Genomic DNA, 72,089 nt, shown 5'->3' on the forward strand with positions numbered 1-72,089 from the left:
TTTCTTTTGCACACTCTGCGTGGTTTTTTGTTAGTTTTTTATGCTGACCGCAAAGATACCTTTTCTATCCTCAGTCTGTTAGTTAAGTCTGGCCTCCTATGCTGAAACCTATTTCATTCCTGTGTTTGTGACTTCCATCTTAACTCACAGTCAATATATGTGGGGGCTGCCTATTTCTTTGGGGACTTTCTCTGAGGCAAGGTAGGCTGTATTTTCTATCTTTAGGGGTAGTTAGCTCTTAGGCTGTGAAGAGGCGTCTAGGCAGAGTCAGGAACGCTCCACGGCTATTTCTAGTTGTTGTGATAGGATTAGGGGTTGCGGTCAGCAGAGCTCCCACTTCCCAGAGCTCGTCCTGTATTGCTAGTTTGCTCATCTGGTCATTTCTAGTGCTCCTAACCACCAGCCCAACATAACAGGCGCCACCACCTGCATGATGAATGTAATTTTTAAACATTTTTTCAAACAATAAGATATGGGACAGGTCAGTGAAGGATCTGTGACCTGTCGTAGGCCACAAGGATGAATATGTAAGCAGAGCACCATATAAAGCCCTGCCCACAGGTCGCCTTGGAGCAGGAGAATCTCATAAGCTAAAAACTACGAAAACTACAAATGCAGATTAAACAACAACCACAAGATGGATTTCATCACCAGGTATCATTTTAATCAGTATAGCAGCATGAACTTGACACTGTCTGAAGGTTACTGAGCACAATCCTGCCGACAGGTTCCCATTAAAGGTCACTTTCAGTGGTTTTTTCAACAACAGAAAAAAAAAGGCATCAACACTTACCTGCCCAGATCTTGGAACAAATGCACTGCAGGGTGCAGCCAGCCCATAAAGCAAGATGTTAGCAACACAGGTGCAAAATACCAGATCAACAGCAACTCTCCACATATCCACTCCTGGAGGGGGTGACTGCCCAGTATACAATTGCACAATAAAGGCCCACATAGGGCATTGTTCACACAATAGTACTGCATAGTGTCTGGTTCACAGCCTATTAGTCACGCCCCTACTTTTCGATTAGGCGGGCTGGCCAGCACACTCTCAATGCACCCCAGTGCGAACACCCCTCATGCGAGACCAAACGTGTTTGGGCTTGGCTGCACCCCAAAAATTATAGTGCAAAACATATACAAAAATAGTGAGGTATTGGTTGATATTTTGGCCAAAATATGCAAGCTCGTAACCCACGCCAAGGATCCCCATGCTTACGAGTCCTACACTAAACTAAATAGCAAAGCCACTAGAGACTCAAGGTCTACAAAAATTCCATTTTCAACAGCAGAAGAAAAAGCAGCAACACTTACCTGCCCAATCTTGGAACAAATGCACTGCATTTTTGGGGTGCAGCAAGCCCAAACACGTTTGGTCTCACATGAGGGGTGTTTGCACTGGGATGCATTGAGAGTGTGCTGGCCAGCCCGCCTAATCGAAAAGTAGGGGCGTGACTAATAGGCTATGAACCAGACACTATGCAGTACCATTGTGTGAACAACGCCCTATGTGGGCCTTTATTGTGCAATTGTATACTGGGCAGTCACCCCCTCCAGGAGTGGGTATGTGGAGAGTGGCTGTTGATCTTGTATTTTGCACCTGTGTTGCTAACATCTTGCTTTATGGGCGGCTACACCCTGCAGTGCATTTGTTCCAAGATCTGGGCATGTAAGTGTTGCTGCCTTTTTTTTCTGCTGTTGAAAATTGAATTTTTGTAGACCTTGAGTCTCTAGTGGCTTTGCTATTTAGTTTAGTGTAGGACTCGTAAGCGTGGGGATCCTTGGCGTGGGTTACAAGCTTGCATCTCTAGTGGCTTTGCTATGCACTTTCAGTGGCTGCATGGGGAGCTATGACACCATCCCGACCAATGTTTTGCCTATTGTCTTGTCGTCTTTGATCAGCTGTTGTTGTTCATCCTTGCCTAACATTCATAAATACAACAATGAGGCATTGTATTTTCGCAGAAGAACATCTTGTTATTTCACTGAGGTGAGTTTCAGCTGATACATTTTATTTGTGATGTCACCTTTAATTAAGGCTCTTTGCTTGATATTGTGGTGCCCCTGGGGTCCAGTCGCCACAGAGCACTACACCTCACCCAGAAGTGTGGTATTCTACTCTCAGGTAAGGAGGGGGCATGGCACAGAACCTTACATCTGCATCCAACACTAGACAATTCAGTCAGGGCACCTGGGTTTACCCTAAGGGAGGATTGCCTCATCCCAGGCTGGATAGGAAAGGGTGTTGGAGGAGTGGGTAGGGTAGGTAGAGTAGGTGCGGAGCTTCAGGCAGCAAGAGTCAGGAAAGATCTAGAAAGTGAGTTGGTGTGAGGAGTGGAGCTGAGCAGATGTGAGGGTCTGCAGCTCCTGTGAGACAGAAAGACTTAAACAGACAGAAAGGAGTTCTCAGAGAGAGAGGGAGCTGAAGGAAAGTGAAGCTAAAGAAAGAAGAGAAGGGAGGGGTCCTAGAGGCATGGGTAGTGAGTAGTCCACCCATGGAGCTCGCATCCACATTGACCATCATAAGGTGGAGGGACCAGGTCGCAGTCAAGGGACCGGCCCCATTCTAGTGGAGAAACTAAGGACTCAGCTGGCTAACCAGAGGCTGTGGCTTTTGCAAGAAGCACATCCACATCTGCACACATTCACTGAAAAAGCAGCCATATAGAATTCAGGGGGATTCAGTGCACAACGCCCGACAAGATCTGTGGCTGCTGGCTTGGGACACTGTGTGGCAGGCGCAGGGCAGTAGAGGCGAAGCCAGTGCAGAGAGATGGCCAGGAAAGGATATATGTAAGAGGGTTCTGGAAAGTGCACCCAAATTGCATGAGACCTGGCTGGATCACCTACTTGAAGAACACAGCACCCCGGCTGGGGCAACAGAGAACTGTAAATAAAGCATTGGAAACTGCACCACGCTGTGTCCTCACATTTATTTACTGCACCATCCACCCTGCACTACAACTACCACAACAGCCATAATACAATCTAAGTGCCCTGGGATAAAGCTCTGCCTGTGGAGAGCTGTACCAACTCTGCTGCGTCACCATCAGCCCCAGCGGTCTCTTCAAGCAGCGTAGGCTAACACCTCATATTTGCCGAGTACCATAGGTGGCGTCATGAACATTACTTCATAAACTTTATTCCCATTTACTTCATCCCCATTTATTGGATGCCCAGGGCTCTTTCAATCAACAGTGGCAGCTTCTGCTGATGGCTCCAGAGGCACTGTTAGGCTATTACGTACCATGATTAAGTCTGTTTGCTGAAACGCGTCGGTTTGCCCATCCACTTGTTGGGTGATGTCCAGTTTTTATGTCGTTGTGTAGTTCCAATAAAGCTTTTTCATTTGTATATCGGCTTCACTGGTTTCATCGCTGGAGGATCCCCTTCCTTTTTTTTTTCCTATTACTTGCATCTATTACTTGCATTTGTCTCCTCAGGATGGCTCTCCTCAGCAGCAGGCTCAGATGTATCAATGGGCTCGAGAACTTCCAGCACTCCTGCAGTCTCCACATCCTGTACTTTGGTTTCTGACCTGAAATGAGGATTGTATTTTTTATTTTTACATGTGGCAACCTACTGAAAGAGAGATAGTACTGTTTAAAATGTCATACTTACTAATGGACTTTTGGATGCCATGTTTGCTTGTGTCATACTGTAAGAAAAGCTGTTTACAAAGGTAAGCCTATCATGAATCCTTTCTGTGCTGGTCTGCATAGCTAGGATTTCTGCTGCCCCACAACTTTGGTGCTTCTTGGACCAGCAAAATTTGCATTTCCACATTCATTACCCAAGGCATAGTATTCCATGGAGACGAGTGGCGATAATGGCACTCTGATTTTCATGTCCAACTGTTTGACAGTAGCAGAGCTTCCTGCATTGTTACAGTTTAAGTTCCTGGGTCATTTCACTTGTATTATTACATAATATCATAATAAGAGCCCCCCACAAAGCACTGTTTGGGGTAGTTGGCAAGGGCATACCTTTTATATAATGCTAGGAGCGTCACTCTGTCCGAAGCCTTTATAGACTGTGCAGTTTGGACCCAACAGAGTTATGCATCCGGCAGTAGCATAGCTACCGGGGGGCAGAGGGAGCCAGTGCCCCTGGCCCGGTGCTCAGAGGGAGCCCACCTGGAGCTATGCTACTGTAACTGTATTGGCTTGCACAGTGTGCCGATAGTTACATTCTGCAGCATAGCAATGAGAATCGATCTCCCTGCTCTGCCGCCCGGCTGCTATGGGCCCCTGACCAGCAGTGGGCCCCCCGCCTCTCATCGCAGAGTCAGCTGTATTGGCATCTAGCCGATGCAGCAGATCGCATTGATGAGGGAAGGAGAGCAACACTCCTTCTCCCATCATCCCCCTGTCAGTGTCTGACGTCACTGCCAGGGGGTGCGATTACATCACTGCCCGGCGCCTGCGGTCTGGAGGTGAGCGGGAGCAGGGAGCAGAGCAAGGACCAGAAAGAAGAGAGGTGAGTATTTCTTTATTGTTTTTCTTTATGTGGCTGTCTTATATTACAGGGTCTGCCTGTGGGGGGGTGCTGCCTTATACTACATAGTCTGTCTGTAGGGGGCTGCTGCATTATACTACAGTGTGTGCCTGTGGGGGGTGCTGCCTTATACTACAGGGTCTGCCTGTGGGGGGTGCTGCCTTATACTACAGAGTCTGCCTGTGGGAGGTGCTGCCTTATACTACAGGGTCTGCCTGTGGGGGGTGCTGCCTTATACTACAGGGTCTGTCTGTGTGGGGGGTGCTGCCTTATACTACAGGGTCTGCCTGTGAGGGGGTGCTGCCTTATACTACAGAGTCTGCCTGTGGGTGGGGGTGCTTCCTTATACTACAGAGTCTGCCTATGGGGTGCTGCCTTATACAACAGGGTCTGCCTATGGGGAGCTGCACTTATACTACAGAGTCTGCCTATGGGGTGCTGCATTATTCTACAAAGTTTGCCTATGGGGTGCTGCCTTATACTACAGGGTCTGCCTATGGGGTGCTGCCTTATACTACAGAATCTGCCTATGGGGTGCTGTCTTATTCTACAGGGTCTGCCTATGGGGTGCTGCATTATACTATAGAGTCTGCCTATGGGGGCCACCTTATTCTACAGAGTCTGCCTATGGGGGCTGCCTAATACTATAGAGTCTGCATATGGGGGTGCTGCATTATACTACAGGGTCTGCCTGTGGGGGGTGCTGCCTTATACTACAGGGTCTGTCTGTGTGGGGGGTGCTGCCTTATACTACAGGGTCTGCCTGTGAGGGGGTGCTGCCTTATACTACAGAGTCTGCCTGTGGGTGGGGGTGCTTCCTTATACTACAGAGTCTGCCTATGGGGTGCTGCCTTATACAACAGGGTCTGCCTATGGGGAGCTGCACTTATACTACAGAGTCTGCCTATGGGGTGCTGCATTATTCTACAAAGTTTGCCTATGGGGTGCTGCCTTATACTACAGGGTCTGCCTATGGGGTGCTGCCTTATACTACAGAATCTGCCTATGGGGTGCTGTCTTATTCTACAGGGTCTGCCTATGGGGTGCTGCATTATACTATAGAGTCTGCCTATGGGGGCCACCTTATTCTACAGAGTCTGCCTATGGGGGCTGCCTAATACTATAGAGTCTGCATATGGGGGTGCTGCATTATACTACAGAGTTTGCCTATGGGGTGCTGCCTTACACTACAGAGTCTGCCAATGGGGTGCTGTCTTATACTACAGGGTCTGCCTATCGGGTGCTGCCTTATACTATAGAGTCTGCCTAAGGGGGCAGCCTTATACTACAGAGTCTGCCGATGGGGGCTGCCTTATGCTATAGAGTTGACAGAATGGGGGCGCCGAATGGGTACAGCACATGACAGAATGGGGGCGCAGGATGGGAGCAGCACATTACAGAATGGGGGAACAGGATGGGAGCAGCATAACAGGATGGGGACGCAGGATGAGGGCACCACATGTCAGGATGGGAATGCAGGATGAGAGCACCACATGAAAGAATGGGGGAGCAGAATTAGATTGGCACGTACCAGGAAGGGGGCAGCACATACCAAAATTGGGGCGCAGGATGGGAGCATATGACAGGATGAGGGCACAGGAAGAGAGTAGCACATGACAAGATGGAGGCGCACAAAACAGGATGAGGGTGCAGGATGGGGACTGCACATGACAGGAAGGTGGCACAGGATGGGGCTGCATATGACAGGAAGGGGGCGCACGATGGTAGCAGCACATGACATGATTAGGGCACAGGATGGAAGCAGCACAGTCCAGGATGGAGACCATATACCAGTATAAATGCTCGCCACCCAGGCATAGAACGGGTTCAATAGCTAGTTACAGTATAAGGCTAAGCTCACAGCGTATCGTCTGCATGCGCAAACGCATGCCAAAACGCATGCAAAAGCCTGTGCATCATCTTGTGCATGACACAAACCAATATGCTGTGTGTGCATGCATTTAAATGCGTTTTGGCATGTGTTTTATGTTTTTAATCCGCATGGTGGGGGCGGTGACATCATTTTCTGGACATGTGCAGTCTAAAGTACGCATGCATATCGAATGCATGTGTATGCATGTCTGGAACGCCCGCCAGAGCTGTGGGGTACTCAGTACCAGGTCCGGTACTTAAAGGGATGTGTCATTGCGGCAGCGACCCGGTCCGTGGCCCTGGGCGCCCATGTTAAGGGAAAAGTCTTTAAAGATATTATGAATAAAGTTTGTGTTTGTGACGTCACCTGTGGGTCTCGGTCAGAGGTGACTGACGCTGCTTAACCCCTTCACCCCCAAGGGTGATTTGCACGTTAATGACCAGGCCAATTTTTACAATTCTGACCACTGTCCCTTTATGAGGTTGTAACTCTGGAACGCTTCAACGGATCCTGGTAATTCTGACAATGTTTTCTCATGACATATTGTACTTCATGATAGTGGTAAAATTTCTTTGATATTACCTGCACTTATTTGTGAAAAAACGGAAATGTGGCGAAAATTTTGAAAATTTTGCAATTTTCCAACTTTGAATTTTTATGCAATTAAATCACAGTGATATGTCACACAAAATACTTAATAAGTAACATTTCCCACATGTCTACTTTACATCAGCATAATTTTAGAACCAAAATTTTTTTTTGGTAGGGAGTTATAAGGGTTAAAAGTTGACCAGCAATTTCTCATTTTTACAACACCATTTTTTATTAGGGACCACATCTCATTTGAAGTCATTTTGAGGGGTCTATATGATAGAAAATACCCAAGTGTGACACCATTCTAAAAACTGCACCCCTCAAGGTACTCAAAACCACATTCAAGAAGTTTATTAACCCTTCAGGTGTTTCACAGGAATTTTTGGAATGTTTAAATAAAAATGAACATTTAACTTTTTTTCACACAAAATTTACTTCAGCTCCAATTTGTTTTATTTTACCAAGGGTAACTGGAGAAAATGGACCCCAAACGATGTTGTACAATTTGTCCTGAGTGCGCAGATACCCCATATGTGGGGGTAAACCACTGTTTGGGTGCATGACAGAGCTCGGAAGCGAAGGAGCGCCATTTGACTTTTCAATGCAAAATTGACTGGAAGTGAGATGGGACGCCATGTTGCGTTTGGAGAGCCCCTGATGTGCCTAAACATTGAAACCCCCCACAAGTGACACCATTTTGGAAAGTAGACCCCCTAAGGAACTTATCTAGAGGTGTGGTGAGCACTTTGACCCACCAAGTGCTTCACAGAAGTTTATAATGCCGAACCGTAAAAATAAAAAATCATATTTTTTCACAAAAATGATCTTTTCGCCCCCAATTTTTTATTTTCCCAAGGGTAAGAGAAGAAATTGGACCCCGAAAGTTGTTGTACAATTTGTTCTGAGTACGCTGATACCCCATAAGTGGGGGTAAACCACTGTTTGGGCGCATGGGAGAGCTCGGAAGGGAAGGAGCGCCGTTTGACTTTTCAATGCAAAATTGACAGGAATTGAGATGGGACGCCATGTTGCGTTTGGAGAGCCCCTGATGTGCCTAAACATTGAAACCCCCCACAAGTGACACCATTTTGGAAAGTAGACCCCCTAAGGAACTTATCTAGAGGTGTGGTGAGCACTTTGACCCACCAAGTGCTTCACAGAAGTTTATAATGCCGAACCGTAAAAATAAAAAATCATATTTTTTCACAAAAATGATCTTTTCGCCCCCAATTTTTTATTTTCCCAAGGGTAAGAGAAGAAATTGGACCCCAAAAGTTGTTGTACAATTTGTTCTGAGTACTCTGATACCCCATATGTGGGGGTAAACCACTGTTTGGGCGCATGGGAGAGCTCGGAAGGGAAGGAGCGCCGTTTGACTTTTCACTGCAAAATTGACAGGAATTGAGATGGGATGCCATGTTGCGTTTGGAGAGCCCCTGATGTGCCTAAGCATTGAAACCCCCCACAAGTGACACCATTTTGGAAAGTAGACCCCCTAAGGAACTTATCTAGAGGTGTGGTGAGCACTTTGACCCACCAAGTGCTTCACAGAAGTTTATAATGCAGAACCGTAAAAATAAAAAATCATATTTTTTCACAAAAATTATCTTTTTGCTCCCAATTTTTTATTTTCCCAAGGGTAAGAGAAGAAATTGGACCCAAAAAGTTGTTGTACAATTTGTTCTGAGTACGCTGATACCCCATATGTGGGGGTAAACCACTATTTGGGCGCATGGGAGAGCTCGGAAGGGAAGGAACGCCGTGTGACTTTTCACTGCAAAATTGACAGGAATTGAGATGGGACGCCATGTTGCGTTTGGAGAGCCACTGTTGTGCCTAAACATTGAAACCCCCCCACAAGTGACACCATTTTGGAAAGTAGACCCCCTAAGGAACTTATCTAGAGGTGTGGGGAGCACTTTGACCCACCAAGTGCTTTACAGAAGTTTATAATGCAGAGCCGTAAAAATAAAACAAAACTTTTTTCCCACAAAAATTATTTTTTAGCCCCCAGTTTTGTATTTTCCCAAGGGTAACAGGAGAAATTGGATGCCAAAAGTTGTTGTCCAATTTGTCCTGAGTACGCTGATACCCCATATGTGTGCGTTTGAGCGCATGAGAGGGCTCGGAAGGGAAGGAGCGCCATTTGGAATGCAGACTTAGATGGAATGGTCTGCAGGCGTCACATTGCATTTGCAGAGCCCCTAATGCACCTAAACAGTAAAACCCCCCCACAAGTGACACCATTTTGGAAAATAGACCCCCTAAGGAACTCATCTAGATGTGTTGTGAGAGCTTTGCACCCCCAAGTGTTTCACTACAGTTTATAACGCAGAGACGTGCAAATAAAAAATATTTTTTTTTCCACAAAAATTATTTTTTAGCCCTCAGTTTTGTATTTTTCCAAGGGTAACAGGAGAAATTGGACCCTAAATATTGTTGTCCAATTTGTCCTGAGTACGCTGATACCTGATATGTGAGAGGGAACCACCGTTTGAGCGCATGGCAGAGCTCGGAAGGGAAGGAGCATCATTTGGAATGCAGACGTAGATGGATTGGTCTGCAGGTGTCACATTGCGTTTGCAGAGCTCCTAATGTACCTAAACAGTAGAAACCCCCACAAGTGACCTAATATTGGTAACTAGACCCCCCAAGGAACTTATCTAGTTGTGTTGTGAGAACTTTGAACCCCGAAGTGTTTCACTACAGTTTATAACGCAGAGCCGTGAAAATAATAATAAAAAAACTTTCCCCATAAAATAATTTTTTAGCCCCCAGTTTTGTATTTTCCCAAGGGTAACAGGCGAAATTGGACCACAAACGTTGTTGTCCAATTTGTCCTGAGTATGCTGATACCCCATATGTGGGGGGGAACCACCGTTTGGGCGCATGGGAGGGCTCGGAAGGGAAGGAGCGCCATTTGGAATGCAGACTTAGATGGAATGGTCTGCAGGCGTCACATTGCGTTTGCAGAGCCCCTAATGTACCTAAACAGTAGAAACCCCCCCCAAGTGACACCATTTTGGAAAGTAGACCCCCTAAGGAACTCATCTAGATGTGTTGTGAGAGCTTTGAACCCCCAAGTGTTTCACTACAGTTTCTAACGCAGAGCCATGCAAATAAAAAATATTTTTTTTTCCACAAAAATTATTTTTTTAGCCCCCAGTTTTGTATTTCCCAAGGGTAACAGGAGAAATTGGACCCCAAAAGTTGTTCTCCAATGTGTTCCGAGTATGCTGATACCCCAAATGTTGGGGTAAACCCCTGTTTGGGCGCACGGGAGAGCTCGGAAGGGAAGGAGCACTGTTTTACTTTTTCAACTCAGTATTGGCTGGAATTGAGATCGGATGCCATGTCGCGTTTGGAGAGCCCCTGATGTGCCTAAATAGTGGAAACCCACCAATTATAACTGAAACCCTAATCCAAACACACCCCTTACCCTAATCCCAACGGTAACCCTAACCACACCCCTAACCCTGACACACCCCTAACACTAATCCCAACCCTATTCCCAACTGTAAATGTAATCCAAACCCTAACCCTAACTTTAGCCTCAACCCTAACCCTAACTGTAGCCTTCACCCTAGCCCCAACCCTAGCCCCAACCCTAACCCTAACCCTAGCCCTAACCCTAACCCTAGCCCTAACCCTAGCCCTAACGGGAGAATGGAAATAAATACATTTTTTAATTTTTTTTATTTTTCGCTAACTAAGCAGGTGATGAAGGGGGGTTTGATTTACTTTTATAGCGGGTTTTTTAGCGGATTTTTATGATTGGTAGCCGTCACACACTGAAAGACGCTTTTTATTGCTAAAAGTATTTTTTGTGTTACCACATTTTGAGAGCTATAATTTTACCATATTTGAGTCCACAGAGTCATGTGAGGTCTTGTTTTTTGCGGGACGAGTTGACGTTTTTATTGGTAACATGTTCTGGCACGGGAGATTTTTTTGATCGCTTTTTATTCCGATTTTTGTGAGGCGGAATGACCAAAAACCAGCTATTCATGAATTTCTTTTGGGGGAGGCGTTTATACCGTTCCGCGTTTGGTAAAATTGATAAAGCAGTTTTATTCTTCGGATCAGTACGATTACAGCGATATCTCATTTATATCATTTTTTTATGTTTTGGCGCTTTTATACGATATAAACTATTTTATAGAAAAAATAATTATTTTGGCATCGCTTTATTCTGAGGACTATAACTTTTTTATTTTTTTGCTGATTATGCTACATGGCGGCTCATTTTTTGCGGGACAAGATGATGTTTTCAGTGGTACCATGGTTATTTATATCCGTCTTTTTGATCGTGTGTTATTCCACTTTTTGTTTGGCAGTATGAGAATAAAGCGTTGTTTTTCGCCTCGTTTTTTTTTTTTTTTTTACGGTGTTCACTGAAGGGGTTAACTAGTGATATAGGTTTATAGGTGGGGTCGTTACAGACGCGGCGATACTAAATATGTGTACTTTTATTGTTTGATTTTTTTTTATTTAGATAAAGAAATGTATTTATGGGAATAATATATATTTTTTTTTCTTTATTTAGGAATTTTTTTTTTATTTTTTTTTACACATATGGAATTTTTTTTTTTTACTTTTTTACTCTGTCCCAGGGGGGGACATTACAGATCGCCGATTTGACAGCTTGCACAGCACTGTCAAATCGGCGATCTTAGTTCCAGCAGTGCAGGCTGCTGCTTTCATCTGCAGCCTGCTCTGCAATCGGAAGTAATCCCTGCAGGACCCGGATGCAGCCCCGTGGCCATTTTGGATCCGGGGCCTGCAGGGATACGAGGTAAGAGACCCTCGCAGCAACGCGATCACATCGTGTTGCTCCGGGGGTCTCAGGGAAGCCCGCAGGGAGCCCCCTCCATGCGCGATGCTTCCCTGTACCGCCGGCACACCGCGATCATGTTTGATCGCGGTGTGCCGGGGGTTAATGTGCCGGGGGCGGTCCGTGACCACTCCTGGCACATAGTGCCGGATGTCAGCTGCGATAGTCAGCTGACACCCGGCCGCGATTGGCCGCGCTCCCCCCGTGAGCGCGGCCGATCGGCTATGACGTACTATCCCGTCGAGGGTCAGATAGGCCCAGGTCACCTCGACGGGATAGTACGTCTAAGGTCACAGAGGGGTTAAAGGGGTCCACTGGGGTGATGTTATGGCAGCTAAGATGGTATAGCTTCCCACAAGTGAAGCTGGCTCTCCAGGGCTCCCAGTGTGTAGATGAAGATGATGGGTAGTGTAGAAAGAAACAGAGGACACAGGTTTGCAGTCTCTTTACCTGGTTTACTGAAGAATTCAGGCAGCCACAGTCTGGAGCACCAGATCATAGGTACAGGCAGGGTCTGGCCGGTGTGGAAGCAAGTTCAGAGTCCCCTTTACCAGGTGGAGTTAGAAGCCTTCCTACTAGCGCTGTGGTGTAGTCCCTTGCAGCTTGTGGCTTCTGTCAAGGTCCTGTCACGGGGAGACTAGGTGGGCAAGAGCTAATAACCCGGGCCCCTGCAATTTCCCTCAGACTAGGGAAATCCTGACTGACCCTCTACCTAGAGTTTACACTGATGGTGTGCATGTCTAGGCCTCGACCCTCGCCCTGTCTCCTGTTTCAACCCTAGGCTGAAACCACCGCCCACCACCCAGTGAAAAGATCATACACCAATACCCACAGTTAGCACAGACAAGGATAACGGAAAATATACACCACGCCGCAGTCACTCAGGAATACACTATAAATGCGCAGGGCAAAATAAATACAAATATAGGAAGGAGTAAATAAGACAAAGGGAAATACACCACCAGCAACGATACTCGAACTACTAGCTCACCACTCCAGACCGAGATAACAACGCACAAGACAGAAGCTATAATCGGCGACGCCCAATGTTCAGGAGAACTATTTAAAGGCAATGGGCATGGCCCAGCTTCCAATCCGAGCATCAGGTAAATTAACCCCGGACCAGCTAGATAACATCTAGCCGACGCCAATGAGCACATAGTGGTCAAAAGCGGAATTACCGCTGTCTGTCGAACGACCTGGTCTGAACAGCATCCGACATGACAGTACCCCGCCTTCTACGAGGGACCCCAGGGCCCTCACGGCTTATAGGACCCGGCTTGTCCGGATGGCGGCGGTGAAAAAACCTGACCAGCCGATCCGCAAGAATGTCCGAGGCTGGTACCCAGGACCTCTCCTCAGGCCCATAACCACGCCAGTGTACCAAGTACTGTAAAGTGCGGCGCACTACACGAGAGTCAACCACCTTGAAGACTTCAAATTCCAAATTACCATCCACCAAGACTGGAGATGGCATAGGCGCCGCGTCCACAGAACCCACCACCTTCTTTAAAAGAGACCTGTGGAACACGTTGTGTATCTTATACACCGTAGGAAGCTCCAATCGGTACGCTACTGGGTTAATGACAGCGGCGACCCTAAATGGACCAATAAACCGTGGACCCAATTTAAGGGATGGTATTTTGAGTCTTATGTTCTTTGTGGATAACCACACCCAGTCATCCACACTCAGGTCCGGACCTGGCACATGCCTACTGTCAGCCACACGTTTGTACCTAGAACCCACACTCAACAGGCGCTGTTTAACTCTCCTCCAGACTGATGACAATTGTGCTCCTAACTGGTCTTCCTCCAGAACGCCGGAAGAGCCCCTCTGACTCAAAGTACAAAATTGAGGATGTAGCCCGTAAACACAAAAAACGGAGACTCCCCAGACGACTCCTGGCGGTGATTATTGATGGCAAACTCAGCCAAAGGAAGAAAGGTAGACCACTCATCCTGGTTATCAGAGACAAAGCAGCGTAAGTACTGTTCCATATTTTGGTTCATACGCTCAGTCTGACCATTTGACTGAGGATAAAACGCAGAAGAATGAGACAACTTGATCCCCAGCCGGGAGCAAAATGCTTTCCAAAATTTTGCCACAAACTGAGTACCCCTATCAGACACGATGTCAAATGGAACCCAATGAAGTCTGACCACCTCCTGCACAAATACCTGAGCCAGAGTCTTAGCGTTAGGCAACAAAGGCAAAGACACAAAGTGCGACATTTTTGAAAACCGATCAACAATCACCAAGATGACCGTGTTCCCAGCTGAGGAGGGCAAATCAGTGATGAAATCCATGGAGATTTCCGTCCATGGCTTACTAGGTACCTCAAGAGGAAGTAGTGTGCCAACAGGACGGGAGCAGGGCGTCTTAGCCCTAGCGCAAGTGGTACAAGCTGACACGTATGAGACCACGTCCTGTCGGATCTTGGGCCACCAAAACCGACGTGACACCAACTCCAAGGTACCTCTAACCCCTGGGTGGCCAGCCAGGACAGCATCATGATGCTGCTCCAAAACCTTTAAGCGGAGATGAAGCGGTACAAAAGATTTGTTGATGGGAAGCTCCGATGGTACCTCCTCCTGAGCCTCGGCAATCTCAGCCTCAACCTCGGTAGTGCGAGTCGAAACCACAACACCATTTTGGAGGATGGGTACTGGATCTTCCCGAGGTTCTCCCCCCGGAAAACACCTGGACAGAGCATCCGCTTTAGTGTTTTTAGACCCTGGTCTGTAAGTGACAACAAAATTGAACTGCGTGAAAAACAATGCCCAGCGAGCCTGCCTGGGAGACAGATGCTTGGCTGAATCCAAATACAGCAGATTCTTATGATCGGTAATAACAGTAACCTGATGTACCGACCCCTCCAAGAAGTGTCGCCATTCCTCAAAGGCCAACTTGATTGCCAACAACTCCCTGTTGCCGATATCGTATTTACGTTTGGCAGACGACAGTTTCTAGGAGAAATAGGCGCATGGATGCAAATCACTCAAAGATGAGCCTTGTGATAGTACCGCCCCCACACCAACCTCAGATGCATCGACTTCCACAACAAAAGGTTTTGATACGTCTGGCTGCACAAGAATGGGGGCTGAAACAAAACTGTTCTTAAGAAATTCAAATGCGCGCACAGCAGCCTCAGTCCAAACGAAGAAATTGGTACCCTTTTTAGTCATGTCAGTTAGCGGTTAAGCAATGATGGAAAAATCCTTGATAAATTTCCTATAGTAGTTAGAAAACCCAAGGAACCGCTGAAGTGCTTTCAGGTTATCAGGCCGTTCCCAATGCAGCACCGCTTGCACCTTAGCGGCGTCCATTTTAAAACCAGAAGCAGACACAATATAACCCAAGAAAGGCAACTCTTGAACAGAAAATACACATTTCTCAAGTTTAGCATACAGCTTATTCTCTCTGAGAAGCTGTAACACCTGCCTGACATGATCTAAATGAGTATCACGGTCGCAAGAATATATGAGAATGTCATCCAGGTACACGATAACGAATTTCCCCAAAACATGCGAAAACACATCATTAATGAAATGTTGGAACACTGCAGGTGCGTTAGTCAACCCAAATGGCATCACCAAATTTTCAAAATGACCCTCAGGGGTATTAAAAGCCGTCTTCCACTCATCACCTCGACGGACTCTTATGAGGTTGTACGCCCCCCTGAGGTCAAGCTTGGTAAACCACTTAGCACCTGCCACCTGGTTGAACAAATCTGGTATTAGTGGCATAGGGTATGGATCACGAACCGTAATCTGGTTCAATTCCCTGAAATCCAAACACGGGCGTAATCCGCCATCTTTCTTCTTCACGAAGAAGAACCCTGCTGCCACAGGCGAGGATGAAGGCCTGATGTGCCCTTTGCTCAAACTTTCAGCAATGTAATCCTTTAATGCTTGTCTCTCCGGACCGGAGATGTTAAACATCCTTTCTTTAGGCAATTTGGCCCCTGGTTTAAACCTGATAGTACAGTCATAGGGGTGATGTGGCAGCAACTCTGAACAACCCTTCTCAGAGAACACATCCACAAAATCCAGAAGTGACTCCGGAATGTTTGAAGTCACAGCAGACACACATGTGGCCAGGCAATTCTCCTGGCAGAATTCGCTCCATTGAATTATGTCCTGAGTTTTCCAGTCAATTACCGGGTTGTGCATAGACAACCATGGAAAACTCAAAACCACCTGAGCAGGAAGATTCCTGAGCACCTTACATGTAACCTGCTCGGAATGTAGAACCCCAATGTTGAGTTTCACCTCAGCCACAAATTCAGTAATCTCCCCCTGTGAGAGAGGAGCAGCATTGATGGTGACCACGCGGATAGGATGAGGCAGTTTTTCAATCCTAAAACCTGCTGTGCGCGCAAACTCCTCATCAATGAGAATTGTGGCTGAACCACAATCCACAAAAACAGTAATTGGCAGCTCACTGCCAGCGATTATAACCTTAGCAGGGAGCATGCATTGAGAAACCACCATGGAGGATATACATAAGTTCAGATTGGTCTCCTCCACACCCTCTGAGCTTAGAAGTTTTCTGCCGTTGCGTTTTTCTTAGACAGTAGAGGACAGATGTTAATAAAATGACCAGTCTTACCGCAGTAAAAACAGGCTCCCTGCTTCCTGAGCTCAGGGGCTCAACGCTTCACATGTGACACCCCTGCGATTTGCATAGGCTCCGTGGGCTCACCTGCAGCAACCACACGTGAACCTAAACCCTCTCCCATAGGCGGTGTCTCATGCTCCCCCTGACGCAAACGGTGATCAATGCGGACAACCAGACTCATAGCGGAATCTAGAGAAGTAGGAGTCTCGTACATCAGAAGGGCTTTTTTAACCCTTCCAGAAACCCCATGAATAAGCTGACTCCGCAGCGCTGGATCATTCCACTGTGTATCGATCGCCCAGCGACAAAATTCAGAACAGTAATCCTCTGCAACTCGCTCCCCCTGGCGAATAGTGCGTATCTTAGATTCTGCTAGAGCCATTCTGTCTGGCTCATCGTAAATGTTTCCAAGAAAGGAAAAAAACTCTCCACAGAGTCAAATGCACCAGAATCACATGGCAAAGAAAACGCCCATGCTTAGGGATCCCTGCTTAACAATGACAACACCAGGCCCACACACTGAGCCTCATTACCTGAGGAGATCGGGCGCATACGGAAATATAGTTCGCAAGCTTCACGAAAAGAAACAAATTTACTGCGTTCCCCAGCAAATTTTTCAGGCAAAGGAAACTTAGGCTCAGCATCTCTACCTGTCGCTCCAGCTTGCACATTAGATACTGCTAGTCCCTGTTGCTGCACTGCCCCCCTCAACTCAGTGACCTGTAGGGACAGCGCTTCCAACTGGTGGGTTATGGAAGTCATGGGATCCATGACAAAACAAAAAAAAAGGAACCCCCTTTTTTTTGTTTTTTTTTGTTTTAAAGGCCGATTATAATGTCATGGGGAGATTAGGTGGGCAAGAGCCAATAACCCGGGCCCCTGCAATTTCCCTCAGATTAGGGAAATCCTGACTGACCCTCTACCTAGAGTTTACACTGATGGTGTGCATGTCTAGGCCTCGACCCTCACCCTGACTCCTGTTTCAACCCTAGGCGGAAACCACAGCCCACCACCCAGTGAAAAGATCATACACCAATACCCACAGTTAGCACAGACAAGGATAACGGAAAATATACACCACGCCGCAGTCACTCAGGAATACACTATAAATGCGCAGGGCAAAATAAATACAAATATAGGAAGGAGTAAATAATACAAAGGGAAATACACCACCAGCAACGATACTCCAACTACTAGCTCACCACTCCAGACCGAGATAACAACGCACAAGACAGAAGCTATAATCGGCGACGCCCAATGTTCAGGAGAACTATTTAAAGGCAATGGGCATGGCCCAGATTCCAATCCGAGCATCAGGTAAATTAACCCCGGACCAGCTAGATAAAATCTAGCCGATGCCAATGAGCACATATTGGTCAAAAGCGGAATTACCGCTGTCTGTCGAACGACCTGGTCTGAACAGCGTCCGACTTGACAGGTCCTCACTGTTCTCTCTGTCCTCCTTAAAGGTGGGACACTAACCTGTATGACATGTGGCTTGAGCCTTTTTACAGGGTATCACAACCTGGGCTCTATGCACCACTGTGTCTCCAGGTGTTAGGGCGGACAGGTGACGCGTAGTCCAGCTGTTCTGCCGGTTTCTGCTGGGAGTCTTTGAGTTCCTCACAACCTCGGTCTTCCGGCTACTGGTGTCTGTGCTCTGTAGGGAGGTAGCCCAGTCGCAGCTATTCTCCCCAGTTCTCACTCTCCTGTGCTTCATTTCTCCATCACACTCTCCACGTTCCGTTCGTCTTTCTCTAGGAGCTGCAGCACCCTCGTGGCTGCACGGCCCCTTAACTTCCTTCTCCACTGTCACTCTGACAGGAACTCTCTCTCAGACTGGCTGACTTTACCTCCAGACCAGAATATACATATATAGGGGAGCCGCCCACAAACTGGATCAGAGCTCCCCCTTCTGGCCTGGAGTGTGAATATGTTGTATGCTTGTGTGTACCTGATAGAGAAGATCCTCCCTCGCTTCCAAGCATGACATCACTCTCCCCGTGAGGAAAGCAATGCCACTGTGACAACCAGGAACCTGGGGTGTCACATGTCCTTGCGTACCAATGCGTTCCCATAGACAGTAATGCGCTTTTTGGACGAAATAATCCGCAATCGTCCGCATGCGAAAAATTTTAAGCCTCAAAAAATGCAACATGTTGTGTTTGCCGGACCCCGCCACACACCGCGAAAGGACGCATGCGCAAGCGAACACATGCAAAAACATGTCACAGCGTACATAATGTTAAAGATATGTACGCATGATGCATGCGGATCGATGTGGATCGTACGCTGCACACACAGACGCATTACATATAGTGCAGATTATATCAGCCTACATGTAGTAAACTGATAATTAGCCCCCTGACATCCCTCTGCCTCCTCAACACCCCCGACAGTGATACTGGCATCTACTATTCTAGTAAGACATAAAATAATGCAATGAACCTGTTCATCTCTCCTTCCTTTTCAAAAATAATATTATTCTACAGGGCCCAACCTTTGTTTCCTTCTTGTGTGGCACAGATGGTGCAATTAACGACTAATCCACAGCAGAGGAAAATAATGGCTGTAACTGGCTGGCCACAGTCAAGCATAGTCTGAGGATGCTCATGGGTCAGTCGGCACAGAAGTGTGAAGAGCATGCACACAGGGCAAAGCTTGCAGTTGAGCTCTTCCTGCTCAGCTTCTGGCACAATCAGCGGCCAGTATCACAGTCAGTGAAGGAAGGAGGCATTTTTCATACCCCTGTCAGACTCCTCAAAGTGCCAGCAGAGACGAGATACATATCTCACCTAATGGACAGAACGTCCTTATTAGTGCCAAAACACATGCCAACAAAGACATTACTTATGTTGATTTTTCCCTAGGCGGGGGGGGGGGGGGTAGATGTTAATCATCAGGAGTTATTCAGCCGTAGCCATTACTATGGCATGACGAGAGGGTTGTGGTGAAGTAATTTAAGAGTCATCTATAAAGATTTGGGTTTGGTGCTTTGCGATTGATTGTGTGAACATTGAGGGACACTGCAAGGGGAGAAATTTGCTGTGTGAACTTAGAGAGGAATATGCCTCATAAACCAGGACATACATTACTATCACTTAACCCATTGGAGTCAGGAAGAAATTTTTCTCCTAAGGTTATGATCACAAGACCGTTTTTCTCTCATTTCCTGCTAATCACACTGTGATCAGAATTTGATCATAGTGTGATCCGATTTTCTCGGATTCAGTTTGTTCGTGAAAAAGCGGTGTGGCCCGATATGTCCATAGATAAGAATAGCCAAGTATGATCAGATAATCAGATGCTATTTTCGCACTCTGCAATTCTTTCCTAGGACCAAATCGTCCAATTTTTACAGTCGTGAACAAGAATCCTAATAAGTGGCAATTAGCATCTGCCTCATAGGGATTTTGCGATCTTCTGGATAAACACATTAAGTTATGAGTTGAACTTTATGGACTTGAGTCTTCTTTCATCCTTGAAACTATGACATTTTTGACAAAGAAAACCAATAAAGCAATTTATACCTAAGAGCTCTGGTTTGGCTATTATCCTAAGTCATGTGACAAGGCTCATTAAAGGGTCGACATTGACTGTTAGAATTGCTACTAGAATTCTAGTCCTCTTCCTCTCTGAAGAGACAATTTGCATACTTCCCAGAGGAGCATTGCGGCTTTAAGTCTCCTCACCTCGACATGCTTATCATGTCACTCTCCACAAGGAGAAACGATACTTCTTGGATACCTAAGAGCTCGAAATCTAAAAGAACAAGTATTTATCATATTTTCGAAGGCTATATCCCTTTCCATTATGAGTATTTATATACCATTCATCTAGCTTGTTGCTATGTATGTTGTATATCACAGGAATAAATGCAACTTTTAGAGAAGCCAATCCACATTCCTTTTACTCTTTATAAACCTTGCTTAGTGTAGCACATAGTAATCTACTTTGCCAAAAAAAAAAGATATTTTTGCAAGTTGCACAAAGGGCGCACATTTCAGCTTGTCCCTTGTAATGAGGTATCTATTTTTATGCCTTTCATTAAAAAAAGGGTCCTTTACACAAGGCAAATTGTCTCTTTTACTCTGCTTGGCACAGGTTAAGAATACCACTTATGGAGGAGAAAGCCTTGCATGGTGCTTAATCTGTGTTGAAAATCTGCCAATGTCCAAAATGGCTTGAGGCTTATACACCTGCACTTTTGTTTTGCTGAGCAAGTGTCTGAAAAGTTAATGAAAACCGGAGAAGTAGCTGAGTAGTATCTGAACCATAAACTGTAACATTCTGGAGGGTTTACTTAGTATTAAAAGTTCCAGTCCTGAATACATAAAAATATGTATACAGGAGGTAACTGGAGGGTGCAAGATTCAGTCCCACTCGCACCTGGTGGTCCTTAAAGGTCCAATTCAGAAGTGAACATACCATTGCAGCTGCACAGGGACCCATGATGTAATTGGCCCCATTTCCATATCCACAGCAGATGGAATTGTGCATTATGATTAGTCATTGGGCTGCAAAGGGCCAATATATTGCTCTTATACAGGGGCCCTCTCCTGTCTGTGTCCGCCTCTTATCCAACTTGATATTGATTATCGATCCGAAGAAAAACCATGTGCATTTCTGCAACATTTTTCTTTTTCTTTCTCTATTGCACCCAAAGTAAAATAAAGCAACTTTGTAAGAAAAGTCTTGATTGAGAATCTACTACAGTTTTCAGTCCACAACCCTTTTACAAACCTATGTGGGTCCATGACAACAGTGACCTAAGAACAAAGATTGGTTAGGCCAGGTTAATATTGCGTTTGTGCAGTCCATTTAACGCGTGTGTTAAATGGACTGCGCATCGTTAGTGCCTTTTCCAAGATGCTCCATCTGTGCTAGCGGTGACGGACCCGAAAACGCTGCAGACCGCGTCTGAGGGTCCATCACAGAATGACGGCACATCGCTAACGCATGCCAATTATGACATGCTTTAGCGATGCGCTACATAATGTCAGTCAATAGGTGCGCTGAAGCCTCCGTTACATTGCGTTAGCGCCGCTGTGCAATGGATGCCGTCAGTGCATTGCCATTAACGCAATATGAACCCGGCCTTAGTCACATCTGTCCTCTGCTTTTTGATAACATACTTTTGGTAGGAAACAATTGTAGGATATTCACAGTCTAGAATGCTTGTACAGTAAAAGCTGGTCCAAGCTGTAGGAGGAGCAGATTTCCATTAAAAGAGGCCTTTTTGCCTTACGAGGAGCATTTTTGCATTAGTAGGGGCACTTTTGCGTTTTTAGGGGCAGTTTTGCGTTATGAGGGGCAGTTTTGCATTAAGAGGGGCAGTTTTGTAGCATATTTTTTATATTCTGCAACAAAATGCAATGTTATTCTTCAGATTCTGAACTGACTAATAGTAGCTCAGGCCAATGATCCAGCTGACTATCCAATCACAAGGATTTGTCATTGAAATAATCAACAAATGGGCCAACCAATGCTCCTGTCGATCTGTTTAAATGCCCTGTTCCTGTTATCTCTGCCAGCTATTGCATACTCTTGGGATTCAACCCCCAGTCAATATTTGGACTGGATGCCAAAAGTTTAACTGATTAGTCTATGGAACCCCAAATTGATTTGACCCTTGAACTGCCTGACCCTTCTTTTGCCCTTTTACTCTGATTGTCCCTCTCAACTGATTCTCCTTTTTTACACATTTGGAGCTAATGTTGTCTTCATCCCCATCTATCTGGTACCAACCCAGCTCATAAGATTCGCCCTCAGCTCATTCCACTAGTCTGGAACAAGTGCTATGCCGGGAATCCTGCCACAAAGGACATCCTCATACAACAATTAATGGGTGAAAATTAGTTTTCAACTACACAATTATCAAGCAGTTTATGCCAGTTTGGGGCATAAACTAAGTCACAAAAAGTCGGAATTTATAAAAAAAACTTTGAAAAAAGTGTGATTAATGCAAATATTTTCACTTTATGCTCCTCAAAATTTGAAAAAGAGGTTGTTGAGTACAATGAAGGAGAATGATCAAAAATTTTAGATAGATTTATTAAGCTTTATGCTAGAAAAGTTTGCACATGTTGGCACATGTACACGTAGGAATAGGTGCAGATATTTCATTTTCTGCCTTTAGGACGGTCTAAAGCTGTACCTCATTTATTAAATCAGATTTATCTTTTAATACATTTGGTGTAATTAACACCAATGATCTTTTTTAAGACTTCTGTAAAAAACGCCAATCTTGATAAATCTTCCCCATTATTTTGCGTTCTTGAATTTTTGTATCAGGCTTCAGCCCCCCAGGTCCTGCACTAGGTGTAACACAGTGGACAACTTTTACTTGTAATGTTATTTTAAGATGAATGCATTTATAATATGAAATTTTTAAGCTAAAAAAACATCTGCTACTAATTTAAGAACTTGAAGACACAAAAGAGCACAATGAGGTCAAAAATACTCTGTTGTAAAAAAAAAAACAAAAAAAAAAACAGTAATCAGCAAGTGCTAGTCAAAAGATGTAAAGAAAACAGGGTATTTAGTTGATACGTTTTTTTGCAAAAAAATGTATACTAAGCTGCTCCACCAAATCGTCAAGGTATACCCTTATAGAGCAGTCCTAACTAATGTATAGAATCCCTATCTGATGTATTTAAAACCTGATCATCTGTATAGTACCTGTATAAGCAGGGTTCAGAGAAGGACTATCCATGTGGACATGCAGGATGGAACAGCTTAAATGCAAATGACCCACAGAGGAGTGGTGGACTCCCCAGTCTTGTAGAAACAAGAGAACAATTATAGAACCAGAAACACATGGGCCACTTGCACATTGAACAAGTCTGTAGGAACCTGTTCACACCACCAGAAAACTTGAAGACACAAAAGAGCACAATGAGGTCAAAAATACTCTGTTGTAAAAAAAAAAATCACAGTAATCAGCAAGTGCTAGTCAAAAGATGTAAAGAAAACAGGGTATTTAGTTGATACGTTTTTTTGCAAAAAAATGTATACTAAGCTGCTCCACCAAATCGTCAAGGTATACCCTTATAGAGCAGTCCTAACTAATGTATAGAATCCCTATCTGATGTATTTAAAACCTGATCATCTGTATAGTACCTGTATAAGCAGGGTTCAGAGAAGGACTATCCATGTGGACATGCAGGATGGAACAGCTTAAATGCAAATGACCCACAGAGGAGTGGTGGACTCCCCAGTCTTGTAGAAACAAGAGAACAATTATAGAACCAGAAACACATGGGCCACTTGCACATTGAACAAGTCTGTAGGAACCTGTTCACACCACCAGAAAACTTGAAGACACAAAAGAGCACAATGAGGTCAAAAATACTCTGTTGTAAAAAAAAAAAATCACAGTAATCAGCAAGTGCTAGTCAAAAGATGTAAAGAAAACAGGGTATTTAGTTGATACGTTTTTTTGCAAAAAAATGTATACTAAGCTGCTCCACCAAATCGTCAAGGTATACCCTTATAGAGCAGTCCTAACTAATGTATAGAATCCCTATCTGATGTATTTAAAACCTGATCATCTGTATAGTACCTGTATAAGCAGGGTTCAGAGAAGGACTATCCATGTGGACATGCAGGATGGAACAGCTTAAATGCAAATGACCCACAGAGGAGTGGTGGACTCCCCAGTCTTGTAGAAACAAGAGAACAATTATAGAACCAGAAACACATGGGCCACTTGCACATTGAACAAGTCTGTAGGAACCTGTTCACACCACCAGAAAACTTGAAGACACAAAAGAGCACAATGAGGTCAAAAATACTCTGTTGTAAAAAAAAAAATCACAGTAATCAGCAAGTGCTAGTCAAAAGATGTAAAGAAAACAGGGTATTTAGTTGATACGTTTTTTTGCAAAAAAATGTATACTAAGCTGCTCCACCAAATCGTCAAGGTATACCCTTATAGAGCAGTCCTAACTAATGTATAGAATCCCTATCTGATGTATTTAAAACCTGATCATCTGTATAGTACCTGTATAAGCAGGGTTCAGAGAAGGACTATCCATGTGGACATGCAGGATGGAACAGCTTAAATGCAAATGACCCACAGAGGAGTGGTGGACTCCCCAGTCTTGTAGAAACAAGAGAACAATTATAGAACCAGAAACACATGGGCCACTTGCACATTGAACAAGTCTGTAGGAACCTGTTCACACCACCAGAAAACTTGAAGACACAAAAGAGCACAATGAGGTCAAAAATACTCTGTTGTAAAAAAAAAAAAATCACAGTAATCAGCAAGTGCTAGTCAAAAGATGTAAAGAAAACAGGGTAGTTAGTTGATACGTTTTTTTGCAAAAAAATGTATACTAAGCTGCTCCACCAAATCGTCAAGGTATACCCTTATAGAGCACACAGATGACCCACAGAGGAGTGGTGGACTCCCCAGTCAATGTGCAAGTGGCCCATGTGTTTCTGGTTCTATAATTGTTCTCTTGTTTCTACAAGACTGGGGAGTCCACCACTCCTCTGTGGGTCATTTGCATTTAAGCTGTTCCATCCTGCATGTCCACATGGATAGTCCTTCTCTGAACCCTGCTTATACAGGTACTATACAGATGATCAGGTTTTAAATACATCAGATAGGGATTCTATACATTAGTTAGGACTGCTCTATAAGGGTATACCTTGACGATTTGGTGGAGCAGCTTAGTATACATTTTTTTGCAAAAAAAACGTATCAACTAAATACCCTGTTTTCTTTACATCTTTTGACTAGCACTTGCTGATTACTGTGATTTTTTTTTTTTTACAACAGAGTATTTTTGACCTCATTGTGCTCTTTTGTGTCTTCAAGTTTTCTGGTGGTGTGAACAGGTTCCTACAGACTTGTTCAATGTGCAAGTGGCCCATGTGTTTCTAATTTAAGAACTTGACTTTCTTTGATTTTTTTTTTCTTTCTGTCCTGCAAATGCGTGTTTGCACAATTCGGTCATTTACTCCTCATGCTTTATTGCTTGTGAAAAAAAAAGTATTGTTTTGTTTTTATAGAATGTTCTCTTCTGAATGACATTTTAACTTTTCGTATTTTAAATAGCAGATGTTGTACTATGGCATCAAACATGCTGCTTAATACCAAAACTATTATTCATCTATTCAGTCTCTCATACTGTGAGCAAGCTGGCACGACGCACATTCCATAAAGAGTCCTAAATAATTCATACCTACAATGCCTGACATATGTAATAAATCACCCTCCGATAGTTAGTCACAAATTTTATTGAGCAGACACAATTTGAAACAGGATAGTAGTGATGAAAAACTATTGCGGAAACTTTATTGAAGTGACCGATGAGGAAACCAGAAGGAAAAAAAATGAACAAAGCCGTAAAGGAGTAGTATAAGGAATAAAAAATGGAAAAGTTTTAAAACAGCTCCGACTGGTAAAAAAAAAAGACCAAAAAGTGGTAACATCCACCGCATCTCCGATCCTTGTCAGTTCCGTTTATTCCAAGACTGATCTGGTCCTTGCTCACTTCTACTCACTGGTTCCATCACCGCGATCGTAAATACCTGCAAAGTTAATCACTGGTCACCGCAGTAGCCTGTCTTTGCTGATGATTGGCTGAGCGAACAGTTCCAGTGTGTCGAGAAGGGACTAAGGCCGTATTCACACATCCATGTCTCACCGTCTGTGATTCATGGACTGGCTATAGGTCTTCAGACCCAACTCAGTAGCCTCATTGGCATATATGAGGATGTCAACTTCAGATCATGAGATAACTGCTCGTCTGTGCATCAGGGACCTGATCTGTGAATCTGGTCTCAGCTGTGGAGACTACCAGGAATATGGCCAGCACTGGAATAGGAGTTGCGGGGGAGAGGTTTTGCTTCTTTATAAATCAGTCTGAGCCCATTCCTTTGACAGGAATGTCCACTTGATTTTCATATGTTAATAAATTTTAATGCTATACCCTGACATCAGAATTCTAAATTATTCCTTCATCTCCATATGTGTTCATAATAATGAAGAAACACATATCGTATATTAAGCAATACCAAGCAAGTATAACCAGTATTATGATTATTATTTTTTTCAAGTTAGAGCTTGTACTGTTATGTGAGGACTGTAGATGGTAGAAATATTTGCAATGTTGTATAGTGTAGTGCAGTGGTATCCGCACTGTGCAGTGATGAGGCAGTGACCCAGCAAAGTTCAAAGCAATACACAGCACACAATATCCTCTGGATCGCAGCCAGGAATCATATCCTCTGGAATCGCTGCCGGTAAAGACGCCAGTCCACCTCCGAGACCGGTTGCTGTGGGTGACTGCACCACCGTGTACACTCTAGGTGCCAGGCCTTTCAGCTCTTCTTGCCTGTATTTCCTCACACAGGTGGAGTTCTGCAGAGCCTTCTCTTTTGTAAACTTGCAAAACCAAAATGACACACCTAACCTCTGCTTCGGGAGTTATTACAAGGAACCTGTTGCCGCAGGCCACATGGAAAACCCGGCCTGGAAACTGACTGCCCCACTACCTTTCTGTAGTCCGTTTCAAAAATAATTTCCAGAGCAGGTTTTCTTAAATCTGCCTTGGGCAAATAGCTTGCCAGAGAAAAACACTTACTTTTATTCTGAATTGCAATCACAGCTATGCCATGTCACTTTATGAGGCAATAACTCTGGAACGCTTCAGTGGATCCCGGTAATTTTGAGAATGTTTTTCATGATATATTGTACTTTATGTTAGTGGTATATTTTAGTTGATGATTTTTGCATTTATTTGCAAAAATATCTAAATTTTGGCAAAAAATTGGCAATTTTCAAGCCTTAAATTTTTATAATTATAGTTGTATCACACAAAATAGTTAATACCGTAAATAACATTTGCCACATGTCTACTTTACATCAGCATTGTTTTTGAAACCTCATCTTTTTGGTTTGGAACTTAGAAGGGTTAAAAGTTTATCAGCAATTTCTAATTTTTTCAAAAAAGTTTACAAAACCATTTTTTTTAGGGACGACACTACATTTGAAAAGAGTTTGAGGGACAGAAAATACCCCAAAGTGACACCATTTTAAAAACTGCACCCCTCAAAGCGCTCAAAACCACATTTGAGAAGTTTATTAACTCTTCAGGTGTTTCACAGGAACTAAAGCAATGTGGGAAATGTTGCCTTTGCCCCAAATTTGCATTTTATGAAGGGTAACGGAAAAAATGGACTATACAATTTGTTGTGCAATGGTTTCTTGAGTACGCCAGTACCCCATATGTGGTGGGAAACTACTGATTGGGCTCAGGACAGTGTTTGGAATTTTGTAACGCAAAGTTGGCTGGAATAGATAATGGACGACACGTCACATTTGCAGAGCCCTTGATGTGCCTAAACAATGGAAACCTCCTTTTGTAAACTATGCCCCTCAGGGAATTTATTTAGAAGTGCGGTGAGCACATTGATCCCGCAGGTGGTTCACAGAAATTTTCAACGTTGATCTATGAAAATGAAAAAATATATATATTTCCCCACAAAAATGTGGAATTGTTTGAGGGTGCCATGTCATATTGATATAAACCTTCAGGTGCCAGATCCCACAGTAAGTGACCCCATTTTACAAAGTACACCCCCAATTAACTCATCTAGGGGTGCAGTGAGCATGTTGACACCACATATGCCTCGCAGAATTTTGTACCATTGGGTAGTAAAGAAAGAATAATTAATTTTTTACCACTAAAATTATGTTTTAGATGGAAATTTTTAATTTTTATAAAAAAAATGAACCTCACTGTTTGTTGTGCAATTTCTCCTGACTGCACAAATATGATATACGTAATCGTGAAATTATTTTCACGCACAGTGAAAAGCTTAGAAGGGAGGAAGCACCATATATAGTACAGATTTTTCAGTTATGGTTTGTGGGTGCTATAACCCACTGGAAGAGACCCTGATGTGCCACAACAGCAGAACCCCCCATAAGTGACCCTACTTTAAAAGCTACACCTCTCAATGGATTCATCTAAGGGTGCAGTTGGAGCGGCCCCCAGACGCAGGACGGCGGGGTACTCGGTACCGGGTCTATTGGTTCTGAGGTTGTCACGGTGGCCCGACCCGGTCTGTGGTCCTGCTAAGGGGCGCCCAATAAAAGGTGTAGGTGGTGGTGTAGGTCGCAGTAAATAACGAGGACACAGGGTTGCAGTCTCTTTACCTCTTTACTGAAGGCTTCGGCATCCGCAATCCAGAGCACTGTTAACTGGGCTGGCTGAGACCGGCCGGTCCGAAGGCACATCCAGAGTTCCCTTTGCAGGTGGAAATCAGTGCCTACCTACTAGCGCCTGGGTGTTGTAGTACTTCCCTGCTGAGCACCACGGGATAGTCCTCTCAACTGTTGTGTATGTTTCTGATCTTTCTCTCCGTCCCCCAGATGATATGGATAGGACGCACCCGTATGACAGGGTATGCCTGGAGTTATTTTATAGGGACCCTAGAGACGCCCCTCTCCCACAATTGCCTCCGTTGTCTTCACTAGGTGATTTAGGTGAGGCAGCCAACCTATGATTAACTGCCCTGCCGTTGGTTTGAAGTAATGTGTGGAGCCCAATACTTCCTCGGCGTTCCGGCCACCGGCTACGCGCCTCAGTAGAATGTTGCCGATCTCGGGGCACGACTCCTACTGGTTCTATCGCCTTTGTGCTGTGATCTCGTTTCTCACTTCTCCACAATAAACCTCGCTTCTTGTCCTTTCTTAAGATACCGCCGCAATGAAGTGCAGGCGCGGCTCCGTAACGATCTGTCCTTTTCGCTAGGCCTCTGTCAGGATCCCACCCCTGACAGGGACCCCCCTGAATCTTCCCAAGCAACCTCTTCTCTCACTAGGTGTTACCTGGGCAAAACCCAGTCAGCTTCTCTCTAACTTCCTATCCAACCCCCAGTTTTACCAGAGTGTGAGGAGTGGCCTAATACATAGAACCCTTTGCTCCCCCTGGTGGCCGGAGTGTGAAGTGTAATGTGTGACTGTGATACCTGGTCAGGTGAACTCCTTTAGTGCCATCAGACGTACCATCACTCCCCTTAGTGGCGGAGCATAAGTACTGCAACGACCAGGACTCTGGGGCGCTGCACTGTGATCATATTGACACCATGGCTGTGTCACAGAATTTTATACCATTTGGCAGTGAAGAAAAAATAATTACATTTTTACCACAAAAATGTTGTTTTAGCCTTAGATTTTGCATTTTCACACAAGGAAATGGGTAAGAATGCCATCAAAATTTGTCACACAATTTCTGCTGAATGTGGTTATACCCCATAGGTTGCTCTACACTGCTGCTTAACCACACGGCAAGACTCGGGAGGGAAGGAGCACTATTTGACTCTTGGAGAACAAATTATTGTAGAATAGTTTGAGGACTCCATATACAGAGCCCCTAAGTGCCAGAAGAGCAGAATCACCCACTCCTCAAGTGACGCCTGGAAATTACACCTTTCTGTAAATTTATCTACAGGTGTAGTGATGATTTTGACCATTGATCCTTTCTAGAAATGAGCAGCAATGGATGTTGCTAAGTGAAAATTGTAAAACTCCCATTGTAATACCCGTACATTGCAGTGCCCAGTATATTATGCCCAGCTGGTGCTTCTGGAGATATGCACCCATAAGTTATGTAAGCTCTCATCGCTTCAGAAATGCCAAACATGTGGACACTAAATGTGGTTTAGGCATATTAAGGGGCTCAGACAGGAGGGGAACATTGATATGCGCAAAATTTGCTGAACTTCTTTTGGTGGTGGTGGTGGTGGGGGGAGAGGAGTTATAGTGCTTTTCCAAAGCAGTTCTGCTACCAGTTACATAGAAGCTAAATTATTTTACTAATCTATATAGCACCATTAATGCCACAGCGCTGTACAGACATCATCATCATCACTGTGTAAAAGAAACTTGGCAATCAACTTTTGAAGAAACAAAATTAATTTTTAATGCAGTCAAGAAGTAGTACAATATCCAGACTTTTCGGTCCAACATAGACCTTCATCAGTGTACTAACAAAAATAAAGCATGTAAATTGACAAGAATTTAAAAAAAGTAAAATTAAAAAATTATATTATATATACATGACCAATATTGGATAATGTTCAAAATATTCATATGAAGACCAATTGGTGCTATGAATGATAATGATCCTGCAGTTTGCATTATATACAAGTGTCAGAATTAAATGGAACATAAAAACATAAAAAATAAAAGAAAATAGAGATGTAAGAAAAATAAAGTAAAAGAAGAGAATAAAGCACCTACCCGACTGCTAATATGTGCAGGAGGTTGTGTAGAAGCGAGACTCAGTGTCTCCTAGGTGCCCTGTTCAAAGAAAACTACTTAGAGAGTAAGTGGCTAATAACGCTACTTGGCGTGACCGATAAGACACAAACCTGTGTAATGTTCACAGGTTCCATAAATTGAGGTACCTTGAGCGAGAGAGAGGAAGGGTATGATGACCATATATTAAAGGGACACTGTCACCCCCTCCAGCCGTTATAAACTAAAAGAGCCACCTTGTGCAGCAGTAATGCTGCATTCTAACAAGGTGGCTCTTTTAGTTTTTGGTGCATGTATTCCCAAAATAATGCGTTTGATAACTTCTCCAAAATACCTGTCTTTCGCCATGGAGGCAGGTCTGAACCCCCCTCTTTGAAGCCCCCAACTGCCATCAGTCATATCTTCTGCGGCACTGGTAGCCGCCCCCTCAGCGCTGTTTTCCTCTGAAATCCGGCGCCTGCGCTTTGCTCTTCTGCCTGTGTGGACAGTTCTGTGCCTCTTTATTCTGTACGGTCTTCTTCTGCATATATTTCGCCTGTACATTGGACTTGTTATGTTATAGATGCTGTTGTCCTTCTTTCTCCATGCTATGTATATACTTTTGTTTATGTTTATTTATTTTGGTTTATTTTGGTTGTTTGTTTTTTCACATGTAGTTACTGATGAAGGTCCGTATGATGGACCGAAACGTTTGTTGGGTACTACAATAAAATTTCCACATAAGCATCAAGTTGAGTGCTAGGTTTTTTTCGTTATTTGCATTAAGGTGTGGGAGCCTACCTTAGCACCATCCTACCAGTAGTGCACACGCTTCTTTTTACTTGAGCATTGGCCGTCATACCTCACCTGCTGGGTTCCGGACTGCGCCTGTGTGGGCAGTGCGGCCACCCAGCTACTGAATCCCCGCCCCACAGTGTGTTATGCATTCTGCAAAGTGTGGGGCTGGGATTCCTGGGCATGCGCACTGCGCTTGTCAGACGCTCCCCCAGGTCCCCCGCCTTCCAGCCCCGCACTGTGCATAATGCATAACACACTGCGGGGCGGGGATTCAGTAGCTGGGTGGCCGCACTGCACGCACAGGCGCAGTCTGCAACCCAGCAGGTGAGGTATGACGGCCAATGTTCAATGCGCCTGCCCCAGGCAGAAGAGCACAGCGCAGGTGCCGGATTTCAGAGGAAAACAGCGCTGAGGGGGCGGCGACCAGCGCCGCAGAAGATATGACTGACGGCAGTTGGGCGCTTCAAAGAGGGGGGTTCAGACCTGCCTCCATGGCGAAAGAAAGGTATTTTGGAGAAGTTATCAAACGCTTTATTTTGGGAATACATGCACCAAAAACTAAAAGAGCCACCTTGTTAGAATGCAGCATTACTGCTGCGCAAGGTTGCTCTTTTAGTTTATAACAGCTGGAGGGGGTAACAGTGTCCTTTTAAGTATCTACAATCAGAAACGGAGGTACTGGTAAATAAACTATTATGCTGATCCACGGAAAATTTTCAATAAAGATTAATGTACCGATCTGCTGTGGTCGAAGTGATCATGTGGCATAATGCGGTGTTTGCCACTTGGTGTAGACATGAAGGGAGGAGTGTGCGGCAGGTATAAGGGCATGGGTTCGGGACATAGGGTGTGGGGTGGGACGTAGGTCGTCTGTTGGCCAATGGGGGAGTGAGGGCAGTACTGGAAGTGAGGTAATCTGGCCGTGTCTATGCGTTCCATGGAGCGGAAGTGCCACGTGCGTTAAATAGAGAGGAAGTGCTCTGTGCGTTCCACGGAGAGGAAGTGTCCTATGCGTTCCAAATAAGGTGTTGTGGTGGCGATTTGCGTTCCAGATTCTTTTTGGATAAGGGCCAATGTGCTGGGCATTCTCTCCTGTGATGACAGGGTACTCCAAGTATTCTATAAGTGCCTCAGTCGAGTAGGAAAGAGAAGTATATAGGATCAGGGGAAATCCCAAGGACGAGAGATCAAGGAACATGAACTTAATTTAATATAAACGACTCGCTTCCACAGAACCCCCTTCACATATTAGCAGACGGGTAGGTGTTTTATTCTTTTCTTTTACTTTATTTTTCTTACATCTCTATTTTTTCCTTTTCTTTTCTATGTTCCAATTTATGACTCTTGCATATGATGAAAACTGTTCTACACCTAGCATGCTATAGATAGCTTTGTGGGAACATTATCATTCATAGCACCAATTGGTCTTTATATGAATACTTTGAACATTATCCAATATTGGTCATGTATATATTATATAATTTTTCACTTTTACTTTTTTAAAATTCTTGTCAATTTACATGCTTTATTTTTGTTAGTACACTGAAGAAGGTCTATGTTGGACCGAAATGTCTGGATATTGTACTACTTCTTGACTGCATTAAAAATTAATTTTGTTTCTTCAAAAGTTGAGTGCCAAGTTTCTTTTACACTACTATTGGTTTGGGACCCTACTTTGAGCACCACCCTAGTAGTGCCACACCACATTATCAATCATCATCATCACTGTTCCTATTGGGGCTTACAATCTACACTCCCTACCAGTATGTCTGTGGAATGTGGGAGGAAACTGGAGAACCTGGAGGAAACCGACACAAACATGGGGAGATCATACAAAGCTCCTTGCAGATGTTGTCGTTGGTGGTATTTGTACCCATCACATGTCATTGTGAGTTCTCAGATACTAAACGTGTATAGGTTCTTTTTAATTTAAGTGCTAAAAAAAGAAAAAAATGGTGCCATATTCAGAGACCTATAACGTTTCCATTTTTCGGGATCTGGGTGAGGGCTTATTTTTTGTGTGCTTAGCTGACGTTTTAATTGATACCATTGATACCATTTTGGGGTACATATGATTTTATGATCGCCTGTTATTGCATTCTATTGGACTTTTTTTTCTCATTATGCCGTTTACTGTTAGGATTATTTGTTTTGATATTTTAGTAGATCATGCATTTCTGAATGCAGTGATACCAAATATGTGCATTTTTTTATTTTGAATGGGGAAAAAGGGGGGTGATTTGAACTTTTATATATTTTTTACATTTTTTTTGCAGACCCACGGCTGTCATGACAACCTATGAGCGTCTTGGGATCCTGTGACAGGGGCATCGATGGGTGTGTATTATGATGAACTTCTGCCGGGCGAAAGTTCAGTGCCGCTGTCAGCTCTCTGTGCTGCAATAAATGCCATCAAACAATCAGTGTCTGGTAGATGATATCTACGTGCCAGTTAGGCGTGGTGAACCCCAGTGACATCATGTGCTACAAAGGACCATACATCTGATCATCATGCAGGTGGGGGCCCAGGTCCAATTTTACACCAAGGCCCGTTGGACTCTAGTTACACCACTGGAAATAAAAGAAGCTATACTGACTTCTCAGCGCTTACCCTGTTCTGGAGCTTACCTTCTCTCCACTGGTCTTTACTTCCAGGCCAATCTTAAAACACTAGAAATATCTGGAGATGCGTGCTCACTGGTGACCAGCCTCAGTCACAGATTAGCTGAGCAAGCATTTTCAACTATTTCAGGATACTGAGACAAGTGTGAAAGAGTCAAAATAGGAAACGCAGGGCAGCAATTAAATTAATATAATTTTTTTTTATTCAGAGCAATCTGAGCCCTTTTAAAATCTATCTTTACATTCTAGGCAACTCTTCTAATACTGTTTTATTACGAATTTACCTATATATATATATATATATATATGTATATATATATATATATATATATATATATATATATATATATATACATACACTCACCGGCCACTTTATTAGGTACACCATGCTAGTAACGGGTTGGACCCCCTTTTGCCTTCAGAACTGCCTCAATTCTTCGTGGCATAGATTCAACAAGGTGCTGGAAGCATTCTTCAGAGATTTTCGTCCATATTGACATGATGGCATCACACAGTTGCCGCAGATTTGTCGGCTGCACATCCCAAAGATGCTCCATACAAGGCAGGATGGATCCATGCTTTCATGTTGTTTACGCCAAATTCTGACCCTACCATCCGAATGTCGCAGCAGAAATCGAGACTCATCAGACCAAGCAACGTTTTTCCAATCTTCTACTGTCCAATTTCGATGAGCTTGTACAAATTGTAGCCTCAGTTTCCTGTTCTTAGCTGAAAGGAGTGGTACCCGGTGTGGTCTTCTGCTGCTGTAGCCCATCTGCCTCAAAGTTCGACGCACTGTGCGTTCAGAGATGCTCTTAGGCCTACCTTGGTTGTAACGGGTGGCGATTTGAGTCACTGTTGCCTTTCTATCAGCTCGAACCAGTCTGCCCATTCTCCTCTGACCTCTGGCATCAACAAGGCATTTCCGCCCACAGAACTGCCGCTCACTGGATTTTTTTTCTTTTTCGGACCATTCTCTGTAAACCCTAGAGATGGTTGTGCGTGAAAATCCCAGTAGATCAGCAGTTTCTGAAATACTCAGACCAGCCCTTCTGGCACCAACAACCATGCCACGTTCAAAGGCACTCAAATCACCTTTCTTCCCCATACTGATGCTCGGTTTGAACTGCAGGAGATTGTCTTGACCATGTCTACATGCCTAAATGCACTGAGTTGCCGCCATGTGATTGGCTGATTAGAAATTAAGTGTTAACAAGAAGTTGGACAGGTGTACCTAATAAAGTGGCCGGTGAGTGTATATACACAAGTATAGATTACTTTAAGAAAAGACTGGACACGTGATCAGTTAACAATACAAAGATTAGATGTAAGTGTCCTCGTTAGCTCTTACCCAAAAACATCCTGTAAAGTTCTGAGAAGTCTTTGGGGTCACTTTGATAGTGATGCAAGGTTGCATTTTCCAGAAATCTGATTTAGCAAGTTCCAATATAAATTCTGGTCCCCCACACAGCAGCGAATTGTTGTGTCCTTATATCCTCATGAAATGGTCTCTCTATACATTCGGCTCCATCTGTTACCATGGCATAAAGCCCACTTTCAAGTTTGTTTTTTTGAGCGTACCATGTGCTAAGAAATAATGTGTGTGTGCTGTGGGAGGGCAGCCTGAGTAAGTGTTGGAAATTTAATATCTAAAACTGGAAGGGCTCTCTTTATGACAGCAGTGCTGTATCATTAGAGTGTTCCTCTACACCTACCTGTAGTCATGAGAAATGTCATGCCAAAAAAACAAAATGACAGGGAAATACACAACTCCACAGATTGAGATGTAGCAATATTGGCTAATGATATTAGAGTCAGCTATCTGTAATAAAATGTGATCTGTTCAATCTGTGAAAGCTGAAAATAAACTACAACTAAACTCGAAGTGAATGAAGCCAGTTGAGCTGTAGGCTACTAAAGAAGTTTTACAACTATTGCAAGTGTTGTCCCCCATTCCCCATAGGACCCCATTCCGTTGCATAGGGGATAATTTTTGGATCACTAGGGTTTGACCACCGGGCCCCCCACGAGAACTATGGCTCTGAATAGAGTGGTGGTCAATCTGGTGCAGTGTCGCGCCATTCATCCTTGATTGGACCAGATGAGATAGCCTAGCGCAGCAGTCGGCTGATCTTTGATAGTCCCATAAATAAAAATGAGACGAGCAGGAGTATGCAAGTGGAGCGCCCCCAGACGCAGGGCCGCGGGGTACTTGGTACCGGGCCTCTCAGTCTCAGTCCTGGGGTTGTCACGGTGGCTAGACCCGGTCCGTGACCCTGCTAAGGGGAGTCCAATGAAAGATGTGATGATGGTGCGTGGTGCAAGGTGCGATGAATAACGAGGACACAGGGTTGCAGTCTCTTTACCTCTTTACTGAGCTTCAGGATTCACAATCCAGAGTACTGCTAACAGGGCTGGCTGAGACCGGCCGGTCCAAAGGCACATCCAGAGTTCCATTTGCAGGTGGAAATCAGTGCCTACCTTCTAGCGCCTGTGTGTTGTAGTACCTCCCTGCTGAGCACCACGGGATAGTCCTCACAACTGTTGTGTCTGTTTCTGATGTTCTTTCTCACAACTTGTATCTGTTCTGATGTTCTTCTCCGTTCCCCAGATGATATGGCTAGGACGCACCCGTATGACGGGTAGGCCTGGAGTTCTTCCGGGACCCTAGCGTTGCCCCTCTCCCATAATTGCCTCCTATGTCTGCTTAGGTGATTTAGGTGAGACAGCCAACCTAAAGTCAACTGTCCTGCCGCTGTTTGAAGTACTGCTTGGAGCCCAATACTTCCTCAGCGTTCCGGCCACCGCCTACGTGCCTCAGTAGGATGTTGCCACGATCATAAGGCACGACTCCTACTGGTTTATCTCCTTTTTGCTGCCATCTCGTTTCTCACTTCTCCACAATAAACCTCGCTTCGTATCCTTTCTTAAGATGCCGCCGCATTCAAGTGCAGGTGCAGTTCTGTAACGTTCTGTCCTGTTCGCTAGGTCACCGTCAGGATCCCACCCCTGACAGGGACCCCCCTGAATCTTCCCCTGCAACACCCTCTGCCACAGGATGTTGCCTGGATCAAACCCAGTCTGCTTCTGGCTAACTTCCTATCCAGCCCCCAGTTTTACCAGATTGTGAGGAGTGGCCTAATACATAGAGTGTGAAGTGTCCTGTGTGACTGTGATACCTGGTCAGGTGAACTCCTTTAGTGCCATCAGACGTACCATCACTCCCCTTAGTGGCGGAGTGTCAGTACTGCAACGACCAGGACTCTGGGGCGCTGCACAAGATCATCCACTGTTCCATTCATACAGGGTCCTCGATAACATTTAGGTCACAGCAGTCGAACACTCAAACATTGGGAAGTTATCCCCTGTCCCATAGATATAAGGATAACTTAAAAATTGTAGAATACCCATTTATAGGATATAATGGTATAGGATGGTCAGGTTTATGAATTTTGGCGAGACTATATAAAATGGAGGTGGATGTTCTGCATATAGGTACTTCATATGTTTGTCATTTAAAATGCATTGAATGAATCCTTCTAGTGTGCTTTCTTTTGGTTACATCATGTATCCATGATGAGATGCAATTTTTAATCATTTAATATTTTCAATGCCATCTCTTTGTATATGTTTTTATCTAATACTACCTTCCCCCTTTGCTTGTCATTTTAATGATAATGGATGTATTCTCTTCCAACTCTTTCACATGGTTAATGGAAATGGAGTCAATCCCCAGATAGGTAGAGAGCAGGAAGAAAGGAGGAAAACGTCTCATACTATTAAATACATTCTATTTTAACCAAGTCCCTTCTAGTTAGAGATTTGCGTAATAGACCATATCCTTGTTAACTAGTTCATTAGTATTTCTGCATCAGATGCTTTATAACACGTCTTGTTCTGCTTCATCAATAACTAATTGCAGTTATGATTGTAATCAGCATTCACTGCTGCTTTCCTCCCGGGAGTCATTGAGTTCACCAACTCTACACTAGAGGTTGCACATCGCTGGATCCAAACAGTAAACATTAACATAAATATATTGGGTTTAATGTTTCAATTCAAAAACGACCGGCTACTTCCAAATCCCCAAACCATAGAAAATCACTGAATGTGACACGCTAACCGAGGTCAACTGGAAAAAGAAAATGCTGATATAGTATAGAAATAAGATAATGGAGGAGAGGGGTTTGTAGATGAAATGGTATAGCGTCGGTTGGAAGAATGGTGAATTTCTGTTTAGTACGTTTGCACGAAAAAATATATTTTATGAACTTTGTTAATTCTTCAGGGAAGTAACTGTTTGAGACCTTGTCTTTTTTGTGAGATGGGTTGTTTTTTGGAATGAGTTTTTTGGTGTTGTTGGAAGATGAAGGGGTTGTAAGGATGTTAATAGACAAATTGACTCCTCTTATTTTTTCCTCTATACTTTATTCCATGGAGCATAAAAAATGTAACTTGGAAATAAAAAAGTCCCTTTACATACCTCACCACTCACCGCTTCAGCCTCACCATCACCTGTGTGGTCCTCACCGCATCTTCAGATCCCCACAGCTGCCATTGAACTCTCCGAGTCTCTGACGCTGGTCCGACACTTTTGGCTTTGATGATCCCGGGAGGATTCTGCTCATGCTCATGCACGGTTATGGTGCATGTAAGGAAGTCTTGATGCCATGACCTTTCATGCACTTGTGCAGAATTCTCCCAGACATCATCAAGTCTGGAAGTGCCTGCAGGGGCATTTTAATGTGAGTGGTGACAATCTGAAGATGCGGCAAGGACCAGATGGGTGATGCAGAGGTGAGCGGTAAAGTGAGTAGGAAGATTTTTTTTAACATTTTGATGGTCTTTTATGGTTCAGAAAAATGGCGACCACTGGCTGCCATTATGCTGAATCTCTGTGTTAGGGTTCGAGTTCCCATCTCTGCACAGGGGGAATCTCGGGCCATCTTTGCTGCGGTCTCCCATTCTTCTCCTGCCGCAGTGGAGTCTGCTCAGTGGAGACGTTGGTCCCAGCGTCTCGCTCAGTCTGACTCTGTACAGAGAGTTATTGCTGCTTTTCCTGCTTATGCCATTGAAGTCAGTGCTGGGCAGCGGCGAGCAGATGCTTCTGGGACTAAGTACTGCTTTTCTCGTTCTGAGCATGCCCAGAGTAAGATCTCTCAGTGGAGATCGAGGGTCACATGATCAGACACTGCAGCTAAGGTCCTGTAGGTGCTCACGCTCTGTGGCAGCCTCTCATTGGTCCTTTCTGGAAGGTCCTGTACGTGCTGCAACTATTTATGGCTCGCATGGCCGCACGGCCATGCGCTAGTATTGCTCTTTATTTATGTACTTTGCGCCAGTGTGGTCTTGTATGAGTGTGTTCAGGGACCTGGCTGAAATAAGCCCTTAGAATGCTGGCACCTCCGGCGAGGAATTTCGTGTGCATGCATGACCACTGACTGCTCTTGTTTAGGCAGTTAGCCTGTGCCTCTGTGGAGTCTAACAGGGTGCAGTGCTTTGAGTTCACGGCTGCTCTGTGAAGTAACAGAGTTAGCTAACACCGCCTTTTAGTTCCGCTATTTGCTAGCAGCAGGTTCTCCTGCACGGTGGACCCCGGGCTGCGAACGCATCTATCATAATAAAATCTATATATTCATTTGGTGCGTTCCGCTAGCCCTAACACTCTGTAGTAGAGAATTTCAAAAGATCTTCATTTTAGCGAATGTGGATTTTTGTAATATTTTAATCAATTCAAATGTATTTACTCATCTCTAATCACAGTGTTTGAAACGTGTTGATTATTAGTATCTGTTCACTGCTTTATCACAGATTTTAATTTTTTTAAATAAAGTGTTTATTTTACTATGGATAGAGCTGGACAAATTCTCCTCCTTTTTATAATTGATTACTGTCTTGCAATGGCTTCTGCTTTGGGCTGTCCAAGACCAAAGGTTGGAAATATAGGTGAGGTGGTGATATTTTTTTTCACCTTTATGAGTAAACTGCACACCAGGGTTATTTTGAAGGGACAGAAAAAGCTATTTAAATATTAGGGTTTCTATTGACATCCACTTGGCATCTAAGAGGTTAAACCAGGATTAGAGATTTTTCTCTCACATTTGGGTCATCAAGATTTTTGACTGGGCATCATTGTGTTTCAGGTCCCTCCAAACATTTTCTCTTGGGTTCAGGTCTGGAGACTGACTAGGCCACTACAGGACCTTGAAATGCTTATTATGGAGCAACTCTTTAGTTGCCCTAGTTGTGTGTTTCAGGCAATTGCCATGCTGGAAGACCAAGCCACGATCCATCTTCAATGCTCTTGTTGAGGGAGGATCTGGAGTGACCCTTCACGGTTGACTCAGTGATTTTCAAATTGATCCACAGAGCATTGCCGGCAACTAAAAATGACCAGACGGAGACATGTGTCTCTGTTTGGGGTATCGAGCAGATCTCTGACCCCCATTTATTGTGTCGCACTTTTCATAATCTTAGAAGTTATACTTCAACCAATCAACATAAGAATATGCTCACAGTTCTTAACCTATAAGAATGCAGGAACAGCCTGTATGTCAAGGTCTCGTAGAACAATACACCTTCAGTCTCATGTCTTGTTCAGGATGAAACAATCAAGGTCTCATAACAACTATGAACTTTTACCTAGTAACAGAATTTATCTCAAAACAGCAAGATGGAGACGAAAAGCACAAAATGAAGCCTGCTTTAATTTTTCTTAGTTTAACCCTTCACATTCCACCTAGATAATTTTTTTTTAACTAATATGCAGCATCAGAGGTACTATCCCAAGCTATAAGCTCGAGGGGTATGGTCTTCACATGACTGGTGCCATGTTACCAGCCATGGCTGTTGCTGCGCACCTGTCCCCCCTGTATGCTACAATTTACGGATAACAATTTTTGATGACGGTGGAGGAGGTCTTTTGAAGGTAGCCAGCCATCTGCTTGGCTTCAACACCTTCATCAGGTAACTTTGTGAAAACGGTGTAGAGAAGAGCAGGGGTGGCAATACTTTTGGTATCATCATTAGTTGTACTAGTGCAGAATTTCCAAATACATACAGAAATACACCAAATAACAAGTTTTAGTATTACGTACATGACAAGGATAAATGCAGCTATGTGTAACAATCTTTGCAAGATTCCAGCTATCCAGCCCCCAAGTCCCTTAAACCAATTGGCTGGATTAAGAAAGGAGAAGGTGTCTGCCCACCAACTGTCCTTATTGCGATCATTGTCTTTATCATATTGATCTCTGTGTCTTTGAATGTCCTCTAACTTTAACTTTAACTTCATAGTGCTATTGGGATCTATATAATGACAGCAAGCGGGTGCAATAACCTGACACATACCACCCTGTGCTGCTGTTAAGTAATCCAGTACTACAGTATGTTGATTAGTGACTATGATAAGTTGGTTTTGGACAGCAACAGTAGTATTAAGTATATCCAATATATCCCAAATTTGATTATCTAGCTAGTCTGTGGCCCTAAGCAATTTATCCCACATTTGTGTAATCATAGGGTAAATGAAGATAGAACTGACAATTTTATTGGCTATACCCATCTGTACTACATGTGGTCTCCCCAAAGGGAAAAACCAAAACATTATATCCTCTTATTTGCTTAGTCTGTTTAACCAGCTTGCAGTGGGATGCGTGGATCCACGTCGGCCTTCCTTCCAGCTTTACTGACGTAGGAGTGATAAGGAGGACTTGATAGGGACCGTCATACAAGGGTTCTAGTCCGTGTTTTCTGACTGCCTTTTCATGACCACAAAATCACCAGGCTTCAAGTTGTGACAAGTGTGACAAATACATATTAGTCCAAAAAAATTAAATTTACACAGAACACATTCAACTGAATGGTACACCAAACGGGGCCTCCTGAATAATTAAAACAGGCCACAGAATGTTCAGTTCAAAATATATAATTTATTTATAGCAAAAAGAGATAAAACATTTCATCAATCAACATATACAATTTCATAATGTGAAGACTGCCTCCAAACCAATGACTGGTTTTAAGTGCGGTACATATATCTGAACAATAACACCTTTCTAATACATAATGAGGTAAGTCCCAAAATAACTTATTCCTTAGTTATTGTTAACCCAATTGTGTCAAATAATTTGCCTAGGAAAAAATATATTTTATCTGCTGAAGTGCCAGTGTGCAGAAATATATAACTAGCTGCCCAAACAGCCTATAAGGCTTGTATAGTAATGCACATTTAAGTTAATCCATCATGAATGTGGGCAAAACCACAACGTGTTATATGGCACCTAAGCTTTAAATACTAACAATATGGTCAGGCATGACCCCGACTACGGCATAATCATGAGATCATAATTACCTATATGAACACACACAGGACCAGCATGAAACCCCTACGCGTGTTTCGATAAGTTCTTCCGGGGGCGGGTGGTGAGGAGGGGAAATGAGGGTCTATTTAAATAACATACCAGCCAATCATCAATGTACTAACATTACCGCATGTGTATAGAAAGATCAAGCGCTACATCCGGAGCGCCAAACCGGTGGTGACGTAGTAGTTCAGTGCCATGTTGCCATGCAACCATGAAACTTCCAGGCTAGTAAAGCTGCCTCATAGTTATTTAACATGCCAAAACACGCCTATCATGCGTAGTGTGCACAGCTGCGGAAATAAAGAGGAACAGCGGAGTCATTCAGTGTGGCGTTGCCCAGCAACCGAGACGCTCCGGGTAAGCCGAGCTGCTTCGTGTTTACTCGGCATGTCCGAGCGCCAGCCATATGTAGTGAGCAACTACGGACATGCAGGGGTCAAGACACCATTCAGTGCAGCGTTACCCGACAACCAAAAAAAATGATCTTACAATTACAACGTTACTTAGCAACCAGAAAGATCTCAAAATCTAGTAATATCAAAGGTGCCCAGAAACAGATGGTATGGTTATTACCTGCAACGTGACCTAACAACCATAATGATTCAAAGGAACAACAGGACTGTCACATGATTACTTAAAACACCCACCTAGGTATATATGATATAAGAAAAACTGAAATCTCCACTAGGGCATATTTTTTACAATAAGAACAGTCCCACCATGTTTTTAAATCCTTCAACCGCTGTTACCACATTAATCTATAGTACAAAGAGCAACAGAACATACCGCAATAAGTGCAAACTGGACATAATATTCGATGAAAAATGAGCTCATACGAAAAACGATCGAATATACCCTTGAGACGTGTCTATATAAGGCTCCACAAACATTGACATATATTATTTAAACCTAAGCAGAACCACTATACTCACATGATTGTTAATAAAAATAGAATTGGATCATCACTTTCCTCAATGCATGGAGCCATTGACATATAAGTGAACTAGTCAAAATTTCAACTATCACAACATGTAGCCATATGACAGCAAGAGGAGAGATGTCCAATACAATCACTCCTTCCCAGCCACCATGAAAATTAACACACATATGTGTACATTACTGAAAAAATGTATGTGTATATTAATAAAAGAACAGGAATAGTGGCGCATGCGCAACTGGGACCACAGCTTACAAGGATCTCCACGCACCCGCGGAGATGGCAGGACCCACACCCCAGCCCGTGGTTTGGGGTGGGGTGGGGCAAACCCGACCTGTTCCGGGAGTGAGAAGGTCCAGCCACGGAGCCAGTGCCATGCGCACATCCTGTTACTGTTAAGACCATAATAGGTAAAGAATTTATAACACTCAGGTTATCCACCGATAATAAATTAGAAATATCAGTGTGAATACCAATTATAATAGCCTACTGTGAAAAACATGAATGACATATATAAAGTAATATAAAGAACTGTACGCAGGATTAATAGAACAGTTTATACATTAAAGTGCTTCATGCTAATGTGAAAATAAACCCAATACATATATACTGAACAACCCCCCACTAAGCTGTGTGTTGCATGATGTCCATTCTAGGGAAAGCGCCATCCCCAAGTTCTTAGAGGTCCAAATTCGTTAATCAAGCTTAGTTTGGATGGAGATGCCTCTTTGACCAAAGTAAAAGGCATGTACGTAACACACGTCCATATTTCCTCAATCGTAAGTTCATTATGACTCTAAACAATTATGCCGGTAGCGGGAGACTGGAAATTAATAGATGTCCTAATGAAAAATATAGACATATGAAAAAGAGATGAAAAGAGAAACAATTAAAACAATAAAAACAACAATGAACAAAAACCCACAAAACCCCTAAAAACTGTACCAGATATGTGACAACATGCAAATTGTAATTACAAAAAAGCCCCAAAACCATGACTTTCATTTAAACCCTGAGGAGCCATGGTGCCTAACCTGTATATCCACCGGCTCTCAACTTGGGCCAGGGTCTTGCTTATATCACCACCCCGTATTCCCATGGTTATGGAATCTATACCCCTCACCACCAAACCAACAGTACTGCAAGCATGATATTTCTTGAAATGTCTTGGTAGGGTTTTTAAATTGGTTTCGTCCTCAGCTGTTTTTGCCTTTTCGATGTCTCTGCAATGTTCTCTTATTCGGACTTTTAATTCACGAGTGGTAAGGCCGATGTAAATTTTTCCACAGGGACAGGTGGCATGATAAATGACTCCTCGGGTTGAGCATGTTATACATTTACTGATGTTATACTTCTTTGTACCATCAAAATTTACAAAAGTCTTGGATTTGATTGCATTGGAGCAGGCCTTACATAAGCCACGTGGATAAAAACCGGCATTGGCAGCATCCACTGATTTTTTGTTTGATGTAGTTGGATTATAAAAACTGTGAACCAAAGTATCAGACAGATTCTTTGATCTTCTTGCAGTAATTTGTGGTCTTTTGGGTAAGACCTTTTTAAGGATCGGGTAAGTAAATAGGACACTCCAGTGTTTTTCTATGATTTCTCGAAATTGATGCCACTTGTTATGATAGGTAGTAATCATTCTAACCTGATCTAAATCCACTTTTTTGGTAGTAATCGGCCTAATTGTCCCATATAGTAGTTCGGCCCTAGAACTCTTGTTTGCCCTCACATATCCCCTTCTAATGCTTCTCTTGCTATAACCTCTTTCTTGAAAGCGTTCGGCAAGATCCCTTGACTGCTCCAAAAAATCTTCCGGCTTGGTGCATATCCTTTTTGCTCTTAAGAACTGCCCTACAGGGATACCCCTAATTGTAGCCTGAGGATGGGATGATGTTGCATGTAGGAATGAGTTAGAGGCAGTGGGCTTCCTATATAGATTAGTATAGAGATTGCCTTTTTCATCTACACCAACAGTGAGGTCGAGAAAATCAACTTCTCTACCAAATTTGAAAGTGAGTTTGACATTAACATCATTATCATTTAAACTGTTCATAAATATACCCAAATCCTCTACAGAGCCATCCCATATAAACCAGATGTCATCTATATACCTCATCTAACCAGTAACCTGGCTGGATTGAGGTGTCGGTTCACAGACAAAAATCTCTCATTCCCACGCCTCGAGAAATAAATTGGCGTACGAGGGGGCACAACTGGCCCCCATCGCCATACCCTGGAGCTGCAAATAGGTATTGTTTTTGAAGATAAAAATATTACGTGTTAGTGCATACTCCAATAGCTGCATCGACAGTTGAACCATATCCTTATCCATGTTGCTGGAACTTAAAAACCAGTGTACTGCTTGGAGAATGTCACTATGCCGAATAGAGGTATAGAAAGCCTCTACATCTGCGGTTACCATTACTGCAGTATCGTTCAACTGGATGCCATCAATCCTATGTAACGCTGAATTAGTGTCTTGTATATAAGAGGGTAATTCACTCACCAAGGGTTTCAGATAGTGGTCAATGATTTTAGTGACCACCTCGCATAAACTTCAGTTGCCGGAAATTATCGGTTTCCCCGGTGGATCCATGGGATTTTTGTGAACCTTTGGGATCAAATATAGGGTCGTGAGTCGTGGATGCATGTCTTTGATGACATCCAGAAATTTTTTGGAGATGATTCCATTGGCAAAGGCATCTTCCAATATTTTGATCAATTCATTCTGAAAGGAATGCATAGGATTACTGATCAGTTGTGACAAGTGTTGGTTTCTGCTGAATCTGGAAGGGAAGAAGAAACTAGAGCATGGGTGTTAGCAAGATTTTTACTAAGCTGAATAACATATTGAACAACATGGTCAGTTTCCTCTGACAACTGCTGAGGCTGGAAATTTGCAACTGGGGGCCTAGTCTCATATGGGGACAGGCCATGTTTTGCAATAGGGGTAGTACGAATATGGTACAGTACAATCGGTAGGAGCTCTGGCCATGGAGCCGTAGTCTCCTGCATCATTTTGGTCAATTGTCCCTTCAGTGTGCCATTCAGCCTCTCAACTCTCCCACTGGATTGTGGATGGTACGGAGTATGGAGGGCTACAGTGGATCCAAGTAATGTCAGAACCTCCTGATACACATGAGAAGAAAAGGCCGGGCCTTGGTCACTTTCAACAACTCCTGGGACACCATATCTACATATGACTTCCATCACCAGTTTCTTTGCTGTAGTTTTTGCAGTCATGTTGGTAACGGGGAATGCTTCCGGCCAACCGGAGAACATGTTGACAACCACCAGACAATATTCATACCTTCCAGACTTAGGCAACGTGATGTGGTCCACCTGGAGCCTTTGGAAAGGATAGTCAGGCTTAGCAAGGTGCTTTTGGGGGTACACGTTGAAGTTGACTGGGATTGCAGGTCTGACAGATGTTACATGCACGGTTGAGTGCTGTCATGACTTTAGAAATACCTGGAGCCCAGTAGAATTTTTGTACCAGGGCTAGGGCCTGATTTTTTCCTCAATGAGTGGGCCCATGTGCCCACGTGGCAATAACAGGGTACATCCGCTTAGGGAGACACACAAGTTGGTCCTTTTTCCAGACACCATTGTCCATACGTGCTCCATAAGCCTTCCACTGCTTCACTTCTTCCTTTGGTGACATTCTCTGCATCGTCATTAAGCGATCTCGTGGGGTCCGGCAGAAAACCTCAGTCTGGCGTAGATCATCAGGTTCCTGTAGAGTCAGTGTTTCTTGTAACTATTTACGCTGAGAGCGTGTGGTCACCATAGCTGGTATGGTCAGTTCAACGGGTAGGAGAGCAGCAGCTTTTGCATGCATATCCGCAAAGGCATTACCAACAGTCTGTGGACTGTTCCTAGGACCGTGCGCCTTAACTTTGATAATGGTTACCTGGGTAGGTAATTTGATTGAGTCCATGAGGGTTTTATCAGCTTCAGAATTCTTCACTGGAGTCCCGGCGGTGGTAATAAACCCTCGATTGGCCCATAGGGTTCCAAAATCATGAGCAATACCAAATGCATACTGTGAGTCCGTGTATATATTAGCCCGCCTGTCTTTTGCCAGAACGCATGCAGTAGACAGAGCCTGTAGTTCTGCTTCTTGTGCTGACTGTGAGGGAGGGAGTGTAGCTGAGTGCACTACAGTGTCTTCCGTAGTAACAGCATATCCGGTGTGGGATCTGCCAAACTCATCAGCATATCTTGAACCATCCGTGTATAACACCAGATCAGGATATGGAAGTGGATTTTCGCTGATATTTGATGGAGTAGCTGTCTCTTCAGTCAGGAGTGGAGAACAGTCATGTTGGAGGTAATCCTCATCACTGCCATCCTTCTTGGGGACCGGCAGTAAAGTAGCGGGGTTGATTGTAGTGCAGCAATGCAACTTGATGTAGTCAGGCAAAAGAAGTGAACACTGCAGCTGCAAGTGTTGTTGTACAGTCAAATGTCTTGGCTGTTGGAGTGTCAGTATTGCCGCAATATCATGCGGGCAAAAATGTGCGTCTCATGTTCAAGAACTATGTCTGCAGTCTTGTCAAGCAGTGACTGCCCTCATGCAACTTGGTGACGCTCAGGCCACAGGGTCGAGGCGGGCCGAATAATAGCCCACTGGCCGTTGTCTATTGCCATGTGACTGTGTGAGTACCCCTGCTGTGTGTTCTTCATTCTCAGACACATACAAATGGAACGGTCGACTATAGTCCGGGATGCCCAAGGCAGGGGAGGAAGCAATAAGCCGCTTTAATTCAGAAAAGGCACGATAAAGGCCTTCCATACAAACCGGTGATCTTTCCGAATAGTTCATTATACCGTCTTTCAGGGCATTGTAGAGAGGTTGCATTATGCGGGATGCGTCCGGTATTCACTGACTACAATAAGTACATAGTCCAAGAAAATGCTGGAGTTCAGTCTCATCTTTCGGAAAAGGAAGGGAGATGACGGCTATTTATCTTTCTTTTGTGAGGTGACACCCTGAAGGAGACAGTGACCCAAAAATATCACTTGACCAAGGCAGAACTGAAGTTTCAAGGCCGAAACCCAACAGTTCAGATCTGCCAGATACTTAAGGAGGCTAACAGTGACAGCAATGGCTTCCTACTCTGTTCGTGCACACAACAAAAGGTCATCCACATACTGAAGCAGCATGACATAGGGGTGATCTAACTGATAGGGTAAAAGACACTCGCCTATATTTTTTGCAAAATGATTGGGACTGTTTTGGGCCCCTTGTGGCATAACTATCCACATCAATTGTCGTCCCTGATAAGTGAATGCAAACAGAAACTGGCAATCTGGGTGTAATGGAATGCTGAAGAAGGCATTGGCGAGGTCGATGACTGTGAACCAAGCAGCATCCTGAGGTTTCTGGGACAAAAGAGTATGTGGATTAGGCACCACCGGAGTTTCTAGAACAGTAGCTGCATTAACTGCCCGTAGATCTTGTACCAGCCGGTACACAGGGGGTTGGCCGGGTGGGGTCTTTTTCTTAATGGGAAACAAGGGCGTGTTACATGGGGAAACACAGGGTACCAGGGCACCATTATCGAGTAACGTTTGTATTTGCCCCTTGAGGCCCCGCTCCTGATCATGTTTCAAAAGGTACTGATGGATTTTGGGAAAAGGGGCACCAGGTTTGAGAAACACTTTTACTGGTTCTACAGGCATTTTCCCTATATCATCTGGCCCTTTTGACCAGAGTTTGGGTGGTATCTCTGAGAGAAATGGGGTGAGTCGCTGGTCCTCAGGCATTATTGGGGGTGGATCTGGGACTATCAGGGCCATCATAACTGTGGGAAGGGCATGTAGGATACAGATCTCCTCATTGTGTTCATCTGCATAAGGGTTATGTAACGTAGGAACCATCTGACCATCATCTTGGAATTGTATTCTGGAGCGGAACTGTGATAATAAATCTGCCCCAGTACATTTACTGGACATGTGGGAGAGATTACGAACTGAGCAGTAACCTCAGGGAAAGGTCCAACAGGGATGGGTTTTGTAAGAGTATGTTTATTGGGTCTGCCATCTACTCCAATTAAAACAAGCTCTTGGTCTGAGAATTGAATAGGGATATCCGTAGGTACATCTGATGACTTGATTATTTAATTGGCACCCCCAGTGTCTACCATAAACTTGACGAGGGTATCAGACATAGGGTTAAAAGGGATATTGGAGTAGGGAATTGAATTTGTGTAGGGAAGGAGGGCAGGAGCTGGAGTCTGTTGTGTGGGCCACTGATAAGAAACGAGCTGCGTCCTTGTTGCTGGGATGGGGGCTGAAGTTGGAGCAGGAATCGCTGCGGCTACTGGTTTAACCTTTGCCATTCCTGCTGATGCAGAGCGGGCTAAATTCTTCTGAAAACTTTTTACTATTTTCAATGCATCATCTGGAGTGGAAGTCTCGATGTCAGGTCTAACTGACATTATTGCCTCTTTCAATTCCGATTTAAGGCCGGACATTAAAGCTGCCACAAAAAGGTGTGAATGGGCTTTATTATACAATGAGAACCCCAGATCTTTAAATACTACCATAAGACGCCCATAGAACTTCTCGGCAGTCCAGGATATATTGGTGCCTTGGGGTTAAGGGGCACAGGGCTTACAGTCGGGAGAAGAGGCTTAATTTCCTGGGGAGGGACCATATTATCTAGCAGGAAGACCCCCTGTCCCAAATCATCATTTTAACTGTTTGTCTCTCTGGCATATTAATCTCAGTCACTTTCTCAGTTCCTTCTTGCACCACAAAACATCCAGTCTTTGTCATAGTAGTAGACAGCTTTCCTTTTTCAAAGTAACAATAACAGAAACAATCAGAACTCACTACCTCTGTTGATCCTCAATTTGCTATATATCAATCACTCAACTTACCAATCTTTCAATCACACTGATAACTAAACAATCACTTACAAGTTTCCTTCTAAAACTAGGCACCATATTTTACTTTCAACTTCCAACTTCAACTTACAATATTTCTTTCTAATTCAATACAGTACTGTTGCTTTAAACAAAACACAGATCTCCCAGCGCATACTTCACCAAAGGACAGAATATACAGAGAATCTTGAGCACAGCTACATGCCCCCTCCCATCCGAGACTTCAGCGGAGATAAGAACTCACAGCATTCCTCAACACAGAATGAAGAAACTCAAAAGCAATTGCGCAGCTGCTTAGACTGCCCCTCCCATCAGATTTTTAGAAATGTAGTGTCTTTCACACAGAAACAGAATGCAGCAGTTCCCAGACTTAATTAATTTCTACAAAACCTTCATCACACAAATCCAAACTCTTCTTTTTCTTCCACGGAAACATGATTCTCCTTTAAAGCTAAATATCCTTACTTTAGTTTTGCACAGTACTGGAGCGGCCCTTCAGTCTGTTCCACTGGGTCTATCTGTCCCCCACTGGGACAACCCAAAATTCAACGCGGTACTCAGTGAAAGGAGGAGGGCGTCTCAGACTATCCCTCCGGACACCCCTGGACATATATATATATCTATATATTCCTGAGTTACGTATCCTACCCAATCTTCGATCACCTCACCGCGCCTGATTCTTACAGTGATTAGGATTTCAAGATATTTTACAATCACTGGTCAATCTGGGGTGTCCGAGGTATGGTTCGAGCACTGGGCCCCCAACGGAACTACACCTCTATATGATTCCACCCAAAAATCACCCCACCATCGGGGACAACCTCAGATCCTCTTTGCAGCAACAAACACAGAAAAACCACACCAAATGGTCAGTCTGAACAGTATAACTGCCAACTTACCGTGGTTGTTGTGGGCGATGATCAGACCCAATTTTCCAGTGCCTGTGTCCCGTCCAAGAGTCCTTTGTCTTGTTGTTCTCCAGGGGGTAGGGGCGTCCCTGTTTGGGGCCCCACGTTCGGGTGCCAAGCTGTTGAGGGTTGAGGGAGGATCTGGAGTGACCCTCCACAGTTGACTCAGTGATTTTCAAATTGATCCACAGAGCGTTGCTGGCAACTGAAAATGACCAGACGGAAACGTGTTTCTCTGTTTGGGGGAATCGAGCAGATCTCTGACCGCCATTTATTGTGTCACACTTTTCATAATCTTAGAAGTTATACTTCAACCAATCAACATAAGAACACGCTCACAGTTCTTAACCTATAAGAATGCAGGAACAGCCTGTACGTCAAGGTCTGATAGAACAATACACCTTCAGTCTCATGTCTTGTTCAGGTTGAAACAATCAAGGTCTCATAACAACTATGAACTTTTAGCTAGTAACAGAATTTATCTCAAAATAGCAAGATGGAGTCGAAAAGCACAAAATGAAGCCTGCTTTAATTTTTCTTAGTTTAACCCTTCACACTCTTACTGAAGGAAGGAGGTTGTTGGCCAAAATCTCATGATACATGACCCTGTCCATCCTCCCTTAAATGCAGTGCAGTCGTCCTGTCCCCTTTGCAGAAAAGCACCCCCAAAGTATGATGCTTCCCTCATGGTTGGGACGGTGTTCTTGGGGTTGTACTCGTACTTCTTCTTCCTCCAAACATGGTGAGTTGATACCAAAAAGATCTATTTTGGCCTCATCTGACCACATGACCTTTTTCTATGCCTCCTATGGATCATCCAAATGGTCATTAGTGAACTTTAAGTGGGCCTGGATGTGTGCTGGTGTGAGCATGGAGACCTTGCATGCCCTTTAGGATTTTAATCCATGATGACATAGTGTGTTACTAATGGTAAGGTTTTAGACTGTGGTCCCAGCTCTCTTCAGGTCATTGACCAGGTTCTTCCATGTAGTTCTAGGCCAATTTTTTACCTTTCTCAGAATCATCCTTACCCCATGAGGCGAGATTTGCATGAAGCCCAAGACCAATGAAGATTGACAGTCATCTTGTTTTTCTTCCATTTTCTAATCATTGTGCCATAAATTGTTGCCTTCTGATCAAGCTGCTTGACTATTGTCCTATAGCCCATCACAGCCTTGTGCAGATCTACAATTTTGTCCCTGGTGTCCTTAGATAGCTCTTTGGTCTTGGCCATGGTGGTGAGGTTGTAATGTGATTGATTGAGTGTGTGGACAGTTGTCTTTTATACAGTTAGTGAGTTCAAACAGGTGCAATTAATACAGGTAATTAGTGCAGAGTAGGAAGGCTTTTTAAAGAAAAAATAACAAGTCTGTGAGAGACAGAATTTTTGCTCTTTGGGAGGTGATCAGATATACTTGTTTCATGCAATAAAATGCAATTTAATTATTTAAAAATCACAATGTGATTTTCTGGTTTTATTTTTAGATTCTGTTTCTCACAGTTGAAGTGTACCTATGATAATAATTACAGACCTCTCCATTCTTTGTAGGTGGGAAAACTTGCCAAATCAGGCAATGTATCAAATACTTATTTTCCCCACTGTATATATGACTCTTGAAATACATTAAATCAAAAACTGAAAAATCTTCTACTCAAGACCAAACTTAAGTGGTTAACTAATATTTTCAGACCTTACACATAAAGAAAGAATCTCACTATCAGAACCATAACAAGAATTACAGCTCTAACACTCCATATCTGTATCTAGACTTTGTAGACTCCAAAAAAGATCAATTATAGATGTAATTACTGACAAGCACCTGCTCTGACTTCTACTATATTGTTTGCCTTTGTTGCTTGGAAGAGAAATGGTGAGTCTCGGTTTCAATACTAAATCAGCAAAATTGTATTTTATCTTCCACATTTTTCAAGTTCTATTATTTAAAGGGGTACTTCACCTTTAATTTATTTATAGAATAGGATATAATAGAATTTTCTAAATTCTGCTTACATCTTATACCAGTAAAGGGAGTCAGTCGAATGGCATTGTCCACATCAGTCCTTTGTAGTGCATCCAATGTTCAGATGAAAAGAACTAAATATGGCGTTAGTCATGTATGTCACCCTTAGGTACACACTCAGATTCTGACCCCTTTACATATGTTAGGTCAACAGTCAGAAAACATCTTTGTGTTTAGAAAATAACAGACTCAGGCTAGTCCCCAGTTAGCCAGTGGATGCATTATTGACCACTCAATGGGGTCGACTCTGTAAGAATAAGGTTGCACTCCCCAGTCTATTTGAAGGGCTGACTGGAGTACGATGCTCAAATTCATTAAGACATGTGCATCACCAGAAATGCTAATCTATTCAGGGACTGGAAAAGCATTTCTCATGATGAATTTGATGAATTTGGAGGGCGAGAGTAGCCATACCCCATACCGTGCACCTTACCAAATCCACCCATTTGAGCTGAGCTGCTTTTAATGAAGCCGATGCCAAAAGTAGCAAAAAACTTTGCACAACTCTGTTTCGCAAAAATGTTGTTTTTAAAATTTTAACCATTAAAGCATATTTTAAAAATGTATAAGTTTGATGTTCCCGCAATCACACCGACATAGAAAATCATACTGCCAGGTTAACATATAGAGGTTTTAATCCCCTTTTATACAGTTGAAACCAGAAGTTTACACAGACTATATAAAAAGACACATATGCATGTTTTCAAAATAAGAATAAGCCTTTCCTTGTTTTAGGTCAATTAGGATTACCATAATATTACTATTTGCCAAATGGTGGAATAATGAGAGAGAGATAATGTTTAAGGCATTTTTATCACTTACTGCAAATTCAAAAGTTTACATACATTTCATTAGTATTTGGTACCATTGCCCTTAAACGGAATGACTTGGGTCAAATGTTTGGGATATTCTTCCACAAGCTTCTCACAATAGTTGGTGTAATTGATCCAGGTTTATACAGTAGGTCGCCTTGCTCGCATCTGCCTTTTCAGGTTTTCCCATAAATTTTCAATAGGACTGAGATCAGGTTTTTGTGATGGCCACTCCAAAACATTGACTCTGTTATCCTTAAGCCACGTTGTTACCATATTGGCAGTATGCTTCGGGTCATTGTCCATTTGGAAGACCCATTTCTGCCCAAGCTTTAACTTCCTGGCTGATGTCTTGAGATGTTGCTACATTATTGCTAAATAATCTTCTTTTCTCATGATGCCATCTATTTTGTGAAGTGCACCAGTCCCTCCTGCAGCAAAACAACCCAACAACATGATGCTGCCACACCCGTGTTTCACAGTTGGGATGGTGTTCTTAGGCTTCCAAGCTTCTCCCTTTTTCCTCCAAATGTAATGATGGTCATTATGCCCCAAAAGTTCAGTTTTAGTTTCATCAGACCACAGGACATGTCTCCAAAAATTGAGGTCTTTGTTTCTGTGTGCATTTGCAAACATTAAACTATTTTTTTATGTTTCTTTTGGAGTACTGGCTTCTTCCTGGCAGAGTGGCCTTTCAGCTCGTGTTGATACAGTACTCCTTTCATTGTGGATATTGACACAATCTTACCAACTTCGGCCATCATATTCATAAGGTCTTTGGGTTGATATGCACATGTCAGACCAAAGAACTTTCACCTCTGGGACACAGAACGCACCTTCTTCCTGAGCGGAATGAAAGCTGAACATTCCCATCTTGCATGTACTTGCATATAATTGTTTGTACAAATGAAAGTGGCACCTTCGGGTATCTTGAAATTTTACCAAAGGATGAGCCAGACTTGTGCAAGTCCACAATTCTCTTTTTCGCTGTTTTCTTTAGACTTTCCCATGATATGTACACAAAGAAGCAGTGTATTTCAGATGTGCATTAAGATACATACATAGGTGTATCTCTAATTAACTCAGATGTTGCCAAAAAAGCTTTAAAACTCATGACATCATCATATCGGCAGTCGAGAATTGTTAAAAGGCATTAGTGTATGTAAACTTTTGACTTTGCAGTAAGTAATAAAAATGCCTTAAAGCATTCTCTCTCTCATTATTCTAGTATTTGGCAAATATTAATAATTATGGTAATCCTAATTGACCTAAAAAGGAAAAAAATTTTCTGATTTCATGCCAGATATCGAGAAAAGCATGCATATGTGTATTTTTAAATAGTGTATGTAAACTTCTGGTTTCAACTGTATCTCCCAACTCTTCCTAACTATCATTTTTTTAATATACTTCTAGTACCCTGCTCTTGTAAGCTCATCTCTATGTGGGTCATCTAGTTTTCTGTTGTGATTCTTTGGTGGGAGCCAGGCTACCTCTGTGAGTGACAGCAGTGTGAACACACATGCTCAGATCAGACTTCACTCTGCTTCTCTGTCTTGATCCTACCAAGGTTTTGGAGTGCCATGCTTTCATCTGGCAAGAACTGCAATGTGCTGCTTGTTATAATAAAACATATTTCAAAGCTTGTCAGCTGAAGGGTTGGTACTTTAAAGCTTCAGCAGGATCCAAGCAGAGAGGAGAGTGAAGTCTGATCTGAGCTCTGTGATGTGTGGTGCAGACTGACTGTGCCAATGTTTTGAAGTGCCGCCTCTTCAGCTGAGAAGCTCTGTGACATGCTTTCTAATGATCAGCAGCACATTGCAGCTCTTGTCAGCTGAAGGCATGGCACTCCAAAGCATCAGTAAGATTTGTGCACAGGAGAGTGAAGTCTGATCTGGGCATGTGTGGTTACACTGCTGTCACTCACAGAGGTAACCTCGCCCTCACCAATGATGTCTGCTGCAGTGCTCAGCTAGTCCTATTCTTGTACACATTGTACACAAATCAGAAGTAGCAAAACCAGAATCACAACAGAGGACTATATCACCCAAACTGAGATGAGCTTACAGAAACAAGGCAGGTAATAGGAAAATATTAGAAAATAGACTTTTAGAAATAGTTAGGACATATGACAAGAGGTGAAATTAATAGTGGAAAACTGCTTTAAACTGTAAAAAAACAAATCCTACAAATTGTGGCAAAATTGTGTATTTCACCCCACTTGAAATAATTATTTAAAGTGGGGTGAAATTCAAGTAGTAGACTCCATCTCCAGTAGGCGTACATGCTCGAAAATGATGCACAACAGAGCTCATGTTCTGTCACTGTTTTATCGAGAGGAGCCAGGAGACCGCGCTGTCTATTTTCTCCTACTCCTGCACTAACCAGAAGCACTTATCCTTCATATTAAATGGTGCAGGTTTCTTCTAGTAGTGCAGCAGTGAATCTGCTCAGTTGAAAGCTCCTGGAAGCTTACCTGTATTAAGGCTTTCAGCTGTTCACTGTTGGCCATACCCCTCTCCTATATAAATTGGATTCTGTCAAGCAGGCATTTCCAGAGCTAGCTTCATTGCTGCATGTTTCAGGAGTTGGTGGAAAATTGTTGATTGAGAAGGTGTTTGGTGGATTTATCTAAGACTGTTGCGTGGTTTAGGTTGTGTGCTGCTAATCCTCTCCTTCTTCTACTTTGGGTTTTCCCCTATCCTCCATTCCCCGGTGTTTTCTTCTGTTGTTTGTGTATGCATATTTGTATGATTGGTATTTTTCGTTATCCCTGTTCATATTACCTTGTTAGTATGGTTGGTATATTGTCATACACCACTACTCCACTCTCCCATGGGTGTGGGGAGGGAACAGACTGAAGATGGATTCAGGTGCTCAGCTATGTACATGGCCCCGGAGTCTTCAACATTAGAACTAATCAGAGGAAAAAGGATAGCTAGGGCGTTTATAGCATTAGGGACAGGGAAGGAACCCTTGGTCCCAGGACAACCAAGAACTCACTCTTTCGGCATCATTTAGTCTATGGATCCGTTGGCGCATAGGTCTGAATCCCATTTTGTGGGTGGTTCAGATGTAAGCCCCGACAGGATCAACAAACTGTTGCCAAAATGCAGTGTGAAAGCACTCTAACTCGTGAATACCCATATGCATGAGGCTGTCACGCCGCAGCTATGCAGGTAGATGCACACTCCACAAGATGGCAGTAAAGTGGAGGGAAGACTGTAACACTTGCCAGAGCAGACCTCTGCAGTGAGGCCACCACCAGGTGGCAACAGGGTAGTCAAACAAGCCGCTTCAAAACCTGGAGAGTAATACAAAGGGGAAAATCAAGTCAGAGTCAGAGACACACCAGAGGATAAATACCCGATGGAAGCAGAAGTACCAGGATCAAAAGTCAGAGACAAAGCAAAGTCAAATACCAGAGAGTCCAAACACAAAGGGAAAACACTGAGTCAGAACAGGGGAAGGAGAATGAACAGATACAGGAACAGTCAGGAATCGCAGCATGACAAATCAGGATATAACCAGCGTCAGCTACTCACGCTGTAGGCAGAAGCTATAACTGACACCGCCTGCAGGATGCAGCGGAGATAAATAGCAATCCTGAGACCAGACTGAGGCTGAGAAAAGTTAACTTCTGACATGATCAGACCAGGAAAGGGAAGACAGGATTCAAAACCCAGTCTGGATCATGACAAGGCACAGCAGTTTATACAGACTATTTGTTGTGTCTGTATAAACAATAAATAGGAAGCATGAAAAGGCCCAAAGGGCTGGACCCCAGCTTATCCAACATTGATGATCCTAAGCTCTGTTCATACGTGCGCAGCACTTGGTATTCTGTACCAAATAAGACGTAGCTGAAATAGAACCCATAAACAAATGGACCCCTATGCCACTGCATGACATTTCAGTTGCTATAGCTGCACACAGTGCATGTGAAACAGGCAGAGCAGATCAGTGGTGGACCAAAAAGCTACTGGATACCATTGCAAAATCTGAACAGAGGTCACCATATGCCATGTGATTTTAATAATATTGATGTAGCAGAATGTAGAAGGGACATTGGATCTACTCAGGGCCAGGTCCTCAGTGCGAATAGTACCTCTAGAACACCAATAGTAATGTCCCTGCCCGACCCTATCTCACAAATGAACCACTCCATGTTGGCGATTCATCAAGACCGGTAATTCTCTCACTGGTCTTGATAAGGGTGAGTTTAGGAGCAGACGCTCCTGATTCATTCAGCCGCTAACGCCTAGTAATTAGATGAGGTGCATAGTGGCGTGCACCGCCATGTCCACCTTGCCACAAATCTTACTCCAGCCCCTGTTGCTGTAGTCAACGCCACCACTTGAATTTGATGAGTGGGGGCTGCTACACTCCCAACCATCCCACTTTGTGGGATTTTGGGTGAAAATAGCATAAGCATAACAAAGGTCACTTTTTTTCACAACCTCGCACTGCGCAATTTTTTTAAACTTTTCAGGCTTTTTTTCGCTAAGAATCTGGCAAAAAATCTTTGATAAATCTCCCCTCTTGTGCCACCATTTTGCATAAAAACCTGTGTATGGCTCACTATGGAATTGTAGGCATAAGAAGGAATAATAGTGGTGCTCCCTGCCACAAGAAACCATAAAATGACATGTACATAAATTCTAAGTCCTTGAGCAAAATCCTGATTTAGCATTAATCACATAATAGCAAATCTGAAGCTCCAGGCAGTAAAATCTTCTGTTCCACAGATGAGTTTCTATTGCACGCCGTCCGGCACATACAATGGCTGCCATACAATTGCTTTCTGTTCAGAATCTGAGTATTCTTGTCTCATTTTCCCCAACATGTCTGAGGACAAATACGTTTCCTTCACTGTATGCATCAGAGAAACCTTCAATTTAGGCTGTTTCCTAGGACCCCAGCTGTTCTGTTCATGTGACAAATCTCAAAGAGAAAAATTACAATGATTATATGTACTTTGGGCTGGAAATTATTTGATTGTTTGCCACTGGAGACTTCCTACTGTCATATCAACTGAAATCTCTCACAACTAATAAACCAGAATGGATCAATGGATATTTCATCATGGCTTACCCAGCTGCAAGATTTCATAATGTACTGTGTGTTTGTCCTCAATTAGATTTAAAAGGCATTGGCAGTAGGTGGCCCGCTCCCTTTGTTAGATTTTGTCATATGACAGGAGATGAGTTTTCCGTGTACACCACGACTTGGTTCATCCATTACTTTTATTTATTTTTTTTGCAGAGATAAAATAAGAAGCTACAGTACCTTGTGATAAACAGTGCCATACAGTCAATGTGGTTTTACCTTACACCTACGCATAACCAGTGCTCTACGTGATAACACAGAGCAGATGTATTCAACGGCCCTCCACCCTCTTCTGAGAAATTGTTTTCACTCTTCTCTAACTTTTCATGGGAACAATTATTAATACAGAATTAAATTTGTTTCTGAGTTGCATTTTGCATGTTTGTTTGAAAAGTCTGTGCTCTTAAAGGGATTGTCCTATACCTATAATGCCCTTTATAATTATCTATTATCTTCAAGCCCTAATCACTTTTGTAATTTACTTTATAAAAAAATCCCCTAATATTCTTCCTGTATAGCTATTCCCTATATCTTTTTTTTTTCACTTTACTTACTGTGGGCTGTGACATTTCGTTTCATGGGACATCACAGTACGATGGCCCTACAGTCACTTTTCTTTTCTATCATCACTCCTGAAACAGCAAGTTATTGGGGGGTGGCTTGTAGTTTGTTACCCCAATTTTGTCACTGCTCTCCCCTAATAAGTTCCTGAATCAGTAGCTGTGATGGAGAAGAGATCTCAGCTTCAGTGGCCACCGCCACCATTCTTCTGTACCCACCACCTGAATCTTCAGTGCTCTCCACTAAAGTCTCTATTTCTGATACAGGTGCTCATTCCCTGAAATGAAACATCATCAGGGTGTGGTGACAGAAGCAGTGTAAGTGACACCAGTGCCACAGTTTCAGCGCATGATAGAAGCTGTGGGACAGCGATGCTGTCACTCACCCTGCTTCTATCGCTGCCCCCAATTATGTCTCATTTCCGATAAAGAGGCTTCATTGTTAGAAGCATGGACTGTGGCATCAACTGCAGAGGCAGGTGGCAAGGACAGAAGAAGTATAGGGCTTCCACTGGTGCTCACTTCTCCATCACAGCTAATAAAATCCAAACATCTAGAGGGGATGGCAGTGACACAAGCTGAGGTAAGTGACAGCAGCGCTGCTCCCTGATGATATCTTATTTCACAAAGGGTGATCGACGCAGCAGGAAGTGATGACGTACGAATTTGAGACTCCCATCAAACAAAACATTACAGGAAGTAAAGTAAAAAAATATATAGGGATTAGCTGTATAAGGCAAGTGGCAGGGAATGTAACAAAAGCGGATAGGGCTTAAAGATAAATATTTATATAGGGCATTATAGGTAGCGGACACAACCTTTAATTTTATGTTGCTACTATACATTTGTCCCACAGAGTTGAAAAAAAAATGTAATAATAGATAAAGGTAATCTGATAAAATACATTATTTACTTAAAGAGAACCTGTAAAGAGTTTCATGCAGCAAAAAATACTTGGAGCAAGAATTAGTCACCGACTGCATTATTGGTGCCTTGTATGTCTTACACTGAAATGTCGCATCATTTCAGACATTGAAAAGTCATCCAAGCATTATTATTCTTGAATGACCCTCACAAGGCCGGTCCCATGCTGCCTCCTCTTACCCTGTTCCTCTAGACAGATCTCTCCCAATACACAGAGGAACGGCGTCGGCACTGGAGGTAAGATTAACTTTAATATTTTATGGGGGCCAAACATTTTGACATTTTGTTCAATAAGGGGTTGGTTGTCCTAATAGTGGGCAACCCCTTTAGCAATAGCATCTATATCTGCCAGAAACATTTCCTTAATAATTAGTTCAGACCCGCCACTTAATACCTGAAAAACTGCAATATGCACCCCAAAATGGTACTAAGATAAACTACAACTCCTGCAAACCATTCATAGCTCCCAGAATCATTGTTTTTTTTTTTTGTTTTTTTTTGGGGGGGGAATTAATCACAGAATAAAAAAAATAAATGAAAATAGGATAATATTTTTCATTTTTTCTTTTTACCATAAGGTGAGCATTCATTTCCGGAAGACGCATTTAGGCTATTTTCCCATAATGAGCTTTTGGTGAGTTCTTGATGTTGCAGATCTTCTGCAGCATTTCTGCACCTATTAGCTAAAATAATTTACTTTTTTCCATCATTTTTTTACATACATTTTTGATGCTGTGGTATTTGTCTCTTTTTGGTTTGTCATGTTTTAACTTACAGTTGTAAGGGGTATACCGGGATTATGTAATACTCCACTCCCTTCTTCAGTGTTGACATTTCCTTTGCCTTGATTTGAATAAAGGTATATACTTGTTTTGATATGTATAGTAGTTCTGATATAGGGAAAGTGCAGTACCCAGGTAGTCCACAAGATGGAGTGCTGACAGTCTCTAGCTAGTTTATTCTCTGTACATAGTTTATTATAGGAAGGGACAGCTGCAGTTAAGAGAGGGAGGAGTTTCTCTAGGAGTCAGTCGTGCCAGGGTGCCCAAACCGTCTGGATGGGCTATAGAGCCCAGGATAGAAGCAATGATCAAGCAATGTTCTAAGTTGGAGCCCAGCCATCCAGTGCCATTAGGACAGAACAGCAGAAGTGTGAACTGGAGCTGAAAGGAATAACACGGCAGTGCAGATGGGCAGGTCGCTCACCATGTGGCAGCTTATACCATGGGCAGATGCCCTCATATCCGGGGGAAACGGCTAAGGGAACCACCAAGCAAAGTAGTTCTGGACAGGGAGGACACTGAGGAACTGTATGATATGGTCCGACCTGGGCACATGGTGTATGACAAAGAAAGGAGTGCAGGGAGAGAGGAAGAAGTGTGCATAATGGAACCTGTTGATGATGCTGTCATAAATATGGATGTGCTGTGTAAGGAACTCAGTAAAGTTGTTTATTTGAAAGTTGAAATGGACTGTGTCTTGATTTCTGCAAAGCTGCCTAGAGGGAGCCTACAGGATCGCCGAGTAGACCCTGACGGTGCCGAAAGTGGAGCCACAGGTATGCTGAGCAATGAGTACTGTCTTCATGTGATGGGAGACCGCGACATGAGCACACATATGCTCTCGGCCATGATTATGGCCCTGTTTCTGCCCCTTACACAGTGTCCATCATTGGGTGTTCCCCCTGTTTAGTGCGGGTTCCAGCAATGAGCCCGCACTTTTTTATGACAGCGGCATTAACATGCTCATGCCAGAAACATGCCACAAACCACACCCATTGGCACCCCTGTTACATGACGGCGGATTACCTATAGGTTTGCATGATAACCCAGGGTCTGCAGGAGACCCCTGTGATTGTCATTGCCGGATAGCTATGACTGCCACCATGTGGTCGGCACTCATATCAAGTGAGCTTTTCTGCTACAAAGAGCTGTGCTGCAGCCCTACTCTGTTAAGCATTCAGAACAGCCCGATCTATCAATATATAATAGGAATTAATCCGATCGGTAAATGGTGTAAAATCAAAATGCCAGAATTACTTTTCTTGGTCCCTGCAACATTGCATTAAAATACAATAATGTGAGATCAGAAAATTGTACCTACTCCCAAATGGTGTCAATAAAAGCTTGGCACTCAAAAAATAAGCCCTCAACCAGCCCAAGATCCCGAAAAATGGAGAATCTATGGGTCTCGGAAAATACCAACTTTTTTTTTCCAAATTTTGGAATTTTTTTTACCACTTAAATTAAAAAGAATGTATACATATTTGGTATCTGCGAGCTTGTAATATCCTGAGTAATTATAATGGCAGGTCAGATTTTTTATTTAGTGAAAATGGTAAAAATTAAATAAATAAATAAATTGTAGAATTGCACTTTTTTAAAAAATTTCACTGCACTTTGAATTTGTTTCCCGTTTTCCAGCACACTTTTTGGTAAAATCAATCATGTCGTTCAAAAGTACAACTCGGCCAGCAAAAAACAAGCAAAGCCATATTGACAGAAAAATAACTAAGTTATGGCTCTGGGAATAAGGGGAGCAAAAACAGAGACACAAAAATGGAAATACCCTTGGTCCTTAAGGGGCTAAATAAAGCTGTTTTGCTTTTGATACTTTCTGGTATTTGGGTTTAACAAAACTTTATTGATACAGTCAAGTGAAGAATGCATGCGCTTTTAGCACATTTTCACAGCAGAAAGCACTAAATTCACATGTGATTTTACTTGCAAATTTTCAACATCTAATGCAATTTTATGCGGAAAATCCACACATATAACAAGAAAGTAACATGTGGCAGATTTAAAAAAAATGCACCACAGGTCAGTTTACACAACATAAAAAGAAACATAGTGGGCAAATTTTTTTTAGAAATCCCATTCAATTTACTGAAACTAGATGCTTTTTTTGTGGGAACATAACCATAGGCTTAAAAGGCTCATTACATCCCTTGATAAATGTATTGAGGGATGTAGATTTCAAAACAGGGTCACATCTTGGATATTTTGTTTATTATTTTTTTCCTATACAACGGTCAGACAATTTTTTGCAATTCCCCTAATTACACCTTAAGTTCGAATGGTGTTCTTTGATTCCTCAGCCCTGAAGAATTTCCTGTTAAAAGGATAGGATCACATACAGGGTATTTATTAGAGATGAGTGGATATTCGGAAATTCAAATTCATTAACCCTGCCAAATTACCCTCCAAAATTTGATTTGTAGTGAATAAATTTGTACAAGTGTCAGTACTGGAAAGCTTGTGATTGCTCGGAAAATACTTAGGGCAGAGAGAGAGCCTTTTTGACCATAAGAGATTACATTTTACAGGAGAGAAAGACAGAAGGAGGACACCGCTGACTATATAAACTCATAATCTACAGGAGAGAGAGGACCCCATTGACCATAAGAGCCTGCAGTCTACAGGAGAGAGGACCTCACTGATCATAGGAGCTTACACTCTACAGGAGAGAGAAGGAGAGGACAATGGTGACCATAAGAGCTTATGCAGCGCCCCAGAGTCCTGGTCGTTGCAGTACTGATGCTCCGCCGCTAAGGAGGGCTATGGTACGTCTGATGGCACTGAAGGGGTTCACCTGACCAGGTATCACAGACACCAATACACTTCACAGTCTGGCCTCCAGGGGGAGCTAAGGGTACTATGTATTAGGCCACTCCTCACAATCTGGTAAAACTGGGGGTTGGATAGGAAGTTAGAGAGAAGCTGACTGGGAATCGAACAGGCAACACCCTGTGGCAGAGGGTGTTGCGGGGAGAGACTCAGGGGGGTCCCTGTCAGGGGTGGGATCCTGACAGAGGCCTAGCGAACAGAGAGAACGTTACGGGACCGCGCCTGCACGAGATAGCGGCGGTGCCCTAAGAAGGGACAAGAAGCGAGGTCTATTGTGCTTAGTGAGAAACGAGAAACAGACACAACAGTTGTGGGGACTATCCCGTAAGCACAGCAGGGGAGGACCACAACACACAAGCGCTAGAAGGTAGGCACAGATTTCCACCTGCAAAGGGAACTCTGCAGGTGCCATCAGACCGGCCGGACTTGCGCAGCCCGGTTAACCGTATTCCGGACTGAGGATCCTGAAGCCTTCAGTAAAGAGGTAAAGAGACTGCAACCTGGTGTCCTCGTTATTTCCTGCGATCTGCACCGCACCATAACATCGTCACCATACCTTCACCTTTATTGTACGCCCCTCAACAGGGTCACGGACTTGGCCTAGCCACCGTGACAACCCCAGAGCAGAGACTCAGGGGCCCGGTACCGGGTACCCCTCGGCCCTGCGGCAGTGGGGGCGCTACAACTTGGCATCACGAACAGGATCTACTTAAGCCTGAAGAATCAAGTCATGTGTGCATTGGAACTGTGCTTTATTGTGCTTGGACTGTGACTTATTGCAAAGACTGTGCAGTGCCACTTGCCGCCAAAAACCGCCGCCATTACAGCGCTGAGGAGAGCGCAGGAGAAGAAGAGGGGCGTGGAGTAGGCGTGGACCGGCTGAAGAGCGCGAAAGACAATGGCCGCCCAGTCTAAATATTTCTGCACGTGAGGACGTGTCCGTCAGCAGCCGAGATCCGCCTCCTGATTCTCAATGGTGGGCGGAGACAGAGAAAACGAAACCGCCCACGAAGGAGAGAGCGGGAAAAAGACCAGGAAGCGACCCATGCGGAGGACGCCATGACGAGTCGCTCAGACCAGGAATGCGGGGTTGAAGCCGAAGACTCCCCCAGCCACCCGGATGAGCCCAGCGGCCAGCTCTCCGTGATTGGGGCCGGCCTCCTGCAAATGGAGATGGAGGGCCTGATCGAACAACTCCTCCAGCTGCGGACGGAGGCGCCAGCGGAGGACCTTCTAACGTCGGACCCTGCGTTGCTGCCGGAACCCCAGCCGACGCTCCCATTGACCATACCGCCAGCGGAGCCGACCGAGGAGGAGGGACACGCACCGACTGGTGAGTCCGCCGACCCTGTCCCGCTGGCTGAGGGTCTGTTGGTAGGCCCCGTCGCGGCACCCGCTCTCCCTGGGACCCATAGACTCCAGCGCTTGTTACCGTGGGAGGAGACAACGGGTATGGAACACTTCTTGAAAGCCCCGATTCCACCAATTACCCCGCTGAGTGAGGTCCATGCGGAGCGTACAGTGTGCTGCTGGGTGAACCCAGGACCCGACCTCATGGGGTTCCCCGGGGTGAAGACACGGGAAGGGGAGATGGTGCAGGCCCTGAGCTGGGAGGAATACCAGGTCCAGCTGGAACAGCAGTGGGGGGAGAAGGAAAGGGCGTACCAGGCCGGGCTAGAGGCCTACCACCAAAAGGACTTGGCGGTCAAGGACCAGGCCCGCAAGGACCCCATCGCTCACCAGGCCCCGCACAGGCAGGGCACCGTTGTCGCCTTCAAGCTCCGCAGAGGCTGGGGCTTTATAAAAGAGCCGGGCCTGTACGCTGAAGTCTTTGTCAACCGGCGGGATGTGGAGTCTCATCTCAGAGAGGGCCACCCAGACCGGGATCTCTACCCGGGGGACGAAGTTACTTATACCAGGCACTTTGGGGAAAAGGGGTGGTTCGCCCTGAATGTCCATAAGAAGCAAAACCTCGTGACACCCCCGACTAAGGCGCCAGTGAAGCTGACCCCCGTGGCAAAGGTGCCCCCTTGTGATCCGCCCATGATCATCACCAAAACCACTGAGGTCACTCCGACGTACACCATTATCAAAACCACGACCTGCAACATTGTCACCTCAACCACTGTCGTGGCCAAGGGGGCGTCTTCTCAGGTGGTCAGTGCACCAGCTGCCCCAGAACGGAAGACGGTGGGCACGCAGACCCCCAGATGGGACGGCGCTCCCCCTTACGCCCAGGCGGCGGGCAATACCCAAAGGGGTTGCCTCCGCCGGTGCTGCCTCCTGTGTGGTTCAAGTAAACGTTCTAATCTTCCGAACATGTAAATAGTTAACTGTTTGTCCTCTCGCTGCTATGACCCGATCAGGGTAACTCTTAAAGGGATCCCTTTGTTTACCCGGGATCCCTTCTTCTGCTTTTTGTTTTTGATTTCCTGTCTTATTGTTGAACGAACTGCTGGATCATGAACACTGCATGATTACAAACTCCTTGTAAATAGTTTGCACCTTCTTAAAGGTGCCCTCTACTGGTTTTATAAAAGAAAGGACTCTTTGCGAAGAAACTGTTCCCGGAAGCAGTACTGGAGTCCTTGCTGCACACGGACTTGCAGCTTGAGAAGTTGCACTACTCATAGAGACTTGGTCCCCTCTTAAAGGGAACGTTCACCCATAGCACTTAAAGTATAATGATGCCTTAAGAGAAATAGTGACAATGCTTACATTTAAAGTTATATGTAGTCAGACAGTTGATAGTAAGAAATGTTTAATAATGTGTTAGAGAATGAGGACAGGAAGTGAACCTGTACGGGGTTAGTCGGCGAGTCCTTCTAGGAGCCATACAGAGATGGATCGGTGATCCTGAACTGAGAGATGGATGATACGTTCTATACTGTGTATAGTAGCAGAAAGGCAGTAGGCCCGGGCGGAAAGGGGCAGTCCTGTAACAGAACGAGAGGCAGTAGGCCTGGGGCAGATAGACAGGCGGTCATGCAGATGTAAAGGTGGAAAATGAAGAAAAAGTTGATTAGCCTTAAAATGTTTTATAAGAAGGTCTTTAGTGGATTTAGCGTGTACGTCATTAAAGGCAACATTAAATTATTGTTCAAAAATTTGCACTTAGTAGAATACCCGGTTGGGTAAGAAAAAGTTATTTGTAGTATGTTATTTAAAATATTTAACCATGTTTGTAACGTTCAAGTGTCCTCACCTCCCATAAAGGGAAGCTCTGTTCAAACTTACTTATTGTTATTGCATTTCAAAATTGTATGTCTTTTTGCTGACATGTATTGTTGTTTTCTTCCCAGTCCAGGAGTACTGGATTTAACCGGGGGGGGGGAGTGCAGCGCCCCAGAGTCCTGGTCGTTGCAGTACTGATGCTCCGCCGCTAAGGGGGGCTATGGTACGTCTGATGGCACTGAAGGGGTTCACCTGACCAGGTATCACAGACACCAATACACTTCACAGTCTGGCCTCCAGGGGGAGCTAAGGGTACTATGTATTAGGCCACTCCTCACAATCTGGTAAAACTGGGGGTTGGATAGGAAGTTAGAGAGAAGCTGACTGGGAATCGAACAGGCAACACCCTGTGGCAGAGGGTGTTGCGGGGAGAGACTCAGGGGGGTCCCTGTCAGGGGTGGGATCCTGACAGAAGCCTAGCGAACAGAGAGAACGTTACGGGACCACGCCTGCACGAGATAGTGGCGGTGCCCTAAGAAGGGACAAGAAGCGAGGTCTATTGTGCTGAGTGAGAAACGAGATCAACGCAACAAGGAGAAATACCAGTAGGAGTCGTGCTGGAAGACGAGGCAACATCCTACTAAGGCGCGTAGCCGGTGGCCGGAACGCCGAGGAAGTACTAGGCTCCAAGCAGTACTTCAAACCTACGGCAGGACAGTCAGCTATAGGCGGGCTGTCTCACACAAATCACCTACGAAGACACAGGGGGCAACAACAGGAGAAGGGCGACACTAGGGTCCAGGAAGAGCTCCGAGCCTACCCGTCATACGGGTGCATCCTAGCCATATCATCTGGGGGACGAAGAAGAACATCAGAATCGAGTTGAGAGGGAACACGAGAAACAGACACAACAGTTGTGGGGACTATCCCGTAAGCACAGCAGGGGAGGACCACAACACACAAGCGCTAGAAGGTAGGCACAGATTTCCACCTGCAAAGGGAACTCTGCAGGTGCCATCAGACCGGCCGGACTTGCGCAGCCCGGTTAACCGTATTCCGGACTGAGGATCCTGAAGCCTTCAGTAAAGAGGTAAAGAGACTGCAACCTGGTGTCCTCGTTATTTCCTGCGATCTGCACCTCACCATAACATCGTCACCATACCTTCACCTTTATTGTACGCCCCTCAGCAGGGTCACGGACCGGGTCTAGCCACCGTGACAACCCCAGAGCAGAGACTCAGAGGCCCGGTACTGGGTACCCCTCGGCCCTGCGGCAGTGGGGGCGCTACACTTACACTACAGGAGAGAGAGGACCCCACTGACCATAAGAGCTTACAGTCTACAGGAGAGAGAAGGAGAGGACAATGGTGACTGGAGCACCCCCAGGATGGGCAATGGGGTACTCGGCACCGGGTCCCTCTGTATGGGTTCTGGGGATGTCATGGTGGCCCGACCCGGTCCGTGGCCCTGCTAAGGGGCGTCCAATTAAAGGTGAAGTTTGTACGGTGTTCGTGACACCACCTGTGGTATTCGGTCAGGATGACCGACGCTGCTGAAGGGTCCACTGGGGTGATGTTATGGCAGCAAGATGATGTACCTTCCCACAGGTGAAGTATGTCCCCAGGGCTTCCCAGTAGAATAGATGGTAATGATGTAGGATGCAGTAAATAACAAGGACACAAGGTTGCAGTCTCTTTACCTTTTACTGAAGATTTCAGCGTCCGCCGTCCAGAGCACTGTTCACAGGGCTGGCTGAATCTAGCCGGTCTGAAGGCACATCCAGAGTTCCCTTTGCAGGTGGAAATCAGTAGCCTTCCTACTAGCGCCTGTGTGTTGTAGTACCTCCCTGCTGAGCACCACGGGATAGTCCTCTCAACTGTCGTGTATGTTTCTGATATTCTCTCTCTCCATCCCCCAGATGGTATGGATAGGACGACCCGTATGACGGGTTAGGCCTGGAGCTATTTTATAGGGACCCTAGTGACGCCCCTCTCCCACAATTTGCCTCCGTTGTCTTCATTAGGTTTAAAGGTCGGGCAGCCAACTTGGAATTAACTGTCCTGCCGTGTTTCAAAGTAATGCGTAGAGCCAATTACTCCCTTGGTGTTCCGGCCACCGGCTACGCGCCTCAGAAGGATGTTGCCGATCTTAAGGCAGGACTCCTCCTGCTATTATCTTCTTGTGCTGTGATCTCGTTTCTCACTTCTCCACAATATACTTTGCTTCGTGTCCTTTCTTAGGATGCTGCCGCAATGAGGTGCAGGCGCAGCTCCGTAACTGTCTATCTCGTGCTTAGCTTCTGTCAGGATCCCATCCCTGACAGAGGTCCTCTGTCTGCAGCTCAGATGTTCCTCCTTCTCCCCCTGTCTGCCTGACAGGTCTTCTCTGGGTCTCACCCAGGCAGCTTCTCTCCTTACTTCCTATCCAACCCCCAGTTTTACCCGAGTGTGAGGAGTGGCCTAATAGATAGAACCCTTTGCTCCCCCTGGTGGCTGGAGTGTGAAGTGTAGTGTGTGACTGTGATACTTGGTCAGGTGAACTCCTTTAGTACCATCAGACGTAACATCACTCCCCCTGATGGAAGAGCGACATTACTGCAACGACCAGGACTCTGGGGCGCTGCACGACCATAAGAGCTTACACTCTACAGGAGAGAGAGGACCCCACTGACCATAAGAGCTTACAGTCTATAGGAGAGAGAGAAGGAGAGGACAATGGTGACCATAAGAGCTTGCACTGTACAGGAGAGAGAGAGGACCCTGCTGACCATAAGAGCTTACATGCTACAGGAGAGATAGAACTCCACTGATTATAAGAGTGCACACTCCTCATGAAACTCTCGTTGGGTTGCCTGGGCACTTGGAGTCCCCTTTATTTGGGCTGGAACCATTAATTTGATCATGCTGTACGATTGTTTAAATTAAATTATATATTTGGGAGCTTTTTCTCTGGTATGTGTGATTCCAGTCACCAATTTGTATTTATTGGATGCCTAGCATTACAATATTCATTTATGCTTATTCATTATTGCTGGCCCCACTATGTATATATTTTTCTACGTTATTATTATTATTTTTATTAGTATCATTCACCTTTGATTATTGTACCTTCTTTTTATTTATATATACTTTATTAATCTACTTACCATTTCTTCATGCATGTCCATCTGCGTTGTGCCACCCCTTGGGGCCTTTTATTGTCCCGCCAATTTTTCCTTTTGTTTGGTTCTTGACTAGGGTTGAGCGAAACGGGTCGGCAATTTTCAGAAGTCGCTGACTTTTGGCAAAGTCGGGTTTCATGAAACCCGACCCCTGTGTGGGGTCGGCCATGAAGTCGGCGATCTTCTGAATCTGGAATCGGAATTCCGATACCGATTCCCGATATGTTTAAGATATCGGGAATTGGTATCGGAATTCAGATTTAAGTGTAAAATAAAGAATTAAAATAAAAAATATCGCTATACTTACCCTCTGACGGGCCCTGGTACTAACCGGGAACCTTCCTTCCTTAGAATCAGCCTTCCAGGACCCTGCGGTGACGTCACGGTGACGTCGCAGCTTGTGATTGGTCGCGCGGCCGCCCATGTGACCGCTCGCGCGACCAATCACAAGCCGTGACGTCACCGTGACGTCACCGAAGGTCCTGGAAGGGCTGATTCTTAGGAAGGAAGGCTGCTGGAATGAAGCCGAGGGTGAGTATATTCCTATTAGTTATATACTCACCCTCGGACACGCCCTGCTTCTTTCCGGCAGCCTTCCTTCCTAAGAATCAGCCCTTCCAGGACCTTCGGTGACGTCACGGTGACGTCGCGGCTTGTGATTGGTCGTGCGAGCGGTCACATGGGCGGCCGCGCGACCAATCACAAGCCGCGACGTCACCGTGACGTCACCGCAGGGTCCTGGAAGGCTGATTCTAAGGAAGGAAGGTTCCCGGTTAGTACCAGGGCCCGTCAGAGCGTAAGTATAGCGATATTTTTTATTTTAATTCTTTATTTTACACTTAAATATGGATCCCAGGGCCTGAAGGAGAGTTTCCGCTCCTTCAGACCCTGGGAACCATTGGAAACCCAATGCACTGCATTGGGTTTCGAGTTTAGGCCGACCCCGACTTTTTTATAGGATCGGCCGATTTCACTCGACCCGACTTTTGAAAAAGTCGGGTTTCGTGAAACCCGACCCGATCCTATAAAAGTAAAGGTCGCTCAACCCTATTCTTGACCTTTCATGAATTCATTGTACTGTATTTTTTATATGTTTCTATCTATTTTTCAATAAAGTTGTTCACTTTTGCATTTGTGTATGGTTTAGTCACGCTTCTTATGTTAGGGTCTTTACACTACAACAAAACTAAAAGATATTAACTGGAATACAGGTTGATATGCATGCAATGTGAAATAGCAATAATGCATGAAAATAACATAGGATACTTAGTTAACATTGTTTTGAGCAAAAAAAAGTGAATGCCATTCCACCACGTCAAGGTGACCCTATTTGGGACATTTCTAACCTCTCGTGTTAAAACCTTACCAATGTCAAATGATGCAAATATAGTGGCCAAGCAAGATCGGGTCTTTACACTACAGAAGAGATAGAATTACCAAGTGACTGTTATGGTTTAGGAGTCGGAAATGGTGCCGGGCAAATGTTTT

Source organism: Ranitomeya variabilis, chromosome 2, assembly GCF_051348905.1.
Source record: "Ranitomeya variabilis isolate aRanVar5 chromosome 2, aRanVar5.hap1, whole genome shotgun sequence".
In the NCBI taxonomy this organism is placed as follows: domain Eukaryota; kingdom Metazoa; phylum Chordata; class Amphibia; order Anura; family Dendrobatidae; genus Ranitomeya; species Ranitomeya variabilis.